General features: G+C 50.4%; 2 protein-coding genes across 2 annotated transcripts in view; both read right to left on the reverse strand.

Moving 5' to 3' along the window:
- Window positions 1–11,049: 11,049 nt before the first annotated feature.
- Window positions 11,050–12,204, reverse strand: LOC135889013 (carbohydrate sulfotransferase 4-like). The gene has a single exon (XM_065416829.1). It carries the CDS (start codon window positions 12,202–12,204, stop codon window positions 11,050–11,052), a length of 1,155 nt encoding a protein of 384 aa, XP_065272901.1.
- Window positions 12,205–61,797: 49,593 nt separating this feature from the next.
- TAT (tyrosine aminotransferase) overlaps window positions 61,798–64,337 on the reverse strand; it is a 13,920-nt gene continuing 11,380 nt past the window's right edge. The window contains exons 10-11 of the mRNA XM_065416705.1: window positions 63,283–63,381; window positions 61,798–61,941 (exon numbers count right to left, since the gene is read on the reverse strand). Of these exons, the coding sequence (XP_065272777.1) occupies window positions 61,798–61,941; window positions 63,283–63,381 (243 nt within the window). The remainder of the gene's footprint in view (window positions 61,942–63,282; window positions 63,382–64,337) is intronic.

Below are 64,337 nucleotides of genomic sequence, written 5' to 3' on the forward strand. Positions count from 1 at the left end.
CAGTGCCAAGTACAGCAGGACAATGACCTTCCCTGTCTTGCGTACAACACTCTTGTTAACACACCCCAGAATATTAGCCTTTTTCTCAACTGCATCACATTGTTGACTCATTCAATTTGTGACCGCACTAGAAACATCCTCCCAGTTTGACAGTGAACCATTGATAACTACTCTTTGAGTATAGCCTTTCACCTAGTTGCACACCCACATTACAATAATTTAATCCAGACCACAATTTTGTAGTGTGCTTATGAGAATATCTTGTGGGACTGTGTCAAAAGCCTTACTAAAAATCAAGATATCTGGCATCTACCACTTCTCCCCTCTACACTAAGCCAGTATCCCTATCAAAGACGAAATTTAGTTAGTTTGGCATGATTTGTTCTTGACAAAAAACATGCTGACTATTCCTTATAACCCCACTATCTTCCAGGTGCTTACAAGTTGATTGTTTATTAATTTGTTCCAATATCTTTCCAGGTATCAAAGTTAGGCTGACTGGTCTATAATTCCCCGGGTCCTCTTTGTTCTTCTTTTTAAAGATAAGTACTATGTTTGCCCTTCTCCAGTCCTCTGGGACCTCACTCATCCTCCAGGAGTTCTCAAAGATAATTGCTAACAGTTCTGAGATTGCTTCAGCTACTTAAGTACAGTACCCCAGGATGAATTTCACCAGGCCCTGCTGACTTGAATATTTCTAACTATTTAATCAGTTCTTTCCCTAATTTGGCTTGCATTCCTTATGCTTTGTTGTTAATACTAATTATGTTGAGAATCTGGTCACCATTAACCTTTTTAGTGAAAACTGAAGAAAAATAGGCATTAAATACCTCAGCTTTCTTGATATCAATTATTAGCTCTCCTTCATTAAGTAGAAGACCTACATTTTCCTTCATCATTCTCTTCATACTAATGTTTTTAAAGAACCTATCTTATTGTCTTTTGTTACTGTTATACTGGAATTTGTCAATGGCTATCAACAACTGGTTCTCTGATCTATAGACCATTACAGAGGTGGTTGAAGCTTCTGGCTCTCCTAAACAGATACCTGGGACTCCATGTGTCCCTCATTTCCCCATTTCAATTTTTTGCCAAAATCCATAGAGATCCGGCCTTTGATGCCTATAACATTCTCTGAAAATTTGGAATTGAATGGTTGCAGTTTTCAGAAGTTATTGTGATTCAGGCCAGATGAAGAAACACCTTGAGTTGAGTGTTAGATCTCACTTTGCCTAGGCAAAAAGTAGTTCAGGGGAAAACTTCCCACACTTTTTACAAATTGTATTTGTTATAAAGGTGATTCTTGAAAGGGAGCATTATTACTCTGAACCTGCCCAGTATAAAACTGCTTTTAGTTCACTTCCAAAAGGCATGAGTTTACATATCCCTGCAGTAGGAGAAATCCCAGACCTGCATCTTCCTGTGGGGGGGGGGAGGGATAGCTCAGTGGTTTGGCTTGCTAAACCCAGGGTTGTGAGTTCAATCCTTGAGGGGGCCACTTAGGGATCTGGGGCAAAAATCTGTCTGGGGATTGGTCCTGCTTTGAGCAGGGGGTTGGACTAGATGACCTCCTGAGGTCCCTTCCAACCTTGATATTCTATGATTCACATGATTGTGTGCAGAGATGCTCTTTTATAAACATCCCACTCTCTTTTCCAAATCATTTCCCATACGACTGATCAATATTTTTTATTTCAAGCCCCTCCCTTAACATTTTAAGTCACCTTTGCCTGCGTTAGCATGAAGACAGCTTTAATTGTTTCACTTCAGCTGCAGAGTGCATCTCTTTGGTATTTCCTTGCAAGTGTCTAACCAGCTATGGTCATTAGGAAATATAACCAGCTAAACACAGTGAGAACTTGTTAAAATTAACTGTCCTGGCTTTTCCCGGATACTGTAGATGCTTCAGCTACTAGAGAAATTTGAGGGGGTTTTAAAAGAACAGCAGCATATTGTTAGCCCAAATTGTGTAAATCTTGAAATCATTTGTTTATTGGCTGACTTTCTGCTCAGTTTGGGAACGCTCATGTTCCAATTATGTAGCTCCAGACTGAGGTAAGAGTAACCAAGCTAATCCAACACAAACATTACCAACAAAATTTATGCCATGCAGACTGACTTCTGGTTCCTGTAGAAATATAACTAGCCCTGGTTTACAAAAAATCTGCACCTGCTGAGAAACAAGTTTTCCTAACACCTCCTGGGCCTCAAAGAACTGGCCACTGGGACTCTTACCTTTTAACTAAAGCGATATATTGAGTGCAGTTCAGATTTAGAGGGACTTTAGAAAGAACTACATCAGCAGCTGATGTTCTGCGCTAATCCAGGATGATCAGGCAGCTCACCCAGTGAAAGAGCAATAGTTTTCCATAACAGCCAGTCCATTACAAGGTAATAGGGAAACATTCAAAGCCTTTATTCAAAGAAGAAGAATAAATTCACATGTAGCTCCTAACTTCTAGTTTTGGCTCCACTGCAATCCACAAAACTCCCGTCCAACACTGTAGGTGCCAAAACTCATTTGGTGCATACGTTTTTCAAAGTAAAAGTAAAAGTGCCTATGTTTCTCCTTCTGGGCATGTGCATTACTGCCTCTCTCTAGGCATTTAGATGCCTGTCTTAAGCCTAAAGTCCCAGAGCAATTCATGAACTGGGGAAGAGAGGCGTTCAGCTGCTTAAGTGGCAGGCGGGACCAGATGTGGGTAGGCAGCCTTTGAGCACACCTACCGGATCGCATCCCATTGAAAACCCACTGGAGGAGTTGGTGGTGCCACTTTGTAATGGTTGGTCCAGTGGTTAGAGCATTTGCCTAGGATGTGGGAGACCCAGGCACACTTTCCCCTTCTGCTGGGGGGAGAAAGGAAGGGTTTGCACAGGGCTCTGCCATCTCTCAGGAGAGCACTCTCACCACTGAGCTATGGAATATTCTGATGTGGGGCTCACTCAGTCACCACTGTGGATAAATACTTTGCCAGTCGTTGGGCCAGAGCATGGAAATGATGCTGTAGCCCAGTGGTTAGGTCTCCCACCTGCAAGGGAGACCTAACCTCTGCTCCAGTCACTCTTTCATTATTTATCCACAGTAGAACAACTTCAACAGGAGAGACTGGGGGAACCCCACATCAGAAGATCCCATAGCTCACTGATTAGAGCATTTGCCTAAGAGGTGGTAGAACTCTATTCAAATCCTTTCTTCCCCCTCTGGCCAAGAGATGGAGGAATTGAACCTGGGTTTCCCAAATTCCAGGTGAATGCTCTAACTGCTGGGCCAGAAGTTTTAAGGTGGATACCTCTACCTGCTCTGGGCATTTTGCATGTAGTGAGGCAGGTGCCTAACTCAAGAGTGTCATAGATACCTAAGCCACCTGACTGCAGGAGCGGGCTTCCTGTTAATGGATCGCTAAGCAGACATAGGTGCCTAAATCCAGTCTGCAGGGAAGTGCCTCTCTCTGTAAGGGGTGGGAGGAGGCTTAGCACACAGGCCGCTCATCAGCATCTCCCATGCTTAGCTTAGCAGCTCCCTGCCTACCATGCTGGCTTTTGTAGATTGCATTCTTATGTGCCTCTCTCCCCCCTGTAATTGTACAGGGAGCCTAGGCACCTAATGCAGCTTTGTGGATTGCAATGATGTTCCTGTGATTTTCTAGGCTCCTAAAAGTTAAGTGCTGTGACACCACCTTATGATCAACAGTATTGGAGGCAACTAAAATATCTAACAGTACCAGTGAAGACAGCTGACCACCACCCTTAAGAGGAAAACATCAAAAAAGACTACTACGATCCCCATGCCAAACCCAGGGCTGCTCACAAGTTGGTGAGGTCAAGGAGAATCTGAGGAATCTAGATAATGTGAGTTGTCTCACCAGAATCTTCTCCACCAAATCTTTTCCACAGTCTAACTCAAAAAGGGAAGCTTTGGATACCAGAAGCATTGATGCAGAATTGGTGAAGAAACCATCACTCAGCATTGATAGATCATAATCAGCCAGTTTTTTATGGTCACTATACAGGTGGCAGAGTGATAAGGTAGAATAGTTAAGAAATCTTTATAGATGGAGTATATAGATCTTCTATTTGTGGCTATACTATACTGTTGAGTTGCTAAGGGGTATGAATCAGTACTGGGTGTTAGAATTGATAACATGGTCTTTAATTTGAATCCAAATTCGACTTATCCCAAGCTCTAAATACAGAGCGAAGTAAATCAAATAGCAGCCTTTTTATAATTCATTCTATTATTAATTTCCTCAATGATCTTGTAGCTGAGCCCATTGTTTAAGATTCAGAAGTTGTCTCTGCTCTGGAAGGAATGGCTAGCATATGGCATACATTCATTTGTAGATATTCTGCAGGAGGACAGGATTTACATTTACCACAGAAATGGAAAAACATCTAAATGGAATGTAACAAGGCTGTGCTGAATAGACAGATAGACTGATGAGCTCACATCCTTGTAGGCATCATTAGAAAAAGCACCCTGAACCAAGGGTGACAGAGAAACAAGATCATTTTGTGAAGGGAAGGATCATATAGTCTATACCCTGTCTTGCTGAAAGAGGGATCCGCTCTCTAAGGAGCAGAACCAGACACATATGGTAATGTCTCCTGTGGAAATTGACCCATTGCTGAAGATGGTTTAACTGCTAGTGCAGATAGAATAAAACTATTTTCAGCTCCATTACAGAACATGTGATTGAGACTTTCCTTTGCTAACAACCATTTTCAGCAGCAGGTCATTTTCCTAGTGTAGAGAAGATTCAAGAATGTCTGTTCTTGCCTTAATTGCTCACATACCACCAGCCTTTCTATATCATTTGACTAAGAAAACATCTACCATAAGCCTTGCCTTCTTTAGTTTCAGATTATGACCATAGTTGGTTGAGCAGCTCCTTCCATAGATACTTACACAGCATAATAGAATCTTGCCTTGGTGCCTTTTTTCTAGGCTGGTCATGTTGAACTCTAGCAGTCTTTCCTTCCGTTGTCCAGATTAATCTGGTTTGTTCAACACTAGCTTCCCAGCATCTTGGCTTCCTGACAAAGTCAGTGATTAGCCCTGACCACGAAATTCCAGCTGCAGTCAGCTGAGGACCTTCTACAGGAGAAGGTGCCATTAGTAATTGCTCTTGTGCCAGTTTAGTGCCACATGCTCCCACCCCCCTTCCTGTAACCCAGGTCTCTTTCTTCCAGATGCATTGCTCTTTTGGAGTCCCTGTCCTACCACGAATATTAACGGACAGGGGAGAATGTTCTCTGTAAAGACTACAAACAGACAGAAATTGACTGGTTTTCAAACCCAGGATGGGATAGCTATTTTCATACGTGCAGAGTTCCTAATGTGACAGGCAGTGCTCCCCCGTCCCCGGCCTAGGCCCCACCACCACTCCATCCCTTCCCCCCAATGCTTCTCCACCCCGCCTCTTTCCTCCCTCAAGCACACCTGGCCCTCACTCCTCCCCACCAGCACCTCCTGCACTCTGCGGAATAGTTGATCGGGGCAGGCGGAAGATGCTGCTGGGGGGGAAAGCTGCCGGTGGGTGCTCAGCACTCACCTTTTTTTTAATCTGTGGGTGCTCTAGCCCTGGAGACCTGAAGAAATCTGGGTGAAGCACTTGTGCCTCAGTTTCCTCTATGGGTGGCAATTTTCTTCCACCTAGGTGGTGGACTGGAAGAGGTTTAGCCTCCAAGTCTTCCAGAGTAAAATGTCCAAAATAACCCATTAACATAAAGCCTGTCATCTGCTATCACAGCCTCAATGGTCTTCCTGCACTTCTCTGGGCCCACCTGTTCTCCCCTTTGTGGCAGTGCGACGACTCACCGCTGCAGCGCCTCCTGATGTTCATCCAGGGAATTAGCTCTTTCCACTCAGGAGCACCCTCTGCAGGCTGGTGTCCCGCTTGCCGCTGGCCCCAGTGTCCCTCCCGGACCCCGGTGCCCCTTACTTCAGGGTTCTGCCCCATGCAGTACCCCACAGTCTCACTGGGTCTCCCCTCCCCAGGGAACTCCCAACCCCCTATCCCCACCTCACCTCAGTCTTGGGCTACTGCCAGTCACCATCTAGCCCCCATTCCCTGGGGCAGACTGCAGTGTAAGTGCCACTCATCATTGGCAAGGAGGGTTTGGACCTGCTGCCTCTGCCTACCCTTGGGCTGCCCCTCTGCAACCCCAGTACCCTTCTTGGCCTTTAACAAGGCCTGCAGCCTGGGAGTTTTCCAGGCCCGAGCTCCCCAGCTCCTCTGGCCTTTCCCCAGCCCTGCTCCACTTTAAGTACCCGGCTCAGCTCCCAGCAGCCAGGCCTATTCCTCTCAACAGCTAGAGAAAGACTGCCTAGCTCCAGCCTAGCAGCCCCTTTATAGGGCCTGCTGCGGCCTGATTAGGGCGTGGCCCAGCTGCGGCTGCTTCCCCAATCAGCCCAGGCTTACTAGTTCCCCACCACAGCCCTCTTGCAGGGCTGTTTTAAGCCCTTCAGGGCAGGAGTGGGGTTACTGCCCCGCTACACAGGGTTTAGTCCTCCACCCCTTGAGGCAATAGCTCAATAGTTCTCATAGCCCTTCCCAGGGTTTGGTCCCTTTGGAGAGCCTGGCAAGTTCTTCCCATTACACCCCTCCTTCCTCTGACCTCATTTAGGGTTACCATATTTAAGGTTTTAAAAAAGAGGACACTTCACGGGGCCCCGGCCCCAACTCCGCCCCTTCCCCAAAGTCCCCGCCCCAACTCCGCCCCTTCCCCACCCCGCCCCCGCCCCAACTCCGCCCCCTCCCCTGAGCGCCCCACATTCTCCCTCCTCCCTCCCAGCCACGCGAAACAGCTGACCGAGCGCTACCGCTTCACAGTTTGCCGGGCAGCCCCCAGACCTCCAGACCCTGCGCCCCCGGCCTGGCGCTTCCCCAGCACAGCCGGAGCCCGGGAGGGGAAGTGCCCAGCCGGGGGTGCAGGGTCTGGAGGTCTGGGGGCTGCCCGGCAAACCGTGAAGCTGGTAGCGCTCGGGCAGCTCGGCTCTTCAGCTGCACAGAGCTGAGGTGTCTGGGGGGAGCAGCAGCAGCTGCCGCCGCAGCGGGGAATCCGCCTGCAGCTCGCAGCCTGCCGGAGCCACTCAGGTAAGCAGGGGACTGGGGCAGGGATGCCGGCATTTTCCCGGACATGTTCGGCTTTTTGGCAATTCCCCCCGGACGGGGATTTGAGGACCAAAAAGCCGGACATGTCCGGGAAAATCCGGACGTATGGTAACCCTACCTTATTACCTCTTTCTCTTTTTCCTACCTGTCTCCACCCTCTCCCAAGAGTCTTTGCAATCACTGCAAACAGCTGTGGCCCTTCCTAGGACAAGGTTAGCTCTTTCCATGTCAACCCAGCACTAGGAGTGTAAACATCAGTACACATGGCAGAAGTCCAGTTCCCTGCCAGCCCAAGGATGTAGCCTCTCATGGACTTTTGGAACCTGATACAGCCAGGAGTGGCTGCACTCCCCTAGCATGTCTAATTACTGTGTTTGTCTGGCCTACTAGTGTGAAATATCACTAATAAACCTTCAAACCTACTAATCTGTGACACCTGCAATGTGTGACCAGATATGTGACCAATGACTGAAATGTGAGACACCTGTATTCTTTTGGTGATTCACACCATAATTTATTGATTATCCCAGTTTTCTTCTGACTGTGTGAATCACATGTAATCAGAATATCTCCCACGCAGATCAACAGGAGCATTTGAACATTCAACTGTCAGATTCCCAGTTCAGACCCCTACTGCTTTAACTCCTGGAGTAACTGCCTCTTTGTGGACCATCAACTAGAGAGGGACTTCACACACACTATCCCAATGGGTGACACTCTGTTTTCTAGACAGCAGTAGAAGTGTTTATTCTAAAATATGCTCCATTAACAAACAGTGCTTTGTATAACTGATATTGTCTGAATCAGCAGTAGAAGGAGCAACGTAGAGCCACAGTCCAGAGCGTTTCAGATTTACTGCAAAAGGGGCGCCAAAAAAGAACTACGCCTATAAAATGAAACATGTAATACATCCTTAAAATGAACAGAAATCTATAGCAGGTGCTACCACAGCACCATAATAGTACATTTTGAGGACTTATTATTTGCCTTTTGATTTCTGAGCCTGAAGGGTTCACTTGCGGGTCATGTTTTCAGATTCTTCTTCACCAAACATCAGAAGACTTGTGATAAAATCACAAGAGTTAGCAACACTGCATTTGGGCCCTGTAAGGCTAATCTGGACAGAAGATGATGACTGTAAGGGGGCCATGTCCCCTTACTGACACTGAATGTGTCTTTTGGTTGGTCCTCTCCCAGTGCTGCGAGAAAGGGGAAGGGCTGAAGAGGAGTCAGGATCCTGAGACTGACAGGTCCTCAGGCCAATGCAGAGAGGCCAGCACTCCAAGTCAGCTGGATTGACAAGACCGGCAGGTGTGAGCTGGGGCTCCATGTCTAGTTGGCAGCCGGTTTCAAGCGGAGTGCCCCAAGGGTCGGTCCTCGGGCCGGTTTTGTTCAATATCTTCATTAATGATCTGGAGGATGGCATGGACTGCACCCTCAGCAAGTTTGCAGAGGACACTAAACTGGGAGGAGTGGTAGATACGCTGGAGGGTAGGGATAGGGTCCAGGGTGACCTAGACAAATTAGAGGATTGGGCCAAAAGAAATCTGATGAGGTTCAACAAGGACAAGTGCAGAGTCCTGCACTTAGGACAGAAGAATCCCATGCACAGACTAGGGACCGAATGGCTAGGCAGCAGTTCTGCAGAAAAGGACCTAGGGGTTACAGTGGACGAGAAGCTGGATATGAGTCAACAGTGTGCCCTTGTTGCCAAGAAGGCTAATGGCATTTTGGGCTGTATAAGTAGGGGCATTGCCAGCAGATCAAGGAACGTGATCATTCCCCTCTATTCGACATTGGTGAGGCCTCATCTGAAGTACTGTATCCAGTTTTGGGCCCCACACTACAAGAAGGATGTGGAAAAATTGGAAAGAGTCCAGCGGAGGGCAACAAAAATGATTAGGGGGCTGGAGCACATGACTTATGAGGAGAGGCTGAGGGAACTGGGATTGTTTAGTCTGCAGAAGAGAAGAATGAGGGGGAATTTGATAGCTGCTTTCAACTACCTGAAAGGGGGTTCCAAAGAGGATGGATCTAGACTGTTCTCAGTGGTGGCAGATGACAGAACAAGGAGCAATGGTCTCAAGTTGCAGTGGAGGAGGTTTAGGTTGGATATTAGGAAAAACTATTTCACTAGGAGGGTGGTGAAGCACTGGAATGGGTTACCTAGGGAGGTGGTGGAATCTCCTTCCTTAGAGGTTTTTAAGGTCAGGCTTAGGGTGACCAGACAGCAAGTGTGAAAAATCGGGACAGCAGGTGGGGGGTAATAGGAGCTTATATAAGAAAAAGACCCCAAAATCAGGACTGTCCCTATAAAATCGGGACATCTGGTCACCCTAGTCAGGCTTGACAAAGCCCTGGCTGTGATGATTTATTTGGTGATTGGTCCTGCTTTGAGCAGTGGGTTGGACTAGATACCTGCTGAGGTCTCTTCCAACCCTGAGATTCTATGATTCTATGATGAAAGCCAGGGGAGCCAGAGCTGCGGCAGCGCTGTCCAGCTGCACCAGTGGGGAGCCAGGGCTGAGCTACAGCAGAGAGCTGTGGGGCCAGAGCCAGGATAACGGACGCTGGCCATGCCACAAGCAAACTGGAGCTGAGCACAGTGAACAGCAGGGGAAAGTAAGGGGGGCCCTGGGCAGAAGGCTCAGTGGAGGGAGATGGTGCCAGACAAGAGGGCCTTGAAGGCTAGACTGGGAGTAGGGACCATGACCCCAATGGGAGGGCTGATGCTGGGAAGAAGCGTCCTGCCACCTGGAGCCTGAGAGCATGTATCCCCCACCCCTCACGCCAGGGCAGGTATCTGACCCATGGTGTCACAGCAGTGCAGCCAGGACTTGGGATGTGTAGGAATAGGCTGTGACTAGCCCCAGAGAAAGTGTAGTTTATGGTGTCCCGGTGCCCATTGTGTTGGTTTCTGGATCCTTTCACCATCTCCATTTTTCCTTGATTGGTTTACAGTTGCTGATTAATAAATTGTACGTGGTTTAAACTCAATGCAATGATCACTGGATCAGGGAAGTGGCCGGGGAGGAGAGAGTACCCCACAGTGGAGAGACCCTAGCCCCGGTCCTGAGCAACCCAAAATGAGACTGGGGGTTAATCCCCCAGTGATCCTGGCCCCAGCCTTATCGGGGTTACGAGGGCTCTGTCAGATGGGAGCAAGGCAGAGGCGTTCTCGAGCTCAAGCAGGCATCCGGTAAATATTGTTGAGGTGGCGACTCAGAACCTGTCACCTCCAATTCTACCTGGGGCAGTATAGAAGCCAGGCAAATTCACCACGATAGCAGGACCATCCCCTGATTACATGTAGTTTGACAGTGATATGAAAACTAACTGAGCGTATCAAGGATACTTGGGTTACCTGAGTTTTAAACCTGTTCTGGGACTCTTAATATTTGCATAGATTCCTTGATGTTTAAGGCCAGAAGGGAGTATTGTGGCCATCCAGGCTGCCCTCCTGCATAATACAGGACAGAGAATTTCATCAAGTGATTCCTGCAACAAACCCATAATTTATGATTGAGCTAGAGCATCTCTTCTAAAAAGACACTAAGCTTGATTTAAAAACTTCAAATGCTGGATAATCCACTAAATCCTTAGGTAAAAATGCATAAGCTCTGGGATTTACATGGAATTTGTACAGGTAGGGGCCTGAGTGTCTGACACTCACTGTGCCTCCTGGTCTCCAGGAATACACCTGCTAATTGTGGTTTTATTGGTGTTTAATTAAATTGGCCTTCTGGGAGATTTCTGACTCTTTTGGGTACTGTTACTTGGATGTTCTGTTCCCTCTCAACTGCTATTATCACTCTGTACACATGTGCGCATGCGCGCACACACACACACACACACACACAAATATTTTCACTTGTGCACACAGTTCTGAATTCTGCAGCCTTCAGCTGACAAACAGGAGGCAAATTTTCGGCATTCAGCTCCCTGTGTCACCGGGTGGAAGGCCCTGGGTAAATAACAGATTCAGTGCCATATCTTTCTGTTCTTCCTCGGACATCACTAGTCGATAACCCAATAGATCCATGGCATCCTTGCACACATTTTGCAACTTTGCTATTTTCTGGAAGGGCAGGTTCTTCCTCCAGGCCTGGGACACATTCACTGCATCTCTGGAGCCGATGTCAAAGGCCTGGGTCCCCAGGCCTTTCCCATGAGTGATATTATACACCCACACCTGAAGTTTGGGTATGAGGTGGAGCTCTGCAAACTTATACATCTGTGCAGCGTTTGCCAGGGGATCGTTGACAATATCTTCATAGCGCACCAGCATGTAGCGGCCTTTGAGGAAGCTGGGAAGGGCCTGGCTGCCTTCAGTGTAAATCTGGATGTGACTTTTACAGATTTCCTGCATCACGTTGTAGGGCCCCCTCTCCCCTTGGTTCTTCTGGGGCCCCACCACAATGTTACTGTCGTGCATCAGAGCAGCCACTGTTTTCTCACGAGAGTGGAACACAGCCCTGGGGTCGCGAACCAAGTGAATGATTTTGAGATTCAGGGAGGGGTCGGTGAGAAGGGGATAGAGAACTGTCAGATCAAAGAACCGGACCTCCTTGAGGACAATGTGGCTATAGGTCTTGCAAGCCTCCTCCACCTTGCTGAATGGGTACCTGCTACAGAGGGTCTTGCAGGCGGTTTTGGAAATGATGTGGTTGCGCTGGAAGTGGTCACATGCAGGGGGGGAGCACAGGGCCCGGCTGGCCTCCCACTGAAATAAATCAGATTTATTCCTCTGCGTAGACATGTAGGCATCAAACACAGACATGTCGCACAGAAAGACAGACCTGATGAGGTCACGTGCTGCCATCTGTAAGGCTTTGGCCCTGTTCTGGTACATGGCTCTCCACACATGCCAGGCAGGCTCCATCAGGTAGAAGACATCAGGGTGCTGGCTGAAGAGCTGGCCAGTGAAGGAAGATCCTGACCGCCAGGAGGAGAGAATGAGGATGTGCACCTGAGCTGGCTTCTCTTCCTGGGGGGAATAGCTGCTGCGAAGCTGAGAGAGGAAGCAGATGAAAACAACGGACTGAACTGCCAGGACCACTTTCACAATTGTCTTGTTTGACTTCAGCATGGTGGCTAAGAGCCTGAGGAGAGAGAGAGAGTACATTCAGATTGTTGGGTTAACAAACACCGTGGGAAGCCAGAACACTCAGGACTGGACCTCAGAGAAAACCGCAGCACCCCTGTTCTGGGGAAACAGAGCGCTGCCTTGCCAGCAATGACATTCTGCAGCAAATTTGAATGGTCTCTGGTGAAAGCAGATAAAAGGGGCTGTGGGCCTGTTTGTGAGCCTATGCACTAGGAGAGAGTAGGATTGAATGCTATATATGCAGGGCCGGCTCTAGCGTTTTTGCAGCAAAAAAAAAAAAAAAAGCTGTGATAGCAAGCGGCGGCAGCTCTACCGCCGCTTCATTCTACGGCAGCAATTCGGCGGCAGGTCCTTCGCTCTGAGAGGGAGTGACGGCCCCGCCGCCGAATTGCCGCCGAACGGCCAGACGTGCCGCCCCCTTCTTCATTGGCCGCCCCAGGCACCTGCTTTCTGTACTGGTGCCTGGAGCCGGCCCTGTATATATGCCCACTTAGCTCTGCTGTTTCTGTGCTGTAAGTCACTGCAGCATCTTGCTCCTAACCCTTCTCCAGAGAAAGGAAAGATACATTTTTTTCTCTTTTCCTTATCAAGAAGGGGTTTATACAGCCCCTGAGAAGCCAAAGTATTTCCCTTGATGGGGACATTTCCATTTTTTCAGCCTAGTCCTCAGGGCCAGCTCCAGGCACCAGCCGACCAAGCACGTGCTTGGGGTGGCACCTTGTAAGGGGCGGCCAATCTTGGGGTGGTGGGGGGCACTCGGGTTAGTTTTTTTTTTGTTTGTTTGTTTGGCGGGGCGGCGCTCGAGGTTTTTTTTGTTGTTTTTGTTTCAGCCGGGCAGCTCTTGGGGGGGTGGGTTGTTTTTGTTTCAGCAGCGCGGCGCTCGGGGGGGTGTGTTTCGGAGCGCAGCGCTCGGGGGGGTGTTTCGGCGGCGCGGCGCTCGGGGGGGTGTTTCGGCGGCGCGGCGCTCGGGGGGGTGTTTCGGCGGCGCGGCGCTCGGGGGGGTGTTTCGGCGGCGCGGCGCTCGGGGGGGTGTTTCAGCGGCGCGGCGCTTGGGGGGGTGTTTCGGCGGCGCGGCACTCGGGGGGGCTGTTTCGGCGGCGCGACACTGGGGGGGGTGTTACGGCGGGGCGCGGCACTCGGGGGTGTGTTTTGGCGGCGCGGCACTGGGGGGGGTGTTACGGCGGGGCGGCACTCTTTTTTTTTGCTTGGGGCCGCAAAAAAGTTAGAGCCGGCCCTGCTTGTCCTGGATTGAATTTCCCAGCTGGTGGGAGAGAGAGAAGCCTGGAAAGAAAGGAAGCCTTTGGTGAGGTTCAGACAGCTGCGTAGTGCAAAGCAGCTGCATCACAGCTGGAGCTGGGAGGCTCCTAGCTACATCCTGGCTAGTGCCCCCTAGTATGTTTAAAAAGCAGAGTTCTGTTTTTAATTATACTGACTTGATGGTTGTTATTGTTGCAATATGGCCTAGAGACCCCAGTTGGGTTGTGTGATCTAATGAAGGAAGGCATTGTAGACACAGAACAAGATGACAATCCCTGCCTTGAAGAGATTACAATCCAAGTGGAAGCAGAGAGACATCAGGTGGATGCATCAAACAGGTGAGGGAGCCCAGCTAACTATAACTGCAAATAAATAACTACTTCTCACAGGCCTCTGGGAAACAGGGATCTACCATTATTCTCACTACAAATAGAGAAACTGAGGCATGGGGCTGACACATTACCTTCTCAGAGCCTCCCTTATGCACTGGTATCTGCACCATGGCTTCCTGACCCCCCATCCTGTGCTCAAGCCCCTGGCACATGCTTCCACGTACAGCCTCACAGGCATGTCTGTAAAGTGCCAAAATGTCCCATTTTTAAACAGCTTCTCCCTGAAATTTGGAGCCTTAAAAGAGACCATCAGTTCCTGTGCTCCTGTCCTGCAGGGCCACGGCAATTCAGGGATGCCATTTGCTCCAGGCCAAACTGTTGGCGGCAGCAGCACTTCCAAACAGAGGCTGACACCAGCCACATGACTGACTGCCAAGGCCCAGCCGGTGATGCCTGGGGCCAGGAGGAGCAGGGCTTGCCTGGCCTGTTCCCAGCGCAGGAGGCAAGGGATGAGGAGGGAACTAGCTCCCCCATGGTAAGGGGTCATGCTGCTGTGAATGGTTTATTGTGCCTCAGGGTCACGGGCAGGATCTGAGACTCAGCGACAGAAAATCATCTCCGGCTCTTGCCAGCTGCTTCCTTCATTTGAATGAGACAGCACGCTGTAAAGTATCAAACACCCTTTATGTATAAACAAGGGCACCTTGGGAACGGGGTCACCACCACTGCTGTCGCTGCCGCATAAAACTGAACAACAGGGTCAGCTCCTGCCCATCTCCCTGCCTTGAGTGACAAGCGTCACTCCTTCTGCTGCTTGCTAGCCCTGAGATCAGTCCCTCACTCAACCCCCCTATCCTGAGTGACAGGAGTCAGCCCGCAGCTAGCCCCCCTACCCTGAGCAACAGCAGTACCCCTTCCTGCACCCTGAGCAACAGGCTCATTCTCACTGGTAATCTGGCACCTTTGCCAGCTGGCACACACTACCGTACCTGCTGAGCTTACAGAGGAGCTGATTGGGTCCCAGCACAGGTTTCCTCTCCCCAGCTGATCTGGGGAAAGAGGAAGCCAGGAACTCTTTATAATCAGCTCCTACCTTGAAATGGCTGCCCCAGCTGCTAGGCAGGGCTCTCCCAGGTGGAGCAGGGGCAGCCAGATGAACATGCTCACTTGAGAAGGACCTGGCACACCCAAAGCTGCACCCTAAAATGAGGCCTTGTTTACATGAGAAAGGGGCACCCTAAGGGGTGACGTAAAACCAGTTTAGTTAAACCAGTGTACAGGGCTGTGTGGACACTTGTAGTTAAGTGTAAAGCAGGAGGGCTCAGCTCAAGAAGGAATCAACTTTAGCTAAATGGAACTATGAGCATCCACACAGCCTTATGCAGGGCCGGCTCCAGGCACCAGCACAGCAAGGAAGTGCTTGGGGCGGCCAAGGGGAAGGGGCGGCACGTCCAGCTCTTCGGCGGCAATTCAGCGGCAGGTCCCTCCGTCCCTCTTGGAGGGAAGGACCTGCCGCCAAATTGCCGCCAATAAGCGGCGGCGGTAGAGCAGCTGCCGAAGTGCCGCCGATCGCATTTCCCCCCCCCCCCCCCGCCTCTTGGGGCGGCAAAAACGCTGGAGCCAGCCCTGGCCTTATGCACCCGTTTAACTAAGTTGGTTCAAAAGTCACAGCAGAGGTTAAACTGGTGCAGCTTTCTTGTGTCGACAAGTCCTGAGAGTGACACAGTTCCTTTCTGTTAGTGAGATAGTCAATGTAAAAGCCTGCACAGGTCCCTCTTTCTGAGCCTTAGGCAGCAGCATATAAGACATGATGAATGAGCTAGCACATCTTAGGACAGTGGTTTTCAAACTGTGGGTTGCAACCCAGTATGGGTTGCAGAATGCAAGGCACTGGGTCGCGGCACGTCTGGTCAGCACCGTCGATGGGGCTGTTTAAAGTCCCGTCAGCAGTGCTGCCTGGCTAAGGCAGGCTAGTCCCTATCTGTTCTGACACTGCACCGCGCCCCAGAAGCGGCCAGCAGCAGGTCCGGCTCCTAGGCAGGGGGGCCACGGGGCTCCGCACGCTGCCCCCGCCCCGAGCACCAGCAACGCACTCCCATTGGCTGGTTCCAGTGGGAGCTGGGGGAGGCAGTACCTTGCGCGCCTCCACCTAGGAGCCGGACCTGGTGCTGGCCGCTTCTGGGGCGCAGCGTAGTCTGAAGTGCCAGGACAGGCAGGAAGCCTGCCTTAGCACCCACGCTGCGCCGCTGACTGGGAGCCGCATGAGGTAAGCCCATGCCACCACAGCCCCACACCCCAATCCCCCCCAATCCCTGACCCCACCCCAGAGCCTACACCTCCAGCCTAGAGCCCTGACCCTATCCCGCACCCCAACACTCTGCCCCAGCCCTGAGCCCCTCCAACGCCCCAAACCTCTCACCCCCAGCTCCGTTGGGTCACAGACATCAACAATTTTCTTCACCAGAAAAAAGGTTTGAAAACCACTGTCTTAGGAGACTGCACAGCTCCACATGCTGACGCATCCCAGTGGTTTCTGTTGGAGGAGGTTTGTCACCTATGTAAACATTCTTGCTAGATTCCTCTAGCACATAAGGAAGGTGAAGCTTCCAAAATGAGACATGAAAACCCAAATATCTCCCCACTCAACCAGATCCCTCAGTGTTTCTCCAGAAAAAAATGTCTCCTTGGGTCCCCCTCCATGTACCCCAGAGGTGACAGTTACTAGGTAGGCAATTCATACATGAGGTCAACCTAATTCTTATGGGAACAAGCATACTGATGAATCTACAAGCTGAGCTGATATCAGAGAGGAGAAGGGAGTGTGTTCTGTAGAGGCTGTTCCAATGATGGCCAAAGAGGAGTGGGTACAGAGGGGCCTACTTGCATGAGGTGGATGCAGGCTTTGGTTAAGCAGACCTTAGTCTTAGAGATGGAGAAATTTGGGTGAGCACCTGTGCAGTGCAGTTGTGTTTCTGAGCAATCTCCCTCAGCAATAACAAGGTTAGCAAACAAAGCAAAGTCGCAAACATACAGGGGACATAAAGTGCTTGGAAACAAACGTGTCGAGGAGATGTAGCATTCTGTACATGGCTTCAGATTTTCCATCTGGAGCGTCCACATGACCACTCAGATGGGTTTGAGCCAATGGTCTCTTTGCAGCTCCTTTCCCTGTGAGCGTCTGGCTTTGATAACAGTGTTTTATGTTTCTCTTGTGTCTTCAAGGATCCCAAAACACTTCATGTGCTATGGGCCTAACCCTGCCCCCAGATGAAGCATTGATTTAAATGGGAAATGAATCAGGCTTTACACAGATGCAGGGGTCACTTGCCCCATTAATGAAATCTAGCCACCTCTGGGGTGAAATGTGGCAGCTGTTTACCACTGTGCGGCCAGGGCCACCCAGGGGATTCAGGGGGCCTGGGGCAAAGCGGGGGAGCTGCGGCGCTTGTACTCACCCAGCGGCGGTCCGGGTATTCGGCGGCATTTCAGCGGCGGGGGGCCCTTCAGTCGCTCCGCATCTTCGGCAGCACTGAAGGGCCCCCTGCTGCCGAAATGCCGCCAAAGACCCAGACTGTTGCCGGGCCAGGGCTTGCGGGGCCCCTGCGGGGCCCAGGGCCTGGGGCAAATTGCTCCACTGCCCCCCCCCCCCGGGCAGCCCTGTGTGCAGCAATATTATCCTCTCCTGATACAACTGAGGAGAGAGCAGTGGCACACTGAACAGAAAGAGACCGTTCCATAGCTAGGGTGGTCCCCCTCTGGTACAGTTCACAACAGCACTGCACTACAAGTCAGGACAGGGACTGAGGAAGATTCTCAGGTCCCAGTCACAGTGCGGCCTAGCACCACTCTGGGACATTGAGGACACTACCCGTCTGATTGTTGTACTCAGTGTTGTAGACGTGTCAATCCCAGGATATTAGAGAGACAAGTGGGGTGAGTGAATATCCTTTATTGGACCAGTTTCTGTTGGGGAGAGAGACACCTTTACACAGAGAAGAGCTCTATGTTGAAGCAGAAGTTGTTCCAGTAAAAGGTATTACCTCACCCAGCTTGTCTCTCTACTACCCCTCTGAGCCACCTGCAGCCCAGTACCCCCTAACTCCACATTGCAGCATTGGTGCCAGAATTGCCTGGAAGGGGACAATGCCCCCTACTGAGCCACCCACATGCTCCATGCAGCACCTGGGCTTTTCCTAGAGGTCTCCCATCAGCAGGGCCGGCTCCAGGCACCAGCTCAGCAAGCAGGTGCTTGGGGCGGCCAAGGGGAAGGGGCGGCACGTCAGGCTCTTCGGCGGCAATTTGGCGTTGGGTCCCTCGGTCCCTTTCAGAGGGAAGGACCTGCCTCCGACGAAGAAAGCAGCGCGGTGGAGCTGCCGTCGAAGTGCCGCCGGTCGCGATCACAGCTTTTTTTTTTTTTCCGCCGCTTGGGGCGGCAAAAACCCTGGAGCCAGCCCTGTCCATCAGGCACTGATATGACAATTCTGCTTAGGTCCAGAGATTCCAAGGCCAGAAGGGAGCACTGTGATCATCCAGGCTGACCTGCTGTGTAACATTGGCCAGAGACACGCCCCAGGATAATTCCTGCAGATCTCTTAGAAGAATACCCAGTCTTGATTTAAAAATGCTCAGTGATGGGGAAACCGCCATGAACCTCGGTAAGTTATTCCAATGGTTAATTACCCTCACTCTTGGACAAAGAACTGGTATGGCTATGGGCTCTACTGACAGGCAGGGCCGCTGACAGCGGGTTCGGGTCCCGGTGAAAAAAAATTTTCGGGCCCCCCAGCAAGGGCGGACCGGCTAAACAGGGCCGACAAGGGGGGGGGGCGGGAGGGGGAAGCCGGGCCCCGGGCCCCCTTCTGGACCGCCGGGTCCTGGTAATTTGTACCGGCTTCCCCCCACTCTCGTTGGCCCTGCTGACAGGTGCTTGCACCATTCACTCTCCAGCCAAGTTAGACTGACCATGTCCTTGGGCACTGCCCTAGAGCTGTCCCCTGCTTTCGAGCACTGACTCGAGCACTGGCTTGCTAGCTGGTTGAAGTGACCAGAGTTTGGAGGGCCCCAGTGGCACTGGTGAACGTGTGCACTCCTGCATCCATGCAAGGATTGGATTTTGCAGGAGACACAGTGAGGGGAGAATAATTTGTCCAAAGCTGGAAGGTATTGCCCACCCATCCATGGCTTAAACACTGACTGACAGGCAAGTACATGAGCCCAGAGCCCCACCTGCCACTTCTCCGGAGGTGTAAATAATTCACAATACAGAGCTCTTTGCATCTTGCACATTTTTTCCCTTTTATATATTATGCAACTGTGTTTAGCACTGATCTCAGGGTATGGAGCTGCAAAGAGGCTGCATTTTCTCCCTTTGAGCTCCTTCTGGAACAGGACTCACACCCATGATGTGATGAGCACTGTTCCTTCTGCAGGAGCCAAGCTGGCACTGGGCCCCAATTACACTTCAATAAAAGTGTGTTATTCTTGCCAAGTAACTGCTTTTCCGTTTCCAAGCCCAACTAAATAATAATCTGCCGATTGTCGGCATCATGTCCATCAGAAGCGCCGTGTCCCTGCACAGCAGTCAGAGCGGGGAAGGGCCCTAGTTTAAGAGTCCGAGGGTTGTTCTTAACTTCCCATTGTGGCTGGGCACTGAAGGCGACCACAGCACTTCCGTGCTCCTTACCTGCCTGGAGAGGCCTGCCACTTCCCACTCTTCTGAAGGACTTAGAATGCACCTAAACTGCAAATTAAGATGTGATTGGCGCCTGGGTAGGCCTACCCCTGCTATCTTTAATCTAGCTAGCATGGGTAACAATGGTAGTGAAGACATGACAGCACAGGCTTAAGCGTGGTTAGCAACCCAAATACATACCCAGGGTACCGGCGGGCTTGTGCTGGGGCAGCTAGCCCATGTTTAAGTCCTTGCAGCTACAACTTCACTAGTATTGTTACCCATGCTAGCTAGAGGAACGCGAGCGTGGGTATGACTAGCCATGCTACTGTTACACCTTAATTTGTGGTGTGGATGTACCCTGTGTGTGCTGGAGGCAGAGGGGGACTGAAAACGGAATCTGGGCTGCCTGCCTACAGTGCCATTTGCACTCAGATTTTGGACTAAAATAACAAAGTCAATATTTCTGCACTCAGCATCTTGGCAGTTCTAGACACAGCTCACAGGGACCAGGCAGCCCCAGCCCCTGTCCCCGCCCATTTATCCTCTTGCGTAGTGACTGTCCAGTTTGGCCAATGTACATAGCAGAGGGGCATTGCTGGCACATGATGGCATATATAACATTGGTGGACGTGCAGGTGAATGAGCCGGTGATGTTGTAGCTGATCTGGTTAGGTCCTGTGATGGTGTTGCTGGTGTAGATATGTGGGCAGAGTTGGCATCGAGGTTTGTTGCATGGGTTGGTTCCTGAGTTAGAGTTGTTATGGTGCGGTGCGTGGTTGCTGGTGAGAATATGCTTAAGGTTGGCGGGTTGTCTGTGGGGGAGGACTGGCCTGCCTCCCAAGGTCTGTGAAAGTGAGGGATCATTGTCCAGGATGGGTTGTAGGTCACTGATGATGCATTGGAGAGGTTTAAGCTGAGGACCGTAGGTGATGGCCAGTGGAGTTCTGTTGGTTTCTTTTTTGGGCCTGTCTTGTAGCAGGAGGCTTCTGGGTACACGTCTGGCTCTGTTGATTTGTTTCTTTATTTCCTTGTGTGGGTATCGTAGTTTTGAGAATGCCATCATGTGCCAGCAATGCCCCTCTGCTATGTACATTGGCCAAACTGGACAGTCACTACGCAAGAGGATAAATGGACACAAGTCAGATATCAGGAATGGCAATATACAAAAACCTGTAGGAGAACACTTCAACCTCCCTGGACACACAATAGCAGATGTAAAGGTAGCCATCTTACAGCAAAAAAACTTCAGGACCAGACTCCAAAGAGAAACTGCTGAGCTCCAGTTCATTTGCAAATTTGACACCATCAGATCAGGATTAAACAAAGACTGTGAATGGCTATCCAACTACAGAAGCAGTTTCTCCTCCCTTGGTGTTCACACCTCAACTGCTAGCAGAGCATCTCACCCTCCCTGATTGAACTAACCTCGTTATCTCCATACTGATTTATACCTGCCTCTGAAAATTTCCATTACTTGCGTCTGATGAAGTGAGCATTCACCCACTCCAATATGCTCCAATACTTCTGTTAGTCTTAAAGGTGCCACAGGACCCTCTGTTGCTTTTAACTCTGACATTATAATCAAAGGGGCTGACAAAGGAGGTGCTGTAGTCATCATGAACTGGTCGGATTATGAACAAGAGGCTGCCAGGCAACTCTCCAACACCACATTCTACAGGCCACTATCCTCCGATCCCACTGAGGGTTACCAAAAGAAACTAGACCATCTGCTCAAGAAACTCCCTGCTATAGCACAGGAACAAATCTACATGGACACGCCCCTAGAGCCCCGACCAGGGGTATTCTATCTCCCACCAAAGATCCATAAACCTGGAAACCCTGGATGCCCCATCATCTCAGGCATTGGCACTCTTACAGCAGAATTGTCTGGCTATTTGGACTCTCTCCTCAGACCCTACGCTACCAGCACTCCTAGCTGTCTTCAAGACACCACCGACTTCGTGAGGAAACTACAGTGCATTGGTGAACTTCCTGAAAACACCATCCTGGCCACCATGGATGTAGAAGCTCTTTACACCAATATTCCAAATGAGGATGGATTACAAGCCATCAAGAACAGTATCCCTGATGAGGCCGCGGCACACCTAGTGGCTGAGCTTTGTCCTCACCCACAACCATTTCAGATTTGGGGACAACTTATACCTTCAAGTCAGCGGCACTGCTATGGGTACCCGCATGGCCCCACAGTATGCCAACATTTTTATGGCTGACTTAGAACAATGCTTCCTCAGCTTTTGTCCCCTAGCGCCCCTGTTAGGATATAGATATTCAGCCCTGTCTGCAAAGGCCTATACTTTAAGAATTTAGGTGTATTCTTATTACTTAGCTAGTTATAGAAGTACAAAACAAGAATCAAAATCACAGTCTGCCTGTTTATAGGCCTTCTCTCACTATGATAGTCTAAGGCCTTGTTCTTAGGCTAAGGCCTTTGGCCAAACAGCAGGGGCAGCGATAAGCTGGGAAGTGAACAGGCACTGAAATAAGGTAGTTTTGGGCTGTTAAAAAGGTGATCCAATTTATCACCTCCAGAGAAAGGGAAGAGCCTAGAAAATTTAAAGAAAACTTAGTTTGATAGCATCCTGTCTGGCAAGAACTCACTTATCAGTAGCTGGGGTGTGAAATCCTCATTTCTTTGTTGTTCTATCATTGTATTCCCCATTTCCCTATTGTTTGTCTGTATAATCTCTGTCTGGTTCTGTGATTGTTTCTGTCTGCTGTATAATTAATTTTGTTGGGTGTAAACCAATTCAGGTGATGGGATATAATTGGTTAGATAATCATGTTACAATATGTTAGGATTAGTTAGTTAAATTTTAATAAAATGATTGGTTAAGGTATAGCTAATCAGAACTTAAATTTTACTATATAGTCTGCAGTCAATCAGGAAGTAAGGGGGGGGATTGGAATCATGTTTTGCTAAGGGGGGGAATGGGAACAGGGACACAGGCAAGGCTTTGTGGCGTCAGAACTGGGAAGGGGGACACTGAGGAAGGAATCATAGAATCATAGAATCATAGAATATCAGGGTTGGAAGGGACCTCAGGAGGTCATCTAGTCCAACCCCCTGCTCAAAGCAGGACCAATTCCCAACTAAATCATCCCAGCCAGGGCTTTGTCAAGCCGGGCCTTAAAAACCTCCAAGGAAGGAGATTCCACCACCTCCCTAGGTAACGCATTCCACTGCTTCACCACTGGAATCATGCTTTCTGGAAGTTCACCCCAAAAAACAATTATTTGCACCTTCGGACTTCGGGTATTGTTGCTCTCTGTTCATGCGAGAAGGACCAGGGAAGTGAGAGGGTGAAGGAATAAGCCCCCTAACAGCCCCTCCTGTACTTGCGCTACATTGATGACATCTTCATCATATGGACCTACTGGAAGGAGGCCCTTGAAGAATTCCACCTGGAGTTCAACAATTTTCACCCCACCATCAACCTCAGCCTGGACCAGACCACACAAGAGATCCACTTCCAACACTACAGTGCAAATAAGTGATGGTCACATAAACACCACCCTATAAGCCCTGTGTGGTACAGTGGTTAGAGTACTCTACTGGCGGGTGGGAAATCCAGGTTCATTTCCTCCCTCTGCCTTGTGAGAAATACCCTTTGGGGGAGGGAGGGATAGCTCAGTGGTTTGAGCAATGGCCTGCTAAACCCCGGGCTGTGAGTTCAATCCTTGAGGGGGCCATTTGGGGATTTATTTGGGGATTGGTCCTGCTTTGAGCAGGGTGTTGGACTAGATGACCTCCTGAGGTCCCTTCCAACCCTAATAATCTATGATACCGGAAACCTACTGACCGCTATACTTACCTACATGCTTCCATCCAGGACACATCACACGATCCATTGTCTACAGCCAAGCCCTAAAATGCAACCAAATTTGTTCCAATCCATCAGACAGAGATAAACACCTACAAGATCTTTATCAAGCATTCTTAAAACTACAATACCCACCTGGGGAATCATAGAATATCAGGGTTGGAAGGGACCTCAGGAGGTCATCTAGTCCAACCCCCTGCTCAAAGCAGGAAGTGAGGAAACAGATTGACAGAGTGAGATGGGTACCCAGAAGTCACCTATTACAGGACAGGCCCAACAAGGAAAATAACAGAACATCACTGGCCATCACATACAGCCCCCAGCTAAAACCTCTCCAGCACATCATCAGTGATCTACAACCTATCCTGGAAAACGATCCCTCACTCACAGACCTTGGGAGGCAGGCCAGTCCTCGCTTACAGACAACCCCCCAACCTGAAGCAACTACACACCACACAACAAAAACACCAACCCAGGAACCAATCCCTGTAACAAACCTCGTTGCCTACTCTGTCCCCATATTTACTATAGTGACACCATCAGAGGACCCAGCCACACCATCAGGGACATTGGCCAAACTGGACAGTCTCTACGTAAAAGAATAAATGGACACAAATCAGACATCTGGAATGGTAACTTACAAAAGCCAGTAGGAGAACACTTCAATCTCCCTGGACATTCTATAACAAATTTAAAAGTAGCCATACTTGAACAAAAAAACTTCAAAAACAGACTTCAAAGAGAAACAGCAGAACTAAAATTCATTTGCAAATTTAACACCATTAATTTGGGCTTGAATAGGGACTGGGAGTGGCTGGCTCACTACAAAAGCAACTTTCCCTCTCCTGGCATTGACACCTCCTCATCTATTATTGGGAGTGGACTATATCCACCCTGATTGAATTGGCCCTGTCAACACTGGTAAGGTAACTTCCTTCTCTGCATGTGTCAGTATATAATGCCTGCATCTGTAATTTTCACTCCATGCATCTGAAGAAGTGGGTTTTTTTCCACATGAAAGCTTATGCCCAAATAAATCTGTTAGTCTTTAAGGTGCCACTGGACTCCTCATTGTTTTTGTGGATACAGACTAACCTGGCTACCCCCTGATTCTTTACATATTTAACACCATTACAAATGCTGGAGGCAAAGTGGGGTTTGAGGTGGAGGCTGACAGCCCACGACCCCCCACATAATAATCTCATGATCCCCTGAGGGGTCCCAACCCCCAGTTTGAGAACCCCTGGTGTAGACAGACCCTCAGAGACCCTGTAACAGGTGGGTGGGGAGAGTAAGGGGAGCAGGAGACAGATTGAAGGGTTGCAGGGGAATGAGGTGCAGGAGGGAGGAGAGTATGCAGAGGATGGCACAGCAGATGCAGCAGGGAGAGGAGGTCTGGATCAGCAGGAGGCAAGACAGGGTGGTGGGGGAGTGCAAGGGGGGTCCAGAGCAGGGGGAGATGCGGGGTGTGGGGGAGCGCTGCCCAGTCTTGGACAGAGAAGTGAGGGGATGGGGAAGACAGGGAAATGTTGCTTCTTGCAAAAGGCTAGACCATCCCATATTGTTTTTACTGTGACATCACTTATATGAATGAGCTTGATAGAAGTTTAAAGTTCTGTAATATGTAACTCATCAACCCTAATTGACGACACTAAGCCACTTCCAGAGCTATTCGCTGGCTCACTAATCTGGACTTGGTTATTTGAATGCTGCTGATCAGCTCTCTTACTGTACAAAAGAAGATGATTAACCCTTAAAAGTGCTATATACATTAATCATGATACATTAATTAGGTCAGTGATCCTCAAATTATTTATCATTCAGCCCTTCTTTTATCAAAGGAAATAAACCAGAAAAGGAGAGAGTCAAGTAATAAGAACGGCCAGACTGTGTCAGACCAATGGTCTATCTAGCCCAGTATCTGTCTTCCGACAGTGGCCAATGCCAGGTACTTCAGAGGGAATTAATAGAACAGGGCAATTATCAAGTGATCCATCCCCTCTTCTCCAGTCCCAGCTTCTGGCAGTCAGAGGTTTAGCAACACCCAGAGCTTGGGGTTGCATCCCTGGCCATCTTGGCTAATAGCCATTGATGGACCTATCCTCCATGAACTTAGATAATTCATTTTTAACCCAGTTATACTTTCAGCTTTCACAACCTCCCCGGCAATGAGCTCCACAGCTTGACTGTGTGTTGTGTGAAGAAGTACTTTGTTTTGAACCTACTGCATAGTAATTTCATTAGTTGAGCCCTGGTTCTTGTGTTATGTGAAAGGGGCCAATAACCCTTCCCAATAACCTCCACACCAGTCATGATTTTACAGCTCTCTATCATATCCCCCTTAGTCATCTCTTTTCTAAGCTGAACAGTCCCAGCCTTTTTAATCTCTCCTTATATGGAAGCTGTTCCATACCCTTAAATCATTTTTGTTGCCCTTCTCTGTACCTTTTGCACTTCTAATATCTTTTTTGTTATGGGGCACCCAGAACTGCAAACAATATTCAAGGTGTGGGCATACCCTAGATTTATATAGTGGCACTATAATACTTTCTGTCTTATTATCTATCCCATTTCTAAGGTTTCCTAACATTTTGTTAGCTTTTTTGACTGCAGCTACACATTGAGCAGATGTTTTCAGAGAACTATCCACAATGACTCCACAATCTCTTTCTTGAGTGGTAACAGCTAATTTAGAACCCATCATTTTGTATGTATAGTTGGGATTTTTTCCCCCAATATGCATTACTTTGCACTTACCAACACTGAACTTCATCTCCCATTTTGTTGCCCAGGCTCCCAGTTTTGTGATATCCCTTTGCAATCAGCTTTGTACTTAACAATCTTGAGCAGAATCATAGAACTATAGAAATTTAGGGTTGGAAGGGATCTTGAGACGTTATCAAATCCAGCCTCCTGTGCTGTGGCAGGACCTAGTAAACCTAGACTATCCCTGACAGGTGTTTGTCCAACTTGTTCTTAAAAACCTCCATTGATGGGGGTTACACAACCTCCCTTGGAAGCGTATTTCAGTGCTTAACTACCCTTAGAGTTAGATATTTTTTAGTAATATCTAACCTAAAACTCGCTTGCTGCAGATTAAACCCATTACTTGCCCTTAAAATATTGGAAGACTGTTATCAGATCTCCCCGTCAGTCTTCTTTTCTCAAGACTAAACATTCCCAGGGTTTTATTAACCTTTCCTCATAGGTCAAGTTTTCTAAACCTTTTATCATTTTTCTTGTTCTCCTCTGGACTCTCTCCAGTTTGTCCACATCTTTCCTAAAGTGTGGCACCAGAACTGGACACAGTCCTCCAGCTGAGGCCTGACCAGCACCAGGTAGAGCAGGACAAATACCTCCTGTGTCTTACATATGACACTTCCGTTATTACACCCCAGAATTATATTAGCCTTTTTTTGCAACTGCATCACATTGTTGACTCATACAATTTGCAATCCCCCAGATCGTTTTCACAAATACTACTGCCTAGACAGTTATTCCCCACTTTGTAGTTCTCCATTTGATTTTTCCTTCCTAAGTGAACTACTTTGAACTTGTCTTTATTGAATTTCATATTGTTGAATTCAGACTAATTCTTTGTCACAGTTGTTTTGAATTCTAATCCTGTCCTCCACAGAGCTTGCAACCCCTCCCAGCTTGGTGCCATCTTCAAATGTTATAAGCATATTCTTCACTCCATTATGTAAGTCATTAATGAAAATATTGAATGGTACCAGACCCAGGACTGTCCCCGGTGGAACCCCACGAGAGACACCCTTCTAGTTTGACTGCGAACCATTAAGAACTACTCCTTGAGTACGGTCTTTCAACCAGTGGTCCACTCACCTTAGAGTAATTTCATCTAGACCACATTTCCCTAGTGTATCTATGAGAATATCATGTTAGACTGTGTCAAAAGCCTTACTAAAATCAAGATATATCACATTTACTGCTGCCCTCCATCTACTAGACCCGTAATCTTGTCAAAGAAGGGAATTAGGTTGGTTTGACATGATTTGTGCATGACAAATCCATGCTATTCCTTATAACCCTACAAACTGATTGTTTAATAATTGTTCCAGTATCTTTCCAGGTATCAAAGTTGAACTAACTGGTCTATAATTCCCTGGGTCCTCTTTGTTCCCCTATGTTTGCCCTTCTCTGGTCTTCTTGCTTCAGCTAGTTCCTGAAGTAACCTAGGATGAACTTTATCAAGCCCTGCCAACTTAAATACACCTAACTTATCTGAAAAATCTGTAACATGGTCTTGTCCTATTTTGGCTTGCATTTCTTCCCCCGGTGGTTAATATTAATCGGATTGAGTATTTGGTCACATTACCATTAACCTTTTTAGGGAAGACTGAAGCAAAATAGGTTTCAGAGGAGTAGCCGTGTTAGTCTGTATCAGCAAAAACAACAAGGAGTCCTTGTGGCACCTTAGAGACTAACAAATTTATTTGGGCAAAATAGGCATTAAACACTTCAGTTTTCTTGATGTCATCAGTCATTAGCTCTCCTTCCCCCCTAAGTAGAGGACCTACATTTTCCTTCATCATTCTCTTGCTCCTAATCTATTTAAAGAACCATCTCTTATTGCATTTTATGTCCCTTGCTAGGTGTAACTAATTTTGTGCCTTAATCTTTCTGATTTTGTTGCTGGATGTGCGATCCTTTTGTACTCATCTTTAGCAAATTGTCCATGTTTCCACTTTTTGTAGCATTTCTTGTTGATTTTCAGGTCATTAAAGAGCTCCTGATGGATCCATATAGTAATTTAGTATCATCTGCAAACTTTGCCACCTGACTGTTTACCCTCTTTTCCAGATCATTATGAATATGTTGAATAGCACAAGTCCCAGTACAGATCCTTAGGGGACCCTGCTATTTACCTCTTTCCATTGTGAAAGCTGACCATTTATTCCTACCCTTTGTTTGCTGTCTTTTAACCAGTTACTGATCCATGAGAGAAGCCTTCCCTCTTATCTCATGACAGCTTACTTTGCTTAAGAGCCTTTGGTGAGAGACCTTGTCAAAGGCTTTCTGAAAGTCCGAGTACACTATACACACTCAAAAACAACAAGGAGTCTGGTGGCACCTTAAAGACTAACCGATTTATTTGGGCATAAGCTTTCGTGGGTAAAAACCTCACTTCTTCAGATGCATAGAGACCAGTTTTTACCCACGAAAGCTTATGCCCAAATAAATGTTAGTCTTTAAGGTGCCACCAGACTCCTTGTTGTTTTTGTAGATACAGACTAACACGGCTACCCCCCTGATACTATACAAACTGGATCCCCCTTGTCCACATGTTTGTTGACACCCTCAAGGAATTGTAATATATTGGTGGGGCATGATTTCCCTTTACAAAAATTGTGTTGATTCTTCCCCAAAATATCATGTTCATCTCTGTGTCTGATAATTCTGTTCTTTAGTATAGTTTCAGCCAGTTTGCCTGGTACTGAAGTTAAGCTCACTGGCCTGTAATTGCCAGGATTGCCTCAGAAGCCTTTTTTAAAAATCAGCATTACATCAGCTACCTTCCAGTCATCTGGTACACAGGCTGATTTAAGCCATAGACTACATACCACAATTAATAGTTCTGCAATTTCATATTTGAGTTCCTTCAGAACTCTTGGGGGAATACCATCTGGTCCTGGTGACTTAAATTAAACAGTACTACCTCGATAATCTGTACGTTATTCCCTGATAACCAGAAACTTCTATGCTTAAACTCTGTACAGTTCACTTTTTTTTAAACATCATCTTAATAACATTTTTAAATTTATATGTTCCAAAATCTCGTCTATGGACACCTCAATCTGGGACAGTTCCTCAGATTTAGCACCTAAAAAGAATAGCTCAGGTGTGGGAATCTCCCTCACATCCTCTGCAATGAAGACCAATGCAAAGAATTTGTTTAGCTTCTCTGCAATAGCCTGGTCTTCCTTGAATGCTCCTTTAGCACCTCGATTATCCAGTGGCCCCACTGATTGTTTGGCAACCTTTCTGTTTCTGAGCTACTTAAAAAAATTGCTGTTAATTTTTGTGTCTTTTGGAGTTGCTCTTCAAATTCTTTTTTGGCCTGCCTAATTATACTTTTACACTTGACTTACCAGAGTTTATGCACCTTTCTATTTTTCTCAGTACACTTGACATCACATTTTTAAAGGATGCCTTTTTGCCCCCAATTGCCTGTTTTACTCTGCTGTTTAGCCATGGTGGAATTTTTTAGGTCCTCTTACTGTTTGTTTGGGTTTTTTACATTTATTTGGGGCATACATTTAGTTTGAGCCTCTATTACAGTGTTTTTAAATAGTTTCCATGCAGCTTGCAGGCATTTCACTCTTGTGACTGTTCCTTTTAATTTCCATTTAAGTAGCTTCCTCATTTTTCAGAGGGGTAGCCGTGTTAGTCTGAATCTGTAAAAAGCAACAGAGGGTCCTGTGGCACCTTTAAGACTAACAGAAGTATTGGGAGCATAAGCTTTCGTGGGTAAGAACCTCACTTCTTCAGATGCATCTGAAGAAGTGAGGTTCTTACCCACGAAAGCTTATGCTCCCAATACTTCTGTTAGTCTTAAAGGTGCCACAGGACCCTCTGTTGCTTCCTCATTTTTGTGTAGTTTCCCTTTCTGAAGTTAAATGCTACTATGGTGGGCTTCTTTGGTATCCCCTCGCCACAGGAATGTTAAATTAATTATTATGGTTGCTATTACCAAGTGGTTCAGCTATATTCACCTCTTGGATGAGATGCTATTCTGCACTTAGGACTGAATCAAGAATTGCCTCTCCCTGGTGGGTTCCAGAACTGGCTGCTTCAAGAAGCAGTCGTTCGTGATGCCTAGAGATCACAGGAAAGGGATGTCAGTTCCCCTAAGTTAGGAGTGAGGTGAGGGTAAGTGGAGTCTCCAATCTGAGTAGCCAGGGAGAGGCATGTATTTTGTGTGCATTAAAGGTTGACTTTTCAAGCTGAAATTCTCGCACACACATCGGCAGAAGAGTAAAGGGGAGTTAAAAAGTCAAGAGACTAAAAACAATTTTATCCCCAAATCTCATGATGGGGGGGGGGAGGAGAGAGGAAATCAAATGATTATTGGAGGTCTGACTCATGATTTTTGATTTCTTGAGATTGGCAATACTGCAAACTTCCCACTCAAACTAAAAATGAGATTTAAAGGGCCACTGTCAGGTTAAAACTCATAATAATCCTTTCCCTCAAATAACTCTCTCTGGGTTTCTAATAGCAGTGATTACTCTGGAAAGAATTTCTCAATCTAGTTTACTCTCCTCTAACTGCCAGAAGCTGGGTGTGGATGACAGGGGATGGATTACTCCCAAAATTGCCCTGTTCATTCCCTCTGAAGCACCTGGCATTGGCCACTGTCAGAAGACAGGACACTGGGCTAACTGGATCTTTGGTCTGACCCATCTGGCCGTTCTTATGTTCCTACGCTGGAGGGATGTGGTCACTCTCTCGGAATGTCCTTTAACCTGAACACGAACAAGAGATAGCAAGTTCCAGATACAGAAGGAAGGGGATGTTGACTGGTACAGCTGGGAGAGCCATGTGTGTCCCTGCCATTGGTGCTGGGAAAGGCTGCCCCCCATTGGCATTGGCGAGCTGTGTGGGAAAGAGCAGAGACTTCAGCAGAAGCAGCCCCATGGACAGGGGCGCTGGAACAATATGTATAGTGGGGATACTGAGAGCCACTGAACCAAACTGCGAACCCTGCATATAATGGAAACCACTTCAAGCCAGGGGTGCAGCAGCTCCCCTAGTTCTAGCACCTATGCCCTTGGACGCTCTCCAGGAACACAAACTGCAGCTAAAATGGAAGATTTTTTTCTAAGCACTTCCCATCGCCCTTATCCCACCCTCCTGCCCCAGCAAACAACTTGCCCCTGCCCTGCCCTCCTGCCACACTGCTCTGCTTACTCAATGGAGCTTTGTCAAACAGGCTAGAGGTGAAATGAAATATCAGCTCTTTATGACACTTCACAGCTGCACACATTGGAAGGAGGCTGGTCAAAGATCACTGTTGTCCATTCAGCTTCCAGGTAGCAGCCTTTACCATTTATGCCTTAACAGATCTAGAAGCCAATGTGATGAAAGCAGCAACAATAAAGACAGCACCCGACTAGGGTGGCGCTACCTTCTACCATGCAGAAGGGAGAGCACCAAGGTGTTTGTGGGGTAAAGGTTCTGACAGTCATCGGCTGTCCCTAGGCAGGCTGGATCCCTCCCCCCACCCCACAACCTGAAGCCTCTGTTCTAGTGTGCCTAGGTTCTTATATACCATCCACATCACCATACCCGAGCACCTTCGACCATGGACCAGCTCCTCAATGGCGTGACACCGATTTGTACCATCTGAGAGTCTGGCCCCACATCTCTGGGCTACATTTGCTAATTAAAAATGTGCAAACCTCTATGGAGAAAATTTTGTTGGTATGATGGCAGTGCTGAGGCGCCCCACTTGGCCCTGGCTTTATTTTTTTGTAAACAGTTAATTCCTTTTCATTCCCATCTGTATCAGTTGGGTCCAGACGTTTGCCTATTGTATTTGCTAAAAATATCTAACTTAAGTGGCCTCTTCTCTCCCAGCAAATTTGTGTCCCCGCCTCTTGCCCTCATGCATGCCTGCCCAAGCAGAGCACTCCCTCAGCAGCCCTGCCCCAGGAGTGCGCCCACCCTGACATATGGCGCGCTGAGCAGCAGCACCAGGTTATAGGTTGTGTGTTACAGGGCACACCCTATCTGGCTGATCTTAGCTCCAGGTTGACTGCCACCTTTGCTCTTCAATGACACCTGCAGCAAATGCCAAATCTCTTCCTGTGCCCCACTTATGAATGGGAAAAGCTCCCAGTCCAAATCCATAAAGCCACCCTTTTATCCTCCTTCACATCCCTCCTTCAATTCACCTCTGCCATAATGCCTACAGGGCAGTGCAGCCTGATGGGTAGGCAGAGAGCTATTTACACTAGCGTTTTATATGGCCACCCATCCCCGCAGAAACTGAGCATCGGAGAATCTAGCTCTAATCACTGCTACTGGCCAGCTATGAAGAGTGCACATCCTAAAATAGTTATTTGTTATTCCGTCTCTCCACCCCACCCTGACCTCTTTGTTGGTCTCATCCCCCTGTTATGGCTTGTCTCTTTGATTGTAAGCTCTTTGGAGCAGAGTGTCATTTGTCCAATGGGGCCCTGCCTGCTTAGGCACTATCATAGTTTAATGGTTAAATCATAATAATAAGACCTCCCATTGGTGCTGTGAAGATGATTTCACTAATGTTTGCAAGGTGCTCAGATAATGCAGTGATGGGACTGTACAAGGATCATTCTAGATAAATAGACTTGGTGGGTCTATTCTGTCTGGCAAGAAGGCTGCAAAAGCTCTGACTCTCAGAACTGTGCTGTAGCATTTGGTTCTGACATGTCTCTCCTGAGTCACCCCATGGACAGCCTAGAAACAACTTCAACTAACTCACATTGTAAACCAAGGCCATAAACTCTCCCCCTCCTGTATGCTAACAGCAAACACAGCCGTGCTAGTTAAGAATCGTACCTGCATAATAAAGCTCTGATGCCATCAGTACCATTAGACACCTTTAACTCCTCATGTCTACTCTGCCCCTGCGAGGGAAAACACTGCTAAAACCATTGGGTCAAACCCAGAGAGCTCCATACCCAGACACAGCTCGTTTGGGCTGCTCTCCACATTGGCACCGGAATAACCAAAGCGGTTTTAATCCACACCATTAGTTATTTCACTGAAAGTCTACGTGCAGCCTCTTATTTCTGATTTATAGGGTCCTATTGCAGTTAGCTTAAGTGCAACCTGGCACCGAAGTAATAAAAGATGTGAATTAAAACCTATTTAGGCCATGTCTACAGAGGGAAAGAATGTGGCTTTACAAGCAGACAGCCAACCCAGTGTAATACCCTAGTGCAGAAAGGGCAAATTGCAGGGTTTGCTCAATGTAGCTGGTCCAGGTGAACTCTAGGGGGGAACCTAGCACACGTTAGCTACGGTGTGTAAAAAACACACTTTGTTTCCTAGCATAGACATGGCCTTAGTTATTGCAGTGCAGGTTTGTGTGTAGCCAACCTTTGCACTGTCACGGAAGTTTGCCTGAATAAGGCCTGCAAGGTGTGTGGTCCATCATTATAAGCAGGGCCGGCTCCAGGCACCAGCCCAGCAAGGAGGTGCTTGGGGCGGCCAACGGAGAGGGGCGGCACGTCCGGCTCTTCGGCTGCGAGTCCCTCACTCCCTCTCGGAGGGAAGGACCAGCCATCGAAGACTGAAGCGGTGGCGGTAGAGCTGCGGCAGATCGCGATCGCGGCTTTTTTTTTCCTTTTTTTTTTCTGCTTGGGGCAGCAAAAACCCTGGAGCCGGCCCTGATTATAAGGCCACATATTGGAACACAACCAAAAAAGAGGATTTCTTAGGTCTTTTCATAAGACCGTGTGGCATCTCACAAAACTCACAAAACTGAGTGATTGGGCAACAAAATGGCAAATGAAATTTAATGTGGATAAATGTAAAGTAATGCACATTGGAAAAAATAACCCCAACTATACATACAATATGATGGGGGCTAATTTAGCTACAACAAGTCAGGAAAAAGATCTTGGAGTCATTGTGGATAGTTCTCTGAAGATGTCCACACAGTGTGCAGAGGTGGTCAAAAAAGCAAACAGGATGTTAGGAATCATTAAAAAGGGGATAGAGAATAAGACTTAGAATATATTATTGCCCTTATATAAATCGAAGGTACGCCCACATCTCGAATACTGCGTACAGATGTGGTCTCCTCATCTCAAAAAGATATACTGGCACTAGAAAAGGTTCAGAAAAGGGCAACTAAAATGATTAGAGGTTTGGAACGGGTCCCATATGAGGAGAGATTAAAGAGGCTAGGACTCTTCAGCTTGGAAAAGAGGAGACTAAGGGGGGATATGATAGAGGTCTATAAAATCATGAGTGATGTGGAGAAAGTAGATAAGAAAAAGTTATTTACTTGTTCCCATATTACAAGAACTAGGGGCCACCAAATGAAATTAATAGGCAGCAGGTTTAAAACAAATAAAAGGAAGTTCTTCTTCACGCAGCGCACAGTCAACTTGTGGAACTCCTTACCTGAGGAAGTTGTGAAGGCTAGGACTGTAACAGCGTTTAAAAGAGAACTGGATAAATTCATGGTGGTTAAGTCCATTAATGGCTATTAGCCTGGATGGGTAAGGAATGGTGTCCCTAGCCTCTGTTTGTCAGAGGGTGGAGATGGATGGCAGGAGAGAGATCACTTGATCATTGCCTGTTAGGTTCACTCCCTCTGGGGCACCTGGCATTGGCCACTGTCGGTAGACAGGATACTGAGCTAGATGGACCTTTGGTCTGACCCGGTACGGCCGTTCTTATGTTCTTATGTTATGGTCTTATCTGTTGCCCTGGCCAGCTAGTGCCTACTGGAATGGCCCATGATGGGGCCCTAAGTCTGGGATAATGCAGTGTGTGGGGAGGTGTCTATTAGACAATTTCTATTGTAAAACAGAAGATATTTATTTTATTTTATTTTTCATAACCATTGATGAGTCCTTAAGATCCCGTGAGCTGGAGCTTTTCTTTTGTTAACTGAAATGATGAAAAACTTTTCCAACTTTTTGCTATGACAAACAACCAGCTTTAATTGTTATTGCAATTCAATCCCTTTTATGCTATGAACTTGAAATATTGGGCCTACCATTAATTACAGAACAGAGCATGGCCCATTCAGTATCAGCTGCAGAGCAGGAAGGGAACATTTCCTCTGCTAATTGCTGTAGATCAGAAACCTGGGTGTTCTGGGTGTAACCATGCCAGAAAATCTCTTAGAAAATTAATAGGAAGGCTCTGGACATTTCTAGGGGAAACGTACAACACTGAATGAACTTGATTCTGTCAAAGAAATGCCACTGTAGCAGGCAGCAGTTGGGCTGCGGGTGTGCTGAGACCACTGCCTATCATGCCGACCACACTGTCTAATTGCTTTCTTGTGTTCCCAAGACACTCCAGCTCTCGTCTGACTGTCTTTGTTCTGTTTGTATGGCGCCTGCCTCAAAGGACTCCTGTCCATGACTGGAATTCCTAGGTGCTATGGCAATACAGAGAATAAAATTAATAAGTGAACACATAACCCCAGAAAGACTCTGTACCAGACTCAGGCTGGGAACTGTGGGACAGCACCTAGAAGGCAGCATAACTGTGCCACTGCAGGCATGGGGCAAAAATAACTCCCGAACAGCCTGGCCAGTGCGCACACTCTCACGCCCAGGCTCTCTCACCAGCTTGGTTGCTGACAGCTCAGTTTGTTAGTGGAGCTGTGTCTGTGAGACTTTCTGGGCTGGGCTACACACATATTTTCCTAGCCTTCCCCACTTTTGCACTAGCGCTGGTGCAGTTCCAGCTGTGCTAGCAGCGTGGGACCCCTAGCTACTGTGTCTTTTCAAGGCACAAGCAGCCGCCGGCATTTTTACCGCAATGTTGTCCAGGCTTCCTCTGAGCAGGGTTAGATGACAGAATATTAAAAGTGGCAGCACCCTGTCTACACTAGCTCTCCCACAGCCACCACCAGTAGAAAGTGTTAAGAAAAAGGCTCTAAGTGGCTAGCCAGGGAGGCCTTCAGCAACAGAACTGCTCCCCAAATCTGGCTCATCTGCTTCTGCCCTTGTAATGTAACAACACTTAGCACTTTGCTGACACGTTACATTACAAACATTAACTCGTAACATGGGGCCAGTCCATGGATTTAGGGCTGGCCACAACCAGCCAACACATTTGTAAATAACCAGGTGCTGAGTCGTGTTTAATACACATCAATAACCCAAATTCACTAGCACTGTTAAAACACAATTAATTTCCCCAGTCTAGGCAATCCACCCCCCCACCCACCCTTACAGTTTCTCTCTGTGCAGACACACACACTTGCTCCCTTACCCATATATAAATATACACACTCCCCTGTGCATGTACACACTCTTGCACACATGCACACTCAGACCTGTCATGTGCACACTTTCACTCTCACACACTGATTTGGCTCTTACCTATGCCTGCAACCTGCTCCCTCCCAGTGTTAAGGTTCTTCGCTCACTGGATTTGCATAGGCATCTCATAGCCCTAAGTCATTGTGCTCTCCTGTGCCCTCCTCCCCTCCCTACATGCTGCAGCTGTCTGACTGGAAGTCTGAGATGTTTCAGGACTTTCCTCAAGCCTGAAAAACCCCACCTTCTAGGATTGGCTGCAAAGGATGGAAAGAGGTAGTCACTCCCCGGGAGCAGGGATGGCAGAATCCAACTGTGACACAGGCAGACCAGGTGCCAGTTCAGACCAAAGTCCCCATGTCTCAGCTAAACTCTGCCAAATCCAGGGCTGGGATCAGCGTGGCTCACCTGGGTATTAGCATAGTAAAAACAGATATTAGAATTATAAAAATGTGTTTTGTGTTTAGACTTTAACTGAAAGCTTGTGAGTTGCTGCCGGCATTAATCTCACTTACACCATCTGTGTCCCATATTGTAAGGGGATATTTGAGCAGTTGTGTTGTGAGCCTCTGTGACTGTGTAAATCACCCGAAGGGAGAGAGACATTAATTAGGGTGAAGTGCTGAGCTTCAGCAGAAGGTGTTACAGCCTTCCCAACAGGAAAGGTCCAGACACACCAGACTATTGTGGGATGTTAAAAAGGACAAAAGCCTTTGTTCTTCTGCCCTCCCCCATGAAGATGAGTCATGCAAGTGGACGCCTCCCATCAGCTGAGTTTGCAGTTCAGAACACATGGCAGGAGGGGGATCAAACCCCAAGCTAAAGGAACTTGATATCTCTATGCTGCTTGGACTCTGGGAGAAAGGTTTCTAAGCATAATCAAGAGCAGTGGTGGGCAACCTGCGGCCCACCAGGGTAATCTGCTGGCGGGCCACCAGACAGTTTGTTTACATTTGCACAGCCGCCCGCAGCTCCCAGTGGCTGCGGTTCGCTGTTCCCAGCCAATGGGAGCTGCGGGAAGCAGTGGCCAGCACATCCCTGTGGCCCACGCCGGTTCCCGCAACTCCCATTGGCCAGGAACAGTGAACCGCAGCCACTGGGAGCTGCGGGCGGCTGTGCAAATGTAAACAAACTGTCTGGCGGCCCACCAGCGGATTACCCTGACGGGCCATGTGTGGCCTGCAGGCCGCAGGTTGCCCACCACTGATCAAGAGATTCCCCAGGGCTTAGGTTGGCTTAGCCCTAAGGACATATGGATCTTGCTGATTTTAGAATCTTCTATTGCCTTTTGAAACTGAAGACTGTAACTTGTGTCGGAGAATAACACAGTTCTCACTCTTGGGAGGGCTGTTGTTTTACACCCTGGGGTCTCCTGCGACGTCTCTTTCAGAGATTCCAGTCCAGGCCGGCTGCCTGTGGCTTCTTCACAGTGTCCCCAAACCACGCCAGCTCCAGGGTCACAAAGGCAGACTGTTGGATCTCACTGGACAGTTAATCAAGCAGTGAAACTTGGTAAGAATGTCTGTAAGTAATCCAGGCAAGAGGTTATTTAAGTGGAATTATTCGACTATGTGCGTCTCTGCTGACCCTGCTTTAACCTTGTAAATAACCCTCTCATTTCCTTTGCCTGTTTAATAAAGCTTCATATAGCTTATGACAGGATTGGCGACAGGCTCTGTCTTTGGTGTGAGATCTGAGGTGCAACTGACCTGGGGTAAGTGACTGGTCCTTTGGGACTGGCAGCAGCTTGAATATTGCTGTGATTCTTGGTGGAAGGGACCAGCCGTCACAAAGGAGTGCCCAGGGGGACTGTCTGTGACCCCATGGTAAGGCTGTGCTGGTGCCTGAGGAAATCACACTTGATACTTGGTTGGTGAAAACTAAGCACAGACCTCGTAGCCAGTTTTGGGGGTGGGGTGGGGTGCCCTGGTTCCTGACAGGCTGCCCTGAGGCTGGGACCCACACTCTGGAGTCACTCAGGGAGCGTCACACCAACACCACGAACACTGAGGTTGTCACAAGCTGACAAGAGCCAGGAAATTCCCAGTGAACACTTTGCTGAATGACCCACTGCTGTGCCAAATGAGGGGGCAGGCAGCCTGTTGGGGCTGGAGCACAGCTCTTTTTGGGGAGAAGAGGCTAGGAGCCCTGTGGGGGGTGGGAGGCCCATCCGTGGAAGGGGACACTGAGGCAGGGATTGTAAGTGGGGGTGGTTGGGGCACTGAGAGTGGCATGTCAGCAGCAGAGTGGGCCGGGCAGGTTTGGGGCAGTGCTAGCCCAAGCAGTGGTGTTCACTGGAAACCGTACCAGCAAATCTCACCTGCGCTGTGCTCCGAATGGGACCTGGTGTGAGGCTGCCAGACCAGCTGGCCACTCCCGGTGGCAGGTGCTGGAGTGGGAAAGGCAGTTCTCTCCCAGCCCAGCCCTTCCTTTCCTGGGGCACCATGCTCTGTAGGGCGCAGTGCTCTCTGGGGAGCAGGCTGAACGCTGCTCCAATGGCTGCGCACTGCTGGTTGGGGGGGTAGGATGGGGCAGGAAGACAGGGCAGGTGGGTTGGCAACACAGATCTGTGCTGAGTCCCACACAGCCTGACATGCTGGGTCACAGCTCCCTTCACTCGCCTGCCAGACGCCAGCCCCTCTCGTACACCGAGTGATCAAACGCAGCGTGACTGCAGAGTCTGCAGTCAGGCTGTATGTAGTGCAGGGACAGGGCAGGCCTGTGCATGGCACTCAGAGCACCTGCTTCAGGACCCACATTCGGAGCCTCCTCGGGAGCCTCCAGCCTGCCCACACGACACCCCTCCATGCGCCGGGATCCTGCTTCGTTAGCGTTCCTGCTTCATGCGCCTCTGGCCCCTTCCTCTCTGCCTCTAACACACTCCTTCCTCTTCCCTGGGCCCCACTGGCCTCTAGCTCCCGTCCCCTCTCCCCTCCGCTGGGTGCGCTGGGCCCCCTGCAACCTCTATTTCCTCCCTACCCCTCCAAGTTGGCTTCAGCTCCAAGCACTCAACGAACTGCCTGTCCAAGGGCACAGTCCCTCCTGCCAGCACCCTCCCCAGGGCAGGCTCTCTCCTCCCCTCTCACTGCTGCTTTGGCCTACACACTGCACTTTTTCTCTGCTCTTGGTTTCTGAGTCTCTCTCCCCCCACCACCAGTGCCCCATAAGGGCTCCTTGTGCTCCCTTCTCTTTAACTGGGGCTGGAGCGCAGGGCTCTGCTCTTCCTCTCTCTCTTCCCACACCCAGTGCATCAGATGCCCCCTCCACGTCACTGATCCCCAATCTGCCTCTCCCTTCAGCCTCCACTGGAGTGGGTGCTTGGCTGTCACCACAAACTCAGTGTCCTTCCGAACGTCACGTCTCCCCCAACTGCCCAGCCAGCTCCCCTGGCAGCTGTATGGGCTGTCCTGACTCCCAAGAGTTTGGAAGGCCCCCCGTGTGTAAATTGCACAAGGTCTCCACCCAAAGGCACCGCACCCTAACGTCACACTTGACACGGCAAACAGGTTGTGGGGGAGGAAGGTTGGTCACAGACAGTTGCTAAGGCCTGCTGGGCAGTGTCAGTGTGGTTGGCTGAGTTTACTTTGCTGCTAAAGGAGTCAGAGAATGTCTTTGGTCCCTTACTTCTTGATGGTGCTGCAGCTGAGCTAGACCTGGGGGCATTGAGAAAAGAGAGTGTGTTGGCCTTGCAGAGCAGTAAGGAAGCGTGCCTGAGCACAGGAGCAGCATGGAAGAAAGCACAGAGGGCAGCCGGGGAAGTTGACAATTGACACATAGAAGCTGGCCCATTAATGGTTTGCAATGGGCAGGACCTGCTGCCTATGGCAGCAAGTCCATAAACAACTTTACCATGCACTAACCAGTGCCAGTTTACCCCCTTTCTGCCCCCTACACAGTAGATGAAGTGGACAAGGGTCTCTCCAACACTGACTCCAGGAAAGCGGCAGGAATGGACGGAATATATCCAGAATTCCTGAATAACATTGGCCTGAAGGCAAGAATGTGGCTGGCAGACTTCTTCAGCAACATCCACTCTTCTGGCAGAATATAAAAGAGCCAAGATAATAGCCCTTTTGAAGCTCGGAAAAGAGGCCACCAGCCCAAAAACCTACCAGCCCATCTACCTCCTTAGCAGATGCTATAAACTATTGGAGTGGCTCCTACTTCTAAGTTACAGCCAATAGTGGAGCAACTGGTCCCAAAGAGCAGGCTGGATTTAGAACCAGTTGTACCTGCTGTGACCAGGTGCTGGCCTTAACCAGCAACATCGGATTTGACTACCAGCAAAAATTAAAAACAGCAGCCACATAGTTGACCTTTCTTCTGCATATGATACTGTATGGTGCACAGGTCTCCTGCTGAAGTTATCATTAACCTTCCATGCTAATCAAACACAGACTCATCACAGAGATGCTGAGCAACACAAGAGTCAACATACGCCTTGGTGAATCTACCAGCAAATCACAGAGAATGAACAACAGCCTCCCACAGGGATCCATTTTAGCACCTGCGTTGTTCAGTCTCTATACCAGCAACATTCCAGTCACATCATCCCGTAAATTCATCTATGCAGAGGCCATTGTGCTAGCAACGCAAGCGTCCTCTCTGAAGGCCACAGACAAGGTCATGAATAATGACCTCCAAACACTTGAGCCGTAACTCAAAACTTGGTGCCTGAAACCCAGCACTTCAAAAACACTCATCTTTGCCTTCCACTTGAACAACCGTGAGGCCCAAATGCCTCTGAAAGTGGACTTTTGTGGTCTGCCTCTGTCACATGACAACAGTCCTTGGTCCCTTGGAATTACCCTAGATCGGATGCTGAGCTATCGCCAACACGCTGACAACACCAAAAAGAAGATAAAGACAAAAGTTAACATCATCCAGCAGCTCGCTGGCACCTGCTGGGAGTGTGATGCTTCCACGCCAGTCTCGTGACACTGAAATCAATGATGCGCTAAGGATTGTTAGCGGCTCTCTTGGTTCCACGCCAATAGCGTGGCTCCCAGTGTTGGTGGGCATCACGTCAGCCAACATCAGGTGAGATGCTGCTGTGGTCCAGGAGTACAAAAGGACCTTGGCTGCTCTGGACCTGACGATACACCAAGACCTCAATTCACTGCCACTCTCCCAACTCAAACCCAGGAAGCCTTTCTGGCTCCACGCATCAATACTACAGGCCATCGGAGAGGACTCCAGCACTTGCTGGCTCGAATCGTGGGCTGTTGTGATATGCCAAACAAAGACCTGAGTGAAGATCCAACAAAAGAAATCCCGGGATTCTGCCTTCCCCATAGGCAGCGCATGGCACTCAGACACGTTTGGACAACGCACAAAGGTGTGGACATCTCCTGCACAAATGGAACATCAAATTGTGTTTGATTGTAACTCTGTGATGTGTCACATGGTTTGTACCACACCAGACAACTGCCCCATTCATGCTTACTGTGGTGGCACAAGGGGATCCACCTAACTGCCCCATCAGCATTAGAATGCCTTTTGAATGTCAAGATTTAATTATAATCCCAGCCCATCCGTATGAAAGGAGAATGGGCAGGAGGAGACACGGCAGGATTGTTCATCGGGTAAGTTAGGAGGCTGAGGAAACAGCGCAGGCCATGAGGAGCAGCAGAGCTCTAGCTACATAACTAGATAACAAAATATTTGCTATTTAACAACAGCATCAGGACAATAATTCTCTCTTCCTGCTCAAGGCCAAGCTTTGCCAGTCGCACCGGATCCCAGCGAGACATCCGCCTTCCTTGACAGCATCCGTCTGTCTGCAGCCTGGGAAGGAGCCGGGCAGCCCCAGGCTCGCTCTGTCAGGCTGGGTTCAAGGCAGGAGAGCGTAGGAGGCAATAAGAATAGAAAGACTAACTGCATGGCTGGCTCTTGCCACAGGAGGGGACGGGCCTGAATGGGGCAGGTCACGCTTCCTTTCACTCCTCACCTTCCATGCACAGCTGGACAAGCTCTGGTAAACTTGGCTCACGAAACCAGGTGAGAAGTTGGCTGCTACTCAGGCACCAGGGCAGAGCTCCTGTTCAGAGCCCCAGGGAAAGAGCTGCACAGAGTACCCCTGCTGCAGGGCACAGCACGTTTTATTGGTCCCATGACACCCAAGAACTCTGCTCTGTGCTGTTGAGTGCCATCTCCTGGCACTTTATCTGGTAACCGTGTATGGCGATACAGCCATAGCGCACTCCTGTCACACCCCCACTCATCCTTCATGGGCCTCCCTGAGGCCTGAGTCTCCTCTGCCCAACATCTTGTTCAGCATGGGTGCAGAAAGCTCCCAGCTCAGCATGGCTCGCCAGGGACAGCAGGCTCCAGGTCACTTACGCTGGTGTAAGGCAGGTGTTACACCACTGAAGCCAGTAGACCTCACTGGTGTGGAACTGAGAGAAGGAGGAGGAGACTCAGGCCCAGAGAGGGAGTAAATCTTTAGCCAGAGGTGACAAAAAAGCCCAGACCTACACAGAGCTACTGTCAGCCACTGCCCTGGAGGAGCTACGCTCCTCACTAATGCTGCACCCTGCTGTTGCTCTACGGGTGCATCTTCACGAGGAGAAAAGGGGCATCTTAAACAGTGTCAGCTCTTGCAAGGCCACTAACACGCAGTGAAATCCTAGTGAATACAGGGCCCAGTGCAATTCACATGACTTAGCAGGTTGAGGTAATGGCTGTGGAGGAGCCTGTGGTTTACCTCGACCAGCTAACGTCTGCTAGCATGATGGCTAGGGCTTGTGCAGACCCCAGCAAGCGACATGGCTCCTGCTCCGAGTGGGCCCTGGTCAACAGAGCCAGCCAGCACAGATGCACAGGGGATCCAGAGGGAGAGACTCACTTAGAGGATGTGCCGCGTTCTTTGGAGGAGTGGGCTGGGGAGAGAGGCTGGGTGCTTGGCTGGGAGGAGGAGGGAGTTCCAGGCAGATGGAAGGCATGGAAGAAGCACAACGACAGGTTGCAGGTGGCACGCTGGGCAGAGATGCGGGCAGGGCTGGAGCTGTGCAACGGAACCCTGGTGTGTGATCAGGGAGTGAGCGACGGAGGTGACACGATCCAAGCAGTGGACAAAGGCCTGGCTTTAACCTCTTCTGCATAGGGTGGAAGAGTAGGGAATGGCCCAGGGCACTGAGCTGCTCTGCTGCAGCCTGGCCCCAGCCGACAGGCCTATGCAGCACTGGGACAGCTGACCCTGGGGCCAGCTAGTGTTGGCACATTAGGTGGCTAATGACTAATTTTCCTTTTTCTTTAAAAAAAAATTGATTTAAAGCTGCACATAGAGGCTCTGCTGTCTGCCTCGTGCTGCTCCCATTTCAGTGCCACAGGTGGGCATGGGCAAGGGATTGATACAGAAGCCATAGGCCCTTGCTTTGTTCTGCACTCCCCCAATGCCACACCACAGTGGCTTCTCAGCATGGATCATGGACTAGAAGCTGTGCTGCTTGGTACTTGTCCCCTAGTCCTGTGCTCCAGCTCCCTGATCATTCATGGCAGGGCAAATCCATGTCCTGGATCTCTGCACACGCCCAAGACCATATCTCCTTTGTTTTTAATATTTGCACATTGCTGCCACTCAGTTCCCTAGCAAATAGAATCTCCCAGCTGACACGGGCGCTACCTGTGCGCTACCTGTGCCTGCAGTACCAGGCATCCTATTCATGCTGCATAGGCCAGAGCTGCCCCCTCTCTGCTCAGAATGCTCAGTGCCCCCTCCCCCCATTACAGGGCAGTGAGGGGAGCTGATGGTGGCAGGAGTCCGGGGGAAGCCCTCCATTGCAGGCTGGAGCCAGGGACAGCTGTGGGAGAAGCCAGGGAATTTTTTTTTATTATGGAGATATCCCATCTCCTAGAGCCGGAAGGGACCCCAAGAGGTCACTGAGCCCAGCCCCCTGCCTTCACTAGCAGGACCAAGTACTGATTTTTGCCCCAGATCCCTAAGTAGCCCCCTCAAGGATTGAACTCCCAACCCTGGGTTTAGCAGGCCAATGCTCAAACCACTGAGCTATCCCTCCCTGCAGGAAGGAAGTGGGGGAGTTGAGCCATGGGAGGAAGGTGTGGAGGCGCCTGCGTTTTTTACTTAGTGTGCAGTTTAGGATGAATTCTCAACACTAATTGTCCCGCCCATACTCTGGGGACTTCAGGGGGAGCTCAAAAATCTGCTCACAACCCCCCAAATAACTGCTGCTTTATTTGTTCAGTCTCATGACTTTTTGAGTTCTGACGCATGATTTTTGGATTTGTGGGGCCTGGCTGGCAATGCTGCATCCATGCGCAGACACATTAGTGCAGTAAGCACAACGTATCATTTGTCATAAGGAGCCCGCTGCCATGGGAGTGCATGGGGCACCTTTTAGTTCCTATTTATCAGTTTGCTGCAGAACATCTGGTCTTGTGTTATTTTTCAGGCTAGGCGGTGTGTGCAGGCCAGCTGCCTGGAGTAAAGCAAAAGCTCTTTTCCCTCTGTTTGCCTAGAAAACGCTGGCCTTGGGTGCTCAGAATCCCATCCCTGGAGGGTTTCCTGTCGGGTCACAGCGTGTTCTGTGCAGTGCTCTGCATGAGGATTTCAAATGCTAATTGCGTGGCTGAGCTTCCCAGAAAGCCACTTCCCCTGCCTGAGGTGCGTGGGAAGGGTGAGGACATGCTGTCCCTCTGAGCTGAGGAGTGGGGGGAGGGCGCTGAGTGCTTTGGACACGTTCCCATCCTTGTGACACATGCATTATTTGGAGAAGAGGCAGGATCCCGGCTCTTAAAATGAACAATGGTGATTGTTCTGTGTACTTTTGGATTACAGACCCAATGAGTCAGAAGCAAATTATTATTTTTACCCTAGATCAACATTTGTCCTCAGCCACTGAAAGGCTGTGCCAGCCTCTGTGGGGGTTCAGCACAGGATTCTGCCTTCTCCCTCCTCCCCTTTCTCAAGCCCTGGGACGGCGCAGAGAGTATCAGACACTAGACAGAGATGACCTGCCCCAGGAGCAGTACTGCAGGCAGTGGGCTGACTGCTTTTCATAGGATCATAGAATATCAGGGTTGGAAGAGACCTCAGGAGGTCATCTAGTCCAACCCCCTGCTCAAAGCAGGACCAACCTCACTTAAATCAGCCCAGCTGAATTCATGCTCTGGCTTTGCACCCTCACAGTTACACTTTGTTTTCACAAGTGCCTGACTATAGCAGCCAGCTTGCACCCTGCACAACTCATGGCATGAAGGGCTCATGGCTCTCTGGGGTCTTCTGGAATTCTCTCACCTGTTGCCTGGAATCTCTGCCCTTGCAGGCTCCAGGCTAGTGGCAAAACCCTTCAGTGATGAGAGGTCAGGCTTATTGAAGGTACCAAGCCAGGTCAGAAAAGTCCAACTCAGCCTGTAATATTAAACTTTATAAAAAGGTCAGCAAATGACCCTAGAAGAAACTGGGTTGGTTAGGCTAAAAGAACTGCGGCAATGGAATGCTAAACTGTACTGTACTGTTCAGCCACCAGGGGGCACTGTATGTAAAAGCACCGTAATCGTAGCCATACTTGGCAGAGCATTAACAGATCTTATGATGAACACATCGAGTATGAATAAGCAAACTCTGTAGCCAGTCCATATCTGGGACAGGAGCATGACATGGTATCAGGAGTAAACCAGGAACAGAAACACAAGTCAAACAGCAACGAAGGTAGCAGGATCTCATCAACATGACACTTTTCAGTGTCCCAGAGAACTTCAGCTTTAGCAAACCTTCAGAATGGACAGACTGGAAGCAGTATTTTGCAAGATTTTGAATTGCAAACAAACTCCACAAAACAACTGGAAACATACAGGTATCTTCTTTAATCTATGCTGTGGGGAAGCAAGCAGAGCATAGCTTTTTTAAACCCTTTGACTTTATTGAAGACAGTCACAAAGATGTGATACATTCTTTATACTCCACAGAAATGCAGTTTATGAAAAACATGTTTTCGCCCGAGAATCCAAGAACCAGGAGAAATGTTGAATGTTTTATAAGAGCTCTGCATACATTGGCTGAAAACTGTGATTTTGAATTGAATTGAAAATATCAGAGGCTGGCTGGTTATTGGGTTAACAGAGAAAAACTTTTCACAGCAGCTACAGTTGGAGAGATTGAACTCTAGCCTCAGCTATTCAAATAGCAAATAGTCTGAACTGGTGAAACAGCAAAAGCTAGAAAAACTTGTAATGCCACTATATAAATCCATGGTACACATACGCCTTGAATACTACATGCAGATCTGGTCTCCCCATCTCAAAAAAGATATATTAGAATTGGAAAAGGTACAGAGAAGGGCACCATAAGTGATTAGAGGGATGGAACAGCTTGCGTGTGGGGAGAGATTAAAAAGACTGACTGTTCAGCTTGGAAAAGAGGCAACTAAGTGGGGATATGACAGAGGTCTGTAAAATCATGACTTGTGTGGAGAAAGTAAATCAGGAAATGTTATTGACTCCTTCACATAACAAAGAACCTGGGGTCACCCAATTAAATTACTATGCAGCGGGTTTTAAACGAACAGAAGGAAGTATTTCTTCACACAACACACAGTCTGCCTGTGGAACTCTTTGCCAGAGGATGTTGTGAAGGCCAAGACTATAATAGGTTTAAAAAAAGTAGATAAGTTTATGGAGGACAGGTCCATCAATGGCTTTTAGCCAGGATGGTCAGGGATGCAAAACCTGAGCCTCTGACTGCCAGAAGCTGGGACTGGATGATGGGACGGATCACTTGATGGTTACCTGTTCTGTTCATTCCCCCTGAAGCACCTGGCATTGGCCACTGTCAGCAGACAGGATACTGGGCTAGATGGACCTTTGGTCTGACCCCATCTGGCTGTGCTTATCTGAGAAATAGAACTGTCTCAAACCCCCACCCAGTAATCTGGTAAAACCTATCACCATCCCTGGCACCTCTAAGTGGCAACACTTCCCTACTCGGAAGCCCTGAATCTATGTATAACAAAGTCAAACCTTTAATAAAAGAGAAAGGGAACCAGCATTAATTTGGGAAAACACCATGACCACATTCCAAAGCACGAGACCAGAAGCAAACAGCCCTCACAGTGCATTGGGCAGTGTCCTTTGCCTCAGTTTCCCACCTAGCCAGCGTGAAAGTCTTACAAAATGAATGTCCCTTACCACATCACTGACCTCCCCCGCCCATGCACCCCGCTCACCGTTGGTTAACCAAGACCCAGAGGTGCGTTCACAGGATTCATCTCCCACCCCGGGGGGGGGGGGGCAGGAGTGAAGCAATGCCTCTGCTGCTGCCTCTGCAACTGGCTCACAGCTGCCACCGCTTCTCTGCCACCGCTTGGCCACTCTTTCTCTACTGCCACTACCCCCTGCTGCTGCTCCCTGCTCCCACGACATGATGTTCTGAGGTTGCGCCACTTAACCCAGCTTTTACAGATTTGAGCAAGTTGTGGGGAACCTCACAGCAAGCACAATCTCCCTGGCCACCATTCCCACACAAGCTCTAGGCCTCAGCTCCTAGCTTTGCCCAGCCTGATGTCAGCTTTAGAAATCACCAGCTGCAAGAAAAGACTCATGCTTGAGTCTAACGATTTCTGTTGCTAACCCCTACAAAGAGGCAAGTCAAACTGCCTCAGGACTCTTTACAGAAAATCCACATACCAGCCACCTGCTACGCACCTAGGCAGAGTGGGCATGTCTACGCAAACACAGTCTGGTCCTGAAGTCTCTTCCCCAGCTCATCACTAGATGTCAGAGGAGAGCTCACTCAAACCCGGCTTACATATGTAACCCTTCTGCCAGGTGTTGTCATCAGCAAAAAGGGCCCAGTTCAATTTTCTAGGAGTTCCTTCTGAAAAGTTAAGTAACATCATCCAGAAACCTGGGAAACTACATGTACCACCCTGGGTGCCCTGGTGGGCAACACTTTCTCTCCTCCCCCAGCACCGAATCCAAGGGTTTTAAACCAAGAGCACTTTATTGGGAAAGGGAGCAGGGCCAACAGAACGAACCTGGGAAAGCCAGCAATCAGTCCATTAACAATAGACATGATTAGAGACACGGTGGGTGAAGTAATAACTTTTACTGGACCAACTTCAGGAGACCTGAAGAAGAGCTCTCTAGAGCCGGAAAAATTCATCTCTCTCTTACCAACAGACATTCCCTCACCCACCTCGTCTCTCTAAACATGCCTACAACACCACTGCAAACATCTGTTAGGTAAGACTCCCCCCGCCCTGAAGCCTGGTGTCTTAGCAATTGTCCCAACTTCAGTCCTCTTCTGGCAGCTGCAAAGGCTGGTGCTTTCTGACTGCTTCCCTCCTCCTCAGCTCTCCACTCACCATTCAGTGAAGTCCAGGGATTCTTGACAGGCCAGTGCCTGGGCTGCTTGGGAGCCTCTACCATCCAGCTCAGCTGCCGTGATTCCAGCTTTGACTGCTGGGTAAGGCAGTGGGGAAAGGCTGTTGCCTTCTGCTGTTCAGGCCAAGCCACCTCAGCACATATTTGTGGGCCCCCCAGGGAATGACAGGAGATTGGGGGACCATCATTTTTTAAAGTGGGAGGGCTCAGCCTTAAGAGGGAGCGGGGGGGGGGGGGGGAGGAGAGGCGCAAGCAGTGGGAGAGGGGAGGGGCCAGGGGCCCGAGAGAAGCCCTGGGCAGGCTGGCCAAGAGGAGCAAGTTATGGGAGGGGCCAGGGGATGAAGAGGAGCTAGTGGGCAGGGCCATGTCTGCTGTGCTGCCCAGGTAGGTCGGAGACCGTGGGGATCAGCTGACAGACAGTGTGTCCCCAGCCCATGTGGCAGCACAGAGCAGGGATCCTCGTTCCCACCACACTGCTCCTGGGGACCCCTGAAATCAGTGCTCCACCGACACCTCACTCCTGACCCACCAACAAAGTGCGAGCGGGTCAGGGAAGCTCGGGCACAGAGACCAGCCCGGCTCCGCGGGACCCCCCTCCCGCCCCGTTCCTGCCCCCCATGGCCACCGCCTGCGGCGGAGTCGCAACACTGGGGGAGGAGAAGGTGTTTTGGGGAGCGGGAACCCAGAGAGGAGGGGGCCTGCGCACCCGCCCACCACTGCTCCGCTGCAGAGCTGAGCGGCAGGCAGGCAGGGACTCTGCTCCGGGCCGCCGGTGACAGTCCGCGGCTTTGGGCTCCCCGACCCGCAGTCCGCCCATCACCAGCGGCTGTGGGCTCCTCTCCCCCCACCCCCCCATGCCGGCGGCTGCTGCGATGACAGAGACAGAGAGAAGAGCCCTCGGCTGGCCAGCTGAGAGGAGAAGCCAAGGCTGGGCCAGGGGCCTAGAGAGGCGCGTGGGGGAGGGCTGGAGAGGAGAGCCAGTGCGGCAGCTGCTGGGCCGCAGCGCAAGTGAAGTGCAGCGCCAGGCCGGGCCGGCGGGCCCCGCTGAGCAAGGGCCTGGCACCATGGTGCCTCTGGCGCCATTATAAACCTGGTACTAGGTGAGCTCAGCTGCTCCTGCTGTATTGAAACCATCCCTGTGTCCAAACTGCCTGGGGGTGAGGTACTGGTAGTACATGGGACCCTCACCAGCGTCTCTGCCCCCACAAAGACACGCCCAGCAAAACGTAGGAACCCCTGTCACCTTGTCTGGCTCCATTTTGTAGTTCAGTATTGGCCGGGTGCCCTTACCCAACTGTTCCAACTCACGGTCACGGCAGCATGACACCCCCCCCCCCCCCCCCCCGCGCACATTGCGGCAGTTCTCTTATTCCCATTTCCCAGGCAGTAAGAACATTGTATGGCCCCAGACTCGAAACGTAGCTGTACTCTAACCAAACTGCAAATGGTACCTGGCGCAGTCAGTCATTTCCCCTACTCCCCAGCAGATGGCAGCAGAGAGCGCCCTCCCCAGTGGCACCCCCAGCTGGAGTTCTCAAGCAGCTCAGGGTGCTTTGCACCCACAGTGTCTGTAGTGAACCCCGCAAGGCCCACGCAGCTTCCCGGTGGCCCTAGGCAGTGGCCATGCTCAGCCCATGCCCTTCCCTCCTTTCAGTCAGGATCTCTCACCCTCCCCCCTCAGTTTGCAAACCCTTCATTACTTTTCCCACTCTACCCTACAGAAGTTTCTCTCTGCAGCCCCCCGCCCCCCCGACACTGACCTTCTGTCAATCCTGTCATGCATTTTCACCACTCTTAGTGACGAGCCTTCGCCTCTGCGGCCCCAGCCAGCTGCCAAGCATCCCTGTATTTCTGCTGCTGCAGGCCTTGCTGTGCTCCCCTTCAGATTGGCAGTGACCCTGCAGGCCTTTGGCCTTCCGCGTCAGGTGCCAGGAGTATCTGGGTGTAGCTCACAAACAATTCCCTGCCATTGAAGACATTGGTGCACTTCAGTCCCGCCTCTTCTCTGCCTGTTGCGCAGACTAGTTTAGTCTCCTGATGGCTGCGATGCTTTGGTCTAATTCTGGTTCTTGGGTTTGGTGCGGGGGTGGCTGGGTGCTGCTGGTGGCCTGTGATATACAAGTCAGACTAGAATGAACTGGTGTGCCTGCTGACCTTGCATGCTGTGCGTGACCGCAGCACATTCACACTCACGGGATAGTTTCATAGGCATGCGCACGGGGTGTGCCTATGAAACTAGGGTGTACCCAGGCACACCCTAATGGAGGGATGGGAAAATGGCCCCACTCTCCCGGTGTGGCAAGCTGTGGGGTCCGTGCTCCCGGGCCGGAGCGCCCGGCCGAGCGCAGCAAGCTGCCGGCCCCTCCCCTGCCTTCCCCTCTCCCCTGGAGCCATGCCGCCACACACGCAGCGCTCTGGGGGCCGGGGCTGCACGCTCCCGCAGAGCAGTGTTTGGGTCCACGGGGAGGCAGACACGCTCCCCGCTCATCCGGAGCCATGCCACCGTGCACACAGCACTCTGAGGGGCAGGGCTGCCCACTCCCGCGGGGCAGCGTGTCTGGCTCTGCGTGGAGCCAAACATGCTGCTAGGGGCCTCATGGTAAGGGGTCCAGGGCCGTGGGGGTTGGATAAGGGGTGGGGGCAGTCAGGGGACAGGGAGCAGGGTGGGTAGGATAGGGGGTGGGGTCCCGGGGGGGTGGTTAGGGGCAGGGGGGTCTCTGGAGGGGGCAGTCAGGGAGCAGGGGGTGTTGGATGGGGCATGGGAGTCATAGAATCATAGAATATCAGGGTTGGAAGGGACCTCAGGAGGTCATCTAGTCCAACCCCCTGCTCAAAGCAGGACCAATTCCCAACTAAATCATCCCAGCCAGGGCTTTGTCAAGCCAGGCCTTAAAAACCTCCAAGGAAGGAGACTCCACCACCTCCCTAGGTAACGCATTCCAGTGCTTCACCACCCTCCTAGTGAAATAGTGTTTCCTAATATCCAACCTAGACCTCCCCCACTGCAACTTGAGACCATTGCTCCTTGTTCTGTCATCTGCCACCATTGAGAACAGCCGAGTTCCATCCTCTTTGGAACCCCCCTTCAGGTAGTTGAAGGCTGCTATCAAATCCCCCCTCATTCTTCTCTTCTGGAGACTAAACAATCCCAGTTCCCTCAGCCTCTCCTCATAAGTCATGCGCTCCAGACCCCTAATCATTTTTGTTGCCCTCCGCTGGACTCTTTCCAATTTTTCCACATCCTTCTTGTAGTGTGGGGCCCAAAACTGGACACAGTACTCCAGATGAGGCCTCACCAATGTCGAATAAAGGGGAACGATCACGTCCCTCGATCTGCTGGCAATGCCCCTACTTATACAGCCCAAAATGCCGTTAGCCTTCTTGGCAACAAGAGCACACTGTTGACTCATATCCAGCTTCTCGTCCACTGTGACCCCTAGGTCCTTTTCTGCAGAACTGCTACCTAGCCATTTGGTCCCTAGTCTGTAGCTGTGCATGGGATTCTTCCGTCCTAAGTGCAGGACTCTGCACTTGTCCTTGTTGAACCTCATCAGGTTTCTTTTGGCCCAATCCTCTAATTTGTCTAGGTCCCTCTGTATCTGATCCCTACCCTCTAGTGTATCTACCACGCCTCCTAGTTTAGTGTCATCGGCAAACTTGCTGAGAGTGCAGTCCACACCATCCTCCAGATCATTAATAAAGATATTAAACAAAATATCTTTATTAATGATAATAATAAAGTGCCTTGGGGCACTCCGCTTGAAACTGGCTGCCAACTAGACATGGAGCCATTGATCACTACCCGTTGAGCCCGACGATCTAGCCAGCTTTCTATCCACCTTACAGTCCATTCATCCAGCCCATACTTCTTTAACTTGGCGGCAAGAATACTGTGGGAGACTGTATCAAAAGCTTTGCTAAAGTCAAGGAATAACACATCCACTGCTTTCCCCTCATCCACAGAGCCAGTTATCTCATCATAGAAGGCAATTAGGTTAGTCAGGCACGACTTCCCCTTGGTGAATCCATGCTGACTGTTCCTGATCACTTTCCTCTCCTCTAAGTGTTTCATAATTGATTCCTTGAGGACCTGCTCCATGATTTTTCCAGGGACTGAGGTGAGGCTGACTGGCCTGTAGTTCCCCGGATCCTCCTTCTTCCCTTTTTTCCCCCCCAGGGTCTGTCAGGGGGCAGGGGGTGGATAGGGGTCAGGGCAGTCAGGGGACAGGGAGCAAGGAGGGTCCTGTGGGGGCAGTTAGGGTGTGGGGGGGTCTCTGAAGGGGGTGGTCAGGGGACAAGGAGCTGGGGGGGGGGTTGGATGAGACAGGAGTTCTGGGGGGGCCTGTCAGGAGGCAGGGGTGTGGAATGGGGTTGGGGCAGGCAGGGAGCAGGGGGAGTTGTATGGATCGGGGAGCAGTTGGATAGGCGTGGGAGTCCCGGGGGTCTGTCTGGGGGCGGGGGTGTGGATAAGGGTCAGGGCAGTCAGGAGACAGGTAGGATCCTAGGGGGGCAGTCAGGGGACAAGGAGCAGGGAGGCTTAGATAGGGGGTGGGATCCTGGGGAGCAGTTAGGGGCAGGGGTCCCCAGGAGGGGGTAGACAGGGGACAAGGAGCAGGGGGGGTTGGAGGTTCTGAGGGGGGCAGTCAGGGGGTGGGAAGTAGGAGGGAGTGGATGGGGGCAGGGCAGGGGCGGGGCTAGGGGAGGGTGGGGGCAGGGCTGCCTGGGTGCACACCCTAATGAAATGTGCTGCGCACACCTATGGATAGTTTGATCAGCAGCACTTCGTCCCCTGGCTGGTGGGACCAGGCAGCCCCGTGAAAAAGGACTGCCATGTTCCCTCACCAGACTGTGCAGCTGAACTGGGTGTCAGATCAAAGGCATCATGATTTGGGGATGTATGAACCGAGCCCCAGTGGCAGATTTCTAATACAGGCATATGGCTAAGGTGAGTAATGGAAACTGCCTTCCTTCTAGTTGTATGTGCTGTGACCCTCTGGAAGAGGATTAGAGGTGCATTTATAACACTCCCTGCTACACATGTGAACCCGCTTGGAAAGGGGCTGGGATGTGCCTGTCTGCCCTTTAGGCCTTGCCCCATTAGAGACAGACTGTCTCACTGATCTCCTGAATTCCTCGGCCTTCTTCAAATAGAAGGCGACTGCTCGCTTAGCAGCCAAGGCAGGTAGCTGTGCTTCCTCTGACTGAAGTGAGGCCTAGGGAAACATAGGGAGAAGTTGATAGGCTGGGCCAGACTGGAACAGGGTCTGTTGGTCAATTGCAACTGCCAGCTGGCGTCCAAGTAGCTAAGTAGAAAGGTTAATAAAGCGAGCGCTCCTCTGCAGCAGCACTGGGGGAAAGGCCCTGTAGCAGGGGAGACAGGATGGGAAGAGAGACCCTGAATAAGAAGCCAAGGAGAGAGCCCAGGGCAGTGCAACGCGGTTCGGGGTTTCCCCATCAGAAATAGTGGGCACCATCTTCAACAGTCCCCAGGAAAGCCAGGGAAGAACAGACTTGGTTACAAATAGAGACAAAAAATAATGCAAAGACCCCCCCCCCCTCAAATTCTATCACTAAAAACCATTTTTCCTTCCTTTTCAAGTCATGCCAAGGCCCTCCTGGTCCCAGGTCGCCTCTTTCTGGGGAGTTGTGGTGCATGGCTAGAAACGGTTAAATATCCAGCAAAATAAATAACCCCAAAGACATGTGGGGAGATAATGTTTGTGGTTTTGTGTATTTACATATGTATAAGTAGGGTTGATAATGTAATCAACATTCCCTGTCTATGCTGCATTCTGATAATTCAGAGATCAAAAGAACATCCTATCATTTAAATGAATTGTAAACACCGGATATCTCTGTATTCATCTCTCTTTGAAATGTATAGCAAATAATCTGTAAATGGTGGAGGAACAAGCAAATTGCCTTGTATTAATTCTATAGCTAAGTACCAGTGATGGACCTCCTTCAAAGTCATCCTAATGATCTTTTGTTCCCCGAGGAACTCCAGCTGGTCAAAAAGGACATGAAATTGTATAACAGATCCTTGGGTTCTGATCCTGTTCATCTCAGATCTGCTTGAGGCTTCATACAGGGGAAGCTTAGGCCTGGTCTACTCTACGAGTTTAGGTCGAATTTAGCAGCATTAAATTGAATTAAGCCTGGACACGTCCACACGATGAAGCCCTTTTTTTCAACTTAAAGGGCCCTTTAAACCGGTTTCTTTACTCCACCTCCGACGAGGGGATTAGCGCTAAAATCGGCCTTTGCGGGTCGGATTTGGGGTAGTGTGGACGGAATGCGACGTTATTGGCCTCCGGGAGCTATCCCACAGTGCTTCATTGTGACTGCTCTGGACAGCACTCTCAACTCAGATGCACTGACCAGGTAGACAGGAAAAGCCCCGCGAACTTTTGAATTTAATTTCCTGTTTGCCCAGCGTGGAGAGCACAGGTGACCACGCAGAGCTCATCAGCACAGGTAACCATGATGGAGTCCCAGGATTGCAAAAGAGCTCCAGCATGGACAGAACGGGAGGTACGGGATCTGCTCGCCATATGGGGAGATGAATCAGTGCTAGCTGAACTCCGTAGCAGTAAATGAAATGGCAAAATATTAGAAAAAGTCTCCAAGGCCATGAAGGACAGAGGCCATAACAGGGACGCACAGCAGTGCCGCGTGAAAATTAAGGAGCTAAGGCAAGCCTACCACAAAGCCAGAGAGGCAAACGGAAGGTCCGGGGCAGAGCCGCAAACATGCCGCTTCTACGCGGAGCTGCATGACATGCTAGGGGGTGCAGCCACCACTACCCCAACCGTGTGCTTTGACTCCATCAATGGAGAATCACGCAACAGGGAAGCGGGTTCGGGGTACGAGGAAGATGATGAAGAAGACAATGAAGATAGCTCACAGCAAGGAAGCGGAGAAACCGGTTTCCCCAACAGACAGGATATGTTTATCACCCTGGACCTGGAACCAGTAACCCCCGAACTCACCTAAGGTGTGCTCCCAGACCCTGAGGGCACACAAGAGACCTCTGGTGAGTGTACCTTTGTAAATATTACACATGGTTTAAAAGCAAGCGTGTTTAATGATTAATGATTAATTTTCCCTGGCAATCGCGGCCAGTACAGCTACTGGAAAAGTCTGTTAACGTGTATGGGGATGGAGCGGAAATCCTCCAGGGACATCTCCAGAAAGCTCTCCTTCATGTACTCCCAAAGCCTTTGCAAAAGGTTTCTGGGGAGGGCTGCCTTATCCCCTCCGCCATGGTAGGACACTTTACCACGCCAGGCCAGTAACACGTAGTCTGGAATCATTGCATAACAAAGCATGGCAGCGTATGGTCCCGGTGTTTGCTGGCATGCAGACAACATCCATTCCTTATCTCTCTTTGTTATCCTCAGGAGAGTGATATCATTCACGGTCACCTGGTTGAAATGGGGTGATTTTATTAAGGGGACATTCAGAGGTGCCCGTTCCTGCTTGGCTGAACAGAAATGTTCCCCGCTGTTAGCCACGCGGTAGGGGGGAGGGGTGAAGTGATCATCCCAGAGAATTGGGTGTGTGTGGGGGGGGGGGTAGTTGGGTTTGTGCTGCATGTTAACCCGGAAACCGCAGCCCCTCCTTTTACATTGCAAACCCATTTTAAATGGCCAACCCAACGGGTGCTTGGTATGGGAAATGAGGGCGCTACTGTTTGAAACCATTCCCACATGTTAAGAAGGTTAAAAAAGCCAAAAGACTGTGGCTTACCATGGCTGCCTGCAAGCCGAAATCTGTTGCCTGGCACTGCGTGCGTGATCTCTCACACCAAACGGGCAGGCCCTCAATATAAGAGGAAAAATGCGACCTTGTAACGAAAGCACATGTGCTGTGTAATGTGAACAGCAAAATTTAACATGAAAGAGTGTACCCATCGTTCTCTAAAATGTGTCTTTTTTAACCACCTCTCCCTTCTCCTCCACCAGCTGCAAATGTTTCTCCTTCACAGAGGCTAGTGAAGATTAGAAGAAGAAAACGGCGGACTCGAGATGATATGTTCTCGGAGCTCCAGATGTCCTCCCACGCTGACAGAGCACAGCAGAATGCGTGGAGGCAGTCAATGTCAGAGTGCAAAAAAGCACAATATGAACGAGAGGAGAGGTGGCGGGCTGAATTGCGGGCTGAAGAGAGCAAGTGGCAGGCTGAAGAGGTTAGGTGGCGTCAGCTTGCTGACAGAAGGCAAGAGTCGATACTCCGGCTGCTGGAGCATCAAACTGATATGCTCCAGCGTATGGTTGAGCTGCAGGAAAGGCAGCAGGAGCAGAGACTGCCACTACAGCCCCTGTGTAACCAACAGCCCTCCTCCCCAAGTTCCATAGCCTCCTCACCCAGACGCCCAAGAACATGGTGTGGGGGCCTCCGGCCTCCCAGCCACTCCACCCCAGATGATTGCCCAAGCATCAGAAGGCTGGCCTTCAATAAGTGTTAAAGTTTTAAAGTTTTAAACTGCAGTGTGTCCTTGTCCTTCACTCCTCCCCCACCCCTCCCAGGCTACCTTGGCAGTTATCCCCCTAGTTGTGTGATGAATTAATAAAGAATGCATGAATGTGAAGTAACAATGACTTTATTGCCTCTGCAAGCGGTGCTCGAAGGGGGGAGGGGAGGGTGGTTAGCTTACAGGGAAGTAGAGTGAACTGGGGGGGGGGGGGTTCATCAAGGAGAAACAAACAGAAGTTTCACACCATAGCCTGGCCAGTCACAAAACTCGTTTTCAAAGCTTCTCTGATGCGCACCGCGCCCTGCTGTACTCTTCTAACCGCCCTGGTGTCTGGATGCGCGTAATCAGCGGCCAGGCGATTTGCCTCAACCTCCCACCCCGCCATAAATGTCTCCCCCTTACTCTCACAGATATTGTGGAGCGCACAGCAAGCAGCAATAACAATTGGAATATTGGCTTCGCTGAGGTCTATCCGAGTCAGTAAACTGCGCCAGCGTGCTTTTAAACGTCCAAATGCACATTCCACCACCATTCAGCACTTGCTCAGCCTATAGTTGAACAAGTCCTGACTACTGTCCAGGCTGCCTGTGTACGGCTTCAAGAGCCATGGCATTAAGGGGTAGGCTGGGTCCCCAAGGATAACGATAGGCATTTCAACATCCCCAACGGTTATTTTCTGGTCCGGGAAGAAAGTCCCTTCCTCCAGCTTTTGAAACAGACCAGAGTTCCTGAAGATGCGAGCATCATGTACCTTTCCCGGCCATCCCACGTTGATGTTAGTGAAACGTCCCTTGTGATCCACCAGGGCTTGCAGCAGCATTGAAAAGTACCCCTTGCCGTTTATGTACTCAGTGGCTTGGTGCTCCGGTGCCAAGCTAGGGATATGGGTTCCGTCTATCGCCCCACCACAGTTTGGGAATCCCATTGCAGCAAAGCCATCCACTATGACCTGCACGTTTCCCAGAGTCACTACCCTTGATATCAGCAGGTCTTTGATTGCATTGGCTACTTGGATCACAGCAGCCCCCACAGTAGATTTGCCCACTCCAAATTGATTCCCGACTGACTGGTAGCTGTTTGGCGTTGCAAGCTTCCACAGGGCTATCGCCACTCGCTTCTCAACTGTGAGGGCTGCTTTCATCCTGGTATTCTGGCGCTTCAGGGCAGGGGAAAGCAAGTCACAAAGTTCCATGAAAGTGCCCTTACGCATGCGAAAGTTTCGCAGCCACTGGGAATCGTCCCACACCTGCAACACGATGCGGTCCCACCAGTCTGTGCTTGTTTCCCGGGCCCAGAATCGGCGTTCCACGGCATGAACCTGCCCCAGTAACACCATGATTTGCATATTGCTGGGGCCTGTACTTTGTGAGAGGTCTATGTCCATGTCAATTTCCTCGTCACTCTCGTCGCCGCGCTGCAATCGCCTCCTTGCCTGGTTTTGCTTTGGCATGTTCTGGCTCTGCATATACTCCAGGACAATGCGCGTGGTGTTCATAGTGCTCATAATTGCCGCGGTGATCTGAGCGGGCTCCATGATCCCAGTGCTATGGCGTCTGGGCTGAAAAAAGGCGCGAAACTATTGTCTGACGGAGGGAGGGAGGGGCGAGTGACGACATGGCTTACAGGTACAGGGAATTAAAATCAACAAAGGTGGCTGTACATCAGGGAGAAACACAAACAACTGTCACACAGAATGGCCCCCCCAAAGATTGAACTCAAAACCCTGGGTTTAGCAGGCCGTTGATTTCACGGAGGGAGGGGGAAGCAAATGAATACAGAACAAATCTGGTCCATCTATTTTTTACATCTTAAGCTGGCAGCAGACGGTGCAGCATGACTGATAGCCATCGGCATCTTCTGGGTGCTTGGCAAAAGATGCTGTACTACGACTGCTAGCCATCATTGTCAAGACGGTTCAATAGGACTGCCGGCAGGACTGAGTCTCCAGGAGACAAAACATGTCTGCCCAGGTGCCTCTGATTGAACTCACTGAGGAATATGACGATGACGGATATCAATCGTAATACACCATCTACTGCCAAAAGGCAAGGAGCTGCTGCTGTGTAGCAATGCAGCCCCACGTCTGCCCGCACCCAGATAGCCGATGACGGCTACCAGTCATACTGCACCGTCTACTGCCAAAAGGCAATTAGCTGCTGCTGTGTAGCAATGCAGTACCACGTCTGCCGGCACCCAGATGACATATGGTGACGGTGAGCTGAGCTGAGCGGGCTCCATGCTTGCCGTGGTATGTTGTCTGCACAGGTAACCCAGGTAAAAAGGCGCGAATCGATTGTCTGCCGTTGCTCTGATGGAGGGGGAGGGGCCTGACGACATGTATCCAGAACCCCCCGCGACACTGTTTTTGCATCATCAGGCATTGGGATCTCAACCCAGAATTCCAATGGGCGGCGGAGACTGCGGGAACTGTGGGATAGCTACCCACAGTACAATGCTCTGGAAGTCGATGCTAGCCTCGGTACTGTGGACGCGGTCCACCGACTTAATGCACTTAGAGCATTTTATGTGGGGACACACACAATCGACTGTATAAAACCGATTTCTATAAAACCGGCTTCTATAAATTCGACCTAATTTCGTAGTGTAGACATACCCTTAGGCAAAAGGACTGAGATCCCCGTCCTAAGCTGGAACACCCTGCAATGACTATAACCTATGAACTATTTGAACTATATGAACTATTTCTGAAATAACTCTTTGCAACTACAAAGCTCACCATCTCTGCTATGAATCTGAACCTCAATGAATTGAACTTATGTCTGTATGTATATTGATTTTTAACCATACTCTCGCTTTTGTTTTTTAATAAATTTTAGTTTAGTTAATAAGAATTGGCTGTAGTGTGTATTTGGGAAAGATCTGGAATATTCAATAACCTGGGAGGTAATGTGTCCGATCCTTTGGGATTGATAGAACCTTTTCTTTTATATGATGACATAAGATTTTCAGAAATCATCATATTTGACTTGGGTACCGGGATGGAGGCCTGAGGCTGGATCACTTTAAGGGAACTGTGTGGTTTGGATTTCTGAGTAACCAGTAAGGTAATAAAGAAGCTGTTTTATGCTGTCTTGGTAAATCTAAGTACTGGAATATCCACCAGCTTTTGGGGGATTGTCTGCCCCATTCTTTGCAGTTCACCCTAATTGAGTGACCACAGCCGGCTCCCCACTAGGACCCCGGTCACAGTGGCGTAGTCATGCTTAGATACCCATTACCACAGGTTAATTGTTTTTTTTGGATCAGAACCACACACTTGTCAAAATTTAATTTTGGTATTGGAAAATTTAAGGCTTAAAATCAGTTACATTGAGTGACCGATGATCAAGATCCTGACAGGAAAAGGCTGGCAGAATTGTGCTCACAGAGGGGGTTGTCTTTTAATCAAAAGGCCCCAGAGGGAGTGTGGGGTGTGTACGAGGGCGGGTTGGAGGACGATGGTGTGTGTGGAGAGGGGGGTGGGCTGTGTACGAGGGTGGGTCGGAGCTGTATGGTGTGTGTGGAGGGTGGTGCAGAGGTCAATGGTGGGCATGAGTGGAGGGGGAGGGATGTTCATTTCTGTGAAGGGCAGATTCTGGGGTGCGTGGGGCTGGCTCTAGCATGTGTCTGCGTCTTTAGGGGTTGATGCTCTGTTTGGTAGGTGAAGTTTTAGGGCTAAAAACCTGATGATGTTCAGTGTAGTTATCAGCACATCTTCCAAGTGAAAATATTTCAGCAGAGAGGTACTGGGGGGTTGAGTAGTCTTGCCTGGTATCAAAGTGAAATGTATGAAGATCACAGTCCTGTCTGGCCTCAGGCTGGTGTGGAAGAGCCAACAAGAAGTGTCGATAGAAGAGGAACCATGTCTCCAGATGGCCAGGGCAGGTACAGAAGCAGCCCCAGCAGGGCAGTCACAGCACCAGGCCAGGCATATCCGAACATTTATTAATAAAAAATTTACAATAATTTATGCCCTTTTCAACACCAAGGGCTGAGTACACAGAGCTCCTGCTCCTTAGACAACGTAAAGGGGAGACATCAGATACAGTCAGTGACATTCTGTGGTGTAGACAGCTAAGGGTCCATCAGGCCACATGTACACCAGACTGTCCAGTCCTGCTCCAGCCAGAAAGAGGCTGAGAACTCTGCTCCGACACAGCCCTCTTTCCATGCATGGCTCTGTCAGTGGAAGAGTCCAGCTCAGCATCCAGTGTAACTGCTAGTGAAGGGAATTAGAAGTTGTCATCTTGCATTCAGCCTGGGGTCTCCCAGCTACTGCCCTGCAGAGACCCTCAAACCGAGCAGCTGAGTGACGGCTCCCGCATGCTATGACTGCCTGCCTGAGTGGAAGCTGTAGACCCTGTATGAAGGGTGCTGCGGTTCACTGACAGACCAGAGCATGGGCTCCTGGTGGGTAGTGGGACACTGGGTGCCTGAGGGTTTGTGAGCAGGATCGAATGATGGCTGCTGGTTCCCAGGAGCCCAGGGAACATGCAGAAGCTCTGCAGGGTGGTGGCCTACTCCAGTTGCATTGGATGTAGGTGCTGACCTGAGGGCAGCCCTGCCCTGCCACTGCTGCATCATTTACGGGGTGGCTGGGTGGAGGCAGAGTGGAGGGCACTCCTGGCTACTTGTCACATTCCAGGTCCTGGGCCCCCTCGTTGCCCTGGTAGTGCCTCTCACAGAACTCCTGGATGCGACTGCAGGCCTCCACCATCATCTCCTCGGGCACCGTTAGCACCACCCGGAAGAAATTGGGGTACTCAAAGCACTGAAATAAACCATGGGAAAAGGCTGGTTAGTTGGGCAGGGGTGAAACTGGGGTCTCAGACCCCTGCCCTGCCATGTCCCCGGCTGTGTCCAGCGAGCGAGCACAACCCACAGGGACGGGCCTAGCCAGATGGAAGGAGCATAGCACTGTGGTCAGGAGGTGTGGGATCTAATCCTGGCCCGTCGGCGTCTCCGTCTGTAAAATGCCTTTCACAGCGCAAACCCCCTGTGGCTGCTGCGTCAGCAAGGAGCTGAGAGACCCTCAGGGGAAGGGGCTGTAAGCAAAGAGCTGGTGGGGTCACACACAGCAGCCCCCAGGCGGGACCCAGAGAAGAGGCTGGAGGGAGCCGAGGACTCTCAAGGCTCAGTGAATGGCTAAGGAACCGGGCAGGTGACTGCGGGCAATTGGAGCGGGAAGGGGAGACGTGCAGCACATCTCCAGCCTTGTCCCTGCACCATGAATGGGGCCTCGGGGTTTGCACAGGGCATCGAACTGAGCCAGTGCAAACTCCGCAGGGAGCTGCTCTTGTGCGAAGCAGAGAGGACACAGGGCTCAGGAACACACGGGCTGCACAGCATGGGGCAGACTGCAATCTGAGAGACAGGATAGCGGCCACCTGGGGCCTGGCTAGGGCAAGGAGTGACCATTGCACCACTGCCCAGGGCTTCTGGCAGACCACATGACACCCAGCCCCCTCCCCCCAATGCCCCATGCTCAGAGCTCCCAGTCCCCCACCGGGTGCCCCATGCTCAGAGCTCCCAGCTCCCCACCGGGTGCCCCATGCTCAGAGCTCCCACGCCCCCACCGAGTGCCCCATGCTCAGAGCTCCCAGGCCCCACCGGGTGCCCCATGCTCAGAGCTCCCAGCCCCCCACCGGGTGCCCCATGCTCAGAGCTCCCAGCCCCCCACCGGGTGCCCCATGCTCAGAGCTCCCAGCCCCCCACCGGGTGCCCCATGCTCAGAGCTCCCAGCCCCCACCGGGTGCCCCATGCTCAGAGCTCCCAGCCCCCACCGGGTGCCCCATGCTCAGAGCTCCCGGTGCCCCATGCTCAGAGCTCCCAGCCCCCCACCGGGTGCCCCATGCTCAGAGCTCCCAGCCCCCCACCGGGTGCCCCATGCTCAGAGCTCCCAGCCCCCACCGGCTGCCCCATGCTCAGAGCTCCCAGCCCCCACCGGGTGCCCCATGCTCAGAGCTCCCGGTGCCCCATGCTCAGAGCTCCCAGCCCCCCACCGGGTGCCCCATGCTCAGAGCTCCCAGCCCCCCACCGGGTGCCCCATGCTCAGAGCTCCCAGGCCCCCCAGACTCTCTACATGTGTGGTTGCTCTGAGGGGAACACTGACCGAGGCCGGCAGGCAGAAGACTGACTGCTCTGAGATCAGCTGCTTGGTGAACTCCACGTCATTCTCAAACTTGGGGAAATGCTCCATTTCAATTCCAACCTGCAGCGCAGAAATTAGGGATGTCAGAGGCCAAGGCTGGATAGGATTGCACTAGGCATCACCATGGAGCTCCTCCCTCACAGCACCCACAGAGCATCCCTCCTTCCCACCCCTTACAGCCTCATGTCCTCCGCATCCCTCCTCCCCTCCCCGCAGCATATACAGCCCCGTACCCCCCCCGCACCCCTCCTCCCCTCCCCACCCCTTACAGCCCCATGTCCTCCGCATCGCTCCTCCCCTCCCCACAGCATATACAGCCCCTTACCCCCCGCACCGCTCCTCCCCTCCCCTATACAGCCCCATATCCTCCGCATCCCTCCTCTCCCCCCGAAGCCTATACAGCCCCGGTGCCCCGACCCCTCCTCCCCACCCCATACAGCCCTATGTCCTCCGCATTCCTCCTCCCCGCAGCATATACAGCCCCGTACCCCCCACACTCTTCCTCCCTTCCCCACCCCTATACAGCCCCATGCCCCCCGCACTCCTCCTGCCCACCCCTATACAGCCCCATGCCCCCACACCCCTCCTCCCCTCCCCACCCCTTACAGCCCCATGTCCTCCGCATCCCTCCTCCCCTCCCCGCAGCATATACAGCCCCGTACCCCCCGCACCCCTCCTCCCCACCCCTATACAGCCCCATGCCCCCTGCATCCCTCCTCCCCCCGCAGTCTATACAGCCCCATGCCCCCTGCATCCCTCCTCCCCCCGCAGTCTATAGAGCCCCGTGCCCCCTGCATCTTTCCTCCCTCCGCAGCCTATACACCCCTGTGCCCCCCGCACCCATCCTACCCACCCCTGTACAACCCTGTGCCCCCTGCATCCATCTTTCCCAGCAGCCTATACAGCCCCGTGCCCCCTGCATCCCTCCTCCCCCCCTGAAATCTATACAGCCCTGTGCTCCCCGGACCCTCCTTCCTACATAGAAGAATAAATGGACACAAATCGGACATTAGGAA

Source organism: Emys orbicularis, chromosome 14, assembly GCF_028017835.1.
Source record: "Emys orbicularis isolate rEmyOrb1 chromosome 14, rEmyOrb1.hap1, whole genome shotgun sequence".
Taxonomy (NCBI): Eukaryota; Metazoa; Chordata; order Testudines; family Emydidae; genus Emys; species Emys orbicularis.

Excerpts from the sequence above, each read along its gene's own strand:
- LOC135889013 (XM_065416829.1), bottom strand. The coding sequence starts at position 12,204 with ATGCTGAAGTCAAACAAGACAATTGTGAAAGTGGTCCTGGCAGTTCAG.